We start from the raw sequence: 70,576 nt of genomic DNA on the forward strand, positions 1-70,576 counted from the left end.
TATCTAATTCAAAATATAAACAATAATAAACAATATATCATTAATATTACTATTTGTATTATTGTATATATACTGTACATGTATGTGGTTTGGGGGTTTTTCATTTCTTGTGGGAACTTTTTCTTTTTTCTTTTGTTCAGCTGCACCATGTGGTCCATGGTAAATCCGGGAATGGAAAGTTTCTGGGTGCCCTCCTTCCCTTGATGCCCTAAACTCATGCTTATTTTGCTTAATAGTTAATCCAGCCCTGCCCTCATCAACAGGCAGGGTTTTGCCAGCAGCAAAGTGAGTCCTGCTCCTTTCCATCAGGTAGAGACTTCACTGCTTTGTTCCAGCATCTTACCGTAAACGCTACCCAGAAAGAGTCATGCAGTCTTTTGCGGGACAAACGCAACATTTTCAAGGCACTTGCCTCAAGAATGGGTGAATGAAATGTGCCCATCAGCCCACAAGGAAGTGTTCCCCTTTGGCCAGCCCCGAAGCCCTCCCTGCCCTCTATGGCTTCTGTGGATACTGGCTGGTGCTTCTGGTGCCCTGCTGTTACCAGACAGCCCCACCTGGTCCTTCCAACCTTCTCCTGCTGCTCCCAGGGTATCTCACAGCTGCTGCAAATGCTCCCTGCTCACATTCCCTTCCAAAGCTGCATGACAGAACTTCCGATCCTGGCTTCCCCCCTGCAGGAGGCTCGTCAGCTGATTCAGCACATCGTTGGAATAATATAATAGGGGACCCGGCTGCTGCCCAGACATGCTAATCCCACAGCAATTGTGTGGCCTTCCTAGTGGTGTTAGAAGCTCAATGCAGGCTCTGCAACCAAAGCACAAATGGTAATCTGTGCAGAAGGAAACAAACCCAGTCCTCGGCTATTTCATCCCAAAGCATTTGCAATAAGTGGGATTGTGTTTAATAAATGTTCACAGGAAATATCCTCTTAAGATGGGCAATAAACGACAGCCTCTCTGAGGGGTCTTTAAGGTGGCGTAACCATGGCGGCTGGGCATAACCTCTGGGTCAGCAGGTGGATGCTTTCTAGCAGTTTGAAAGAAGAAACTGCAATACGGTTGGGAGGAAGGGGGTGGCGGTTGCCTGGAAAACTAACAAGGCTCATTTCATCTCACCTATAACATCTCCATTATATTGTCTTGTTGTTGTTTAGTCATTTAGTTGTGTCTGACTCTTCGTGACCCCATGGACCAGAGCACGCCAGGCAGTGATCCATGAATGACTATATTGTCTTACATAAAATTAAATTTAAAATCACATTTGGCTTTGAAGAGAATGTAATATGCTCTCATTTCTTCACTTTGCCTTGAAGTCGGCAAGTATCTCAGATTAAGACCCAAGAACTTCAAAATAGGGACATCTTAAGAACTCAAACAATTCTTTTTCTTATTTGGCGATCACTTGTAGTTGAGTAAGATTGTCTCCCATGAACACGAGCTTAACAGTGAGTCCGTAAGTGACTGTGGGAGCCAATTCTGGATCCACACATCTTTCTACAGTGGGGACATAGGTTTCTGGGCAGGAGTTGATCATGGTGAGGGTTTGCCAAACATGCCTTCCTCTTAGCTTGTTTCTCCCTTTTGTCCTGAGTCCGAACGTCTTCAAAGCCTATGACACCTTTGGTAAAGGCTGTTCTCAAATTGGAGTCACAAACAGGGTCACAAGGCTGGATGGGGTCAGGGAGAGGGAATATGCCTACTCAGCATAAGAACCTTGTTTGACTAAGATTAGAGTGGGCACTGCTTATACATGATTTCTTATGCAATGAAAATGTAGTGAAGACTTCTAAATGCAAGCTTGGTGAATGGGTAGTTCAAAAACATATAATTCACTGCAAAATAAAAAAAATTCCTTCAGTAGCACCTTAAAGACCAACTAAGTTTATATTTTGGTATGAGCTTTCGTGTGCATGCACACTTCTTCAGATACACTAGAAACAGAAGTGTCAGACCCTATATATATACAGAGGGTGGTGGGGGTGGGTGGGAATGGGTGGTGGGCTGATGGGAGTGGTAAACCTGGAGATGGCTGTTAATGGCTGCAATTAGTCCTGGGCTGAGGTGCTAAAGAGAGCTTGATCATGCATAATGAGATAAGAATCTGATGTCTCTATTCATCCCAGGTGCTTCCATGGTTTTAAGCTTGGTAATGATTTCCAATTCAGCAACTTCTCTTTCCAGTCTGTTCCTGAAATTTCTCTGTAATAAAACAGCTGCTTTGAGATCTTGTATAGAATGTCCTGGGAGATTGAAGTGTTCTCCTACTGGTTTTTCAGTCTTATGGTTCCTGATGTCAGATTTATGTCCATTTATCCTTTGGCGTAGGGTTTGGCCTGTTTGTCCAATATAGAGAGCTGAAGGGCACCGTTGGCATTTGATGGCATACACAATGTTAGAAGATGAGCAATTAAATAGTCCTGAGATGGTATGTTGGATGTTGTTGGGGCCAGTAATGATGTTGTCCGGGTGTATGTGGCAGCAAAGTTGGCATCTGGGTTTATTGCAGGCTCTGGTACCAGTGTCCATGTTAAGTCTGGTGGTTGTATTATTGTGGGTGAGGAGTTGTTTAAGATTGGGTGGCTGTCTGTAGGCAATGAAAGGTCTTCCTCCCAGAGCTTGAGAAAGGGAGCTGTCATTGTCCAGGAGAGGCTGTAGATCTCTGATGATGCGTTGTACTGTTTTAACTTGGGAGCTGTATGTGATGACTAGTGGTGTTCTGTTATTTTCTGCCTACAGACAGCCCCCTCAAACTCAGCCCCCCAGATTTTTTGGCCTACAACTCCCATTATCCCTAGCTAACAAGACCAGTGGTCAGGGATGATGGGAATTGTAGTCTCAAAACATCTGGAGGGCCAAGTTTAAGGAAACCTGGTCTAGATGCACAGCAGCAAGGTGAGGATTCACGCACTCCTGGGACTGTGGTGAAACTTCATAGGACACAAAGTCAACTCCCCTGTCTCTGATTCGGCCCAGTCACCCTGACTTTTCTACTCACTCCCTTGGAGACTCTGGTGAGAAGGATGTTAAAACCTAGAATGGTCACACCTTGAGACCTGGGTAGCAGCAGGAGCAGCCCTATTCCCCAGCAGTACCCAGGTACTGAAAAACTAACACAGGATTGTTGAGCACCATGCCAGAGTAAGGCCTGTATCAGCTGGACCAAGTCTGCCTGGCTGCCAAGCCCTCCTGAGGACTCCAGCAGCTGATTTTCAGAAGCATCTTACTGCAGACAGTGGAGGTAGGATACAGCCACAAGGGTTCATAGCTACTGAGCATGCCTCTCTGTGCCAATGGCTAGGGAGCAGGTACGGGAGAGAGCTTTGTCCTTCATGCCCTCCTCCATGTGAGATCATGGGGAAATAAACCAATCAACTTATAGGGAACATGAAAGGAAGAAGAAGAGGTGATGACGCCATGGTGCTAAAGACGCAGGGAACTGGCCTCCAGTTGACCCAACTTTGTGCAGTATCCCATCAAACAGCATCTTAGGGGGAACACCGACAACCCCAAAGCCCCGCAGAGTGCCTGTCCTCAGGCTCCTCTCCCTGCTGAGCTGCGCATGAATGATACAAACCTGCCAGTTGTACTTAACTTTGACAAATAATGTAAACCACACAATCTGGTTTGAGGGAAACGACTTCACCACAATTTATTTTAGTGCTTTCAACCTCACGCCAAACTCTGTAGTGAATTGCTAAATTAATGCCGGGCTGCCTTCTAAATAGTCATCTTCAGATCACAAGCATGTTATGGGGGGAATAGTTTCCTTTGAAATGCTTCCCACCGCTTAAAGGCTGCGCGGAGAAAAAATGTGCCCAGGATTCAGCCTCTGCCAACATGTGGCTGCCACATTTTTCCAGCTGCTGCTGCTGCTGCTGCCGCTGCCTGTATGGGCAGGAAGGCCAAGGAGGCATCAGCCACGCGAGAGAATAATAGAATCATAGACTTGGAGAGTTGGAAGGGACACCAAGTGTCATCTAGTCCAACCCCCTGCAGCGATAGAATGAGGGAGATGGTCTAAAGGTGGGGGCTAGCGCATGGGCAAAGTCAGGGGCCCATGTCAGTGTGAGAGCACTGCAGGTGATGAGAGACTGAGCCGGGAGATGTTCAAGTCATGGTGTCTGTGCATGGACCCCCATAACTGCCTATCTTGGGTCACAGTAATAGAGCAGCTGGCTAAACTGAAAAGGGGTTCACTTCCAGGTCTTATTTACTTGCATCTATATCTTTAAAAGATTTATAGCCTGCCTTTTTTTCCTATAGTTCAAGGTGGCTTTCAAAAACAATAAATCCAATCTCAGTAGATGTGATTGCTACCAGAGTTATATCTAATACAGTAAAGCTCATTAAAATCCATTAGCTCACTATCTGAAAGAGTATATTTCCCCATATTACCCAACCTGGACTTTGAGGTCAATCAATCAATCAATCAAGACTTTGAGGTCTGTTAGGGAACACATTATGGTAGTGGCCAATGCCAGGTGGGAGATCTATGAGTCATCAGCAACCACCACCATACGTATTTTGTGTTCTCATTTTGTATTTTTATGTTGTGAACCACCCAGTGATCTTCAGATAAAGGGTGGCATACAAATTCAAATAATAAAAAAGGATGCCCAGGTATGACAACACCTCTTTTGCAACTTTGGATGCAAGGATTTAAAGTGCCAGGAGCTATACTTTTGTTGCCAGGTCATATGAACACTTAGTTTTCAGGTCTTGATTGCCATTACATTACATTTCATGGTTCCCGGTGATTTCAAACAAAGGCTTGTGTTCCAAGGCTTCCTATAAAATCAGTACTATCTCATCAGCTACTATAAACTTCAGGGCTTTGCAGGAAATGCCAGTTTCAAAAGAAAGGGCTGTTGCGGTCTTGCGTGGTCTACTTACAAGAATGGAATTTAAATATACCAGCAGGAGTACATATTTAGAATCTCTTGAGCGGCTGTGTCAGTGATCTGTGAAAGAGGACCTAATGAATGCCTCCTTGCTTAAGAAGAATGTGGGAAGTGTTGTGCTGAATAAGGCAAAGTGTCATAGAGTTGGGATGATGAGGACTGAGGGAGGGCTGGTCTCATCCAGCCCATGACACCAAGCATCCCGCCTGCTAGCCCAGCAACTAAATTTGTGCCACTTGTTCTGAAAAGCCTTTCCCAGATGGTTGTAAGGAAAGTGGGATGGACAGGGTGAGGCCTTTTGGTTTCTCCTTCACAGCCACAGAGAGGAAGTTTTGGGGGAAAGGAACTAGAGCTGTAGTGTGGCCTTGTCAAGGTGAAGGGGCTTGAATAACTCAGAGGAGCTATGAGCAGGGCCACCCAAGATGGACAGGTCATAGTGGAGAGTTTTGACTAAATGTGATCCACCTGGAGCAGGAACTGGCAAGCCACTCCAGTATCCCTGCCAAGAAAACTCCATGGACAAAGACAACAGGCATATAAAAGTTATGACGCTGGAAGATGAGCCCCTCAGGTCGGAAGGTATCCAACATGCTACTGAGGAAGAGCGGAGGACAAGTACAAGTAGATTCAGAGCTGATGAAGCGGCTGGACCAAAGTTGAAAGGTCAGTCAGTTGCGGATATGCCTGGAAGCGAAAGGAAAGTCCAATGCTGTAAAGAAAAATATTGCATAGGAACCTGGAATGTAAGAACCATGAACCTTGGTAAGCTGGATGTGGTCAAAAATGAGATGGCAAGAATAAATATTGACATCCTGGGCATCAGTGAACTAAAATGGACGGGAATGGGCGAATTCAGTTCAGATGGCCATCATATCTACTACTGTGGGCAAGAATCCCGTAAAAGAAATGGAGTGGCCCTTTCTGTTCCAATTCAATGCCTAGCAAGACAATTTACAAAATCCACTTAGGAAAGCAACTTTTCCATTAGGGCCTTTCCCCTCTTTTATCTACCATAAGGTCCTGGTGCACTTTCATTCCCTGGCTCTTATACCCTATTGCCATTTGGGCAATAAGAAGCATTCCCTATTGCTCACCTCTTAGGGATCCCGTCCCTCTTCTGCAGGTCTGGCTTGCCCCCAAATGTCCCTTGGTGCCTATACAACCCTTCCTGTTAGGGCCTTACCACCAGAGTCTGACCTAGGCACTTCCAGCAAACATGGGGGCTGGATTTTCCTTCAGTGCAAGGGAGCCATTAATATTGTAAAAGAGGCACAGCCTTATGTACTTCATATTGTATTTCATGGCCTGCATTTGGTTTGGTTTCAAAAATATTGATTCCCATCACTAGGGATGGGGATAAGTGAAAAATATAACAAGGGTAAGAAATATTTTTGGAATGCATTTATTTATTTATTTATTTATTTATTTATTTATTTATTTATTATTCCCATGATTTGGGGCAGCTTAAACGTATATTGTCGGTTCTACATTTTGAACAGGGTTAAGAACAAAGGGATAGATTTCCTTTAGGCAGATTCCATAAACACTCCCCAGGTCTGCTTTGGTAGTCAGTGTGGGAGAAAGAAAGAAAGAGAAGATGGTTGTTTGGAAGAGGCTTTTTGTGGGACGGAGCAGGTTCAAGCTCACAGCACCTCTTAAATTGCAAAATATCGCCCACTTTTTTTTTAAAAAAAAAATGCACCTCCACTCCATTGATTGCAAGTTCTGGGTCTTTCAGCACAACCCCTGGCCATCGTGATCAAAGTCGCACTTCAGAGGCATGAGTGGATCTCAGCCGGAATTTCTTCTGAGCTTCCAGACTCAGGAAGGATCAGTATAAGTCTGGAAGCCCAGCTCAAGCCAGAACGAAGTCCAGAGGTAAGCAGGGCGGTGCTGATGCTTTCCTCCAAGTCCTGGATGGGATGTTTGTGATCCAGCAAAGCACCCCTCCATTTTTGCATTGCCTGCTGAGACAGTGACAGGTCAAAGCTTACCACTGCTCGAGGCCTCCCTCCCTCTGCGTGTCGTTCCCCCATCGACTGACAAAGTTAAAAAGAACAGAATGGCAACTTAATTGACTTCAGGTGCTTTGCCGAGGGCAGGGGGCCAAAGACCGAAGCCCCGTCTCACCCGACCATTGCCAAGTTCCACAGCTGAGAAGCTCTGGATTCTGCAGGCCTGGCCGGCAGCCGGAGGCTTCTAAACAGAGAGAGAACAATTAACAGCTACAGCTCCATTTACCTTCTCTCTTTTAAGCTGCAATTCCAACAAGGCTAGCATGAGTAAAGCAAATACCAAGTGGCATTGGGGTGGTGGGCTTGGCTTCTTCTGCCTAAAGAATAATAATATTTATTTATTTATTTATTTATTTATTTATTTATTTATTTATTTCCCATCCATCTGGCTGGGTCTCCCCAGCCACTCCCAGCTCATGGCCATCCTCTTATCCAGACAGAGCGACACACCCACACCTCTTCCTTCTTGTATTTGAAAACTACACCAAATGGAACAAATGCCATGCTAGGTGATCAAGGTCTTAATTTGGTAGAATTATGCTGTTTGCCTGTTGCACCTGTTTAGGTTGTGTCCCAGTAGTGGGTCCTGACCCACCAGTTATAGACCAGTGCCTTAGAGCAGTGGTTCCCACAGTGGGTGCCCCCTGGGGGGCAGTGGGATAACCTAGGGGGCACACAAAGACACATGGGAGTGGCAGGAAGCCGCCCAGAGTGGCTGGGAGAACCTGGCTAGATGGGCGGGGTATAAATAATATATTATTATTATTATTATTATTATTATTATTATTATTATTATTATTATTATTATGGTGTAAATGACTATCAGACTTTGAAAAGCTGGTATCACTGGATCAAGTTCACCAGTTTTGTTGAATTAAATCAAACAGTTTTAATTAGATTTTGAATAAATGTGCAATTAACTTACTGCTTCAAATTCTATTGTGTTATTATCATCCTTAGTGGGTCATGCAAACTCCTGCTCTGAATAATGCTTTTAATAGGGTAAGGTAAGGTAAAGGTAAAGGGGCCCCTGACCATCAGGTCCAGTCGTGTCCGACTCTGGGGTTGCGACGCTCATCTCACTCTATAGGCCGAGGGAGCCGGCATTTGTCTGCAGACAGCTTCCGGGTCATGTGGCCAGCATGACAAAGCTGCTTTTGGTGAACCAGAGCAGCGCACAGAAACGCTGTTTACCTTCCCGCCGGAGCGGTCCCTATTTATCTATTTGCACTTTGACGTGCTTTCGAACTGCTAGGTGGGCAGGAGCTGGGACCGAGCAATGGGAGCTCACCCCGTTGCAGGGATTCGAACCGCCGACCTTCTGATCAGCAAGCCCTAGACTCTGTGGTTTAACCCACAGCGCCACCTGGGTCCCTATACGGTAAGGTAGGGGGTACTGGGGATAAGTTTAGGGAAACAAGGGGGCAGTGGCCCCCAAAGGATTTGGAAACTACTGACTGAGAGGCACAAAGAATCCACCATTCAGGAACAGTTTCTTTCTGCTCCTGTTCTGTTCCAAGAGCATTCCTCACCACCCCAGCCTCTGTAAGCCATATTCTGACATGTCTGAAATTCTGTCACTTGTGTAAATGAGCCTCTTAGTGGCTCTCTCTGCAGAAGTCACAACCCCTGCGGTGGTTACTCGAAAAACAAGTTCATGTTTGTGAATGTTTGTTAACAAAACAGTTTCTGAGCACATCATCCTTGGCACAATTTGAGGCTTTGAAGGAATCCCATTCCAACCACAGAGTCTTGGCTTGGGATTGGCAAGAGATAATGAATGGATCCTTAGATTTTTTGGGGGGGTGAACCCCATGAATTGGAAGTGGATGCTACCTACCACCAGAACATGCCCCAGTGAGCAACCCGGCTGCTGCATTTACAGCTTCCAAATACAGCTGGACAGATTGAGGAGTATTTATTTACTTCAGGTACTGTATTAGGGATGTTGCTCAGGTTATTTTGGAGCAGCCCCAATCTGACCAGGGGCCAACCTCACCTGGATCCAGAATACATAACAATTCAGGGACCTTCCACAATTATGGTTCCTGCATTGCAGGGGGTGTACCTTCAAACTCTACAGTGCTATGATTCTATGATAAAGATGTCTGGTGGTGCCAGGTGATTGGCTGGTGGGTTGTACTGGATCCTGAGCACTCCCGTGCCAATGTGGACCTCTTGGGGCCTGTCCCTTTCAACCTAGGGGCTTGCAATTTCTTAGACTTGCCCTTTCAGTGGTGTTTGCTGGGCTGTGTTTTTTGGGCCTGCACAGAGGATGGCAGGGGTTTGGATCCTGCAGAACCATGCCTCTCACCCTGCCCTCGACACGCTCATTCTGGCCCATTCTGGCCCCGCGGCTTTCCACTCGGCTGGACTTAGATCTGCAGCAGCACTCTCCATCCACAGGTGGATGTTGATCTGCCAGTCCAGCCCCTCCAAACCAACATATCTGGGGTTTAGGATCGCTTTGTACTGCTAGCTGTCTTGAGCCCAGACCTTTCCCAGTAAATAAGCCAACCCTGCGGCCCAACTTTTTGCAATTGCTCAAATACTCTGGATAGTCCTCAGCCATATGCAGCAAATTCCGGGAGAACGAGATGACGCAGACACTTTGAAGGCTTTAAAGTGGTGCATGGAAGACCGAGGAATGGTTGTAAAACATTCCACGGTAACAGTCTGGAAGTTCAAAGGGCGAATGCACCCTCGCCTCGGGATTCTGCGGGGGCCACAATCCCCCCCCATGCCAGGAATCAACTTCACTTATGAGGTCACGTTCCATTCAGAAGACTCCACTATAAAGCCAAGATGTTCTCCTTTGAATTCATCGGCCAACAAGGTCTTGTGATACGTTACAAGTTAATATGCATTCTCCATGTTAGTGATATTTAATGTTGATGAGTCTTATGCCTGACACAAAACACATTTGAGTCTCTTCATTTGTTTTTATTACACCATATGTGGTTTTCTGGGGCTCTCTGCACACAACCCCTCCCCCATCACTCCCTACACCATTCAATTAGGCTTTTTTTATTGTCATATCAAGGGATCAACCAAAACCCAAATGCTATTTTTAATTAACGACAGGAAAAGGAAAGTACAAAACTGGAACTACAAAACTAAATATTTGCATATGTGTCCCTTGGAAAAATAACTGGAAAAATTGACCACAGCACCTTGAGAGGCTAATTTAGTTTCTTTGGTATCAGTTTTCAAAGAGGATGGTCAACCAGGTCAGACCCTAACACAGCCTGAGAAGGTGGCTAGGCTGGAAGCCCACCTGCCAGAGGACACCTCGGCATCACTGAGTGGCTTGTAGCATTACTGTGCTGCTTCCACAACAGAGGCCAAAGCACACTAGAACACTAAAACACTAAAAACAAAGAAGTGTTTGGAAATTTGGAAGACCTACCGTCACACATCCACCCATTGCCAAACACAATCCAATAAGGGGCAAGAGACAGTGGAACTCCCTGGCCCAACCCTGCCTGCCCTTGCTGGGAGTTCTCAAGAAGACCCAGTTCTGCCCCCTGAGCTCCTTCTCTGGATGATGCAGGTGCCTGAGGCCACCACCTTGCTGAAGCTACCATATTTTCCCGTGTATAAGACGCCCCCATATATAAGACAACCCCTATTTTTAAAAACCAAAATTAAGAAATTAAGTTGTTTAGCTTTTGGGGTGGGAGAGGTCACTTCTGCCAATTGCTCACCCACCTGCTCGCCGCTGCCAATCGCTTGCCACAGCCACTGCCGATTGCACACCTCACCGCAGCTGTCAATTGTCTGCTTGCTTGCCGCCACCAACAGCCCACCCGCCCACTTGCTGCAGCCGCCAATCGCCTGCGCAATTGCCACAGCCACAGCCAATCACCAGCAGGCCTTGCCGCAGCCACTAATCACCCGCCCAATCGCCGCTGCCATTAATCGCATGCCCCCCCTCTGCATTCACTATCCGTGTATAAGACGACATCCAATTTTTGCCTCCCCCACCCCCGCAAAAAACATCATCTTATACACGGGAAAATACGGTAAGTGACTCTGGACCTGGATGGGGAAGGGCCTCCAGTGAACGTGTAGGCCACCTTAAGTTTCAGGATGAAAGGAAGGTGGGATAGAAATGCCATAAAAGAAATAACTAATCCAAGCACATGTTCCGCCCTCTGCAAAGTGTACTCTGCAGCTGCTGGGTTGCAATGGAGGCAGTTTTGCACGGCCTGCTCCACGTGGCCTCCCTGCTTTCCCACGTGTGGGCCCAACAAAAATGGAGGGGCGTGGCAACTGGAAGCACCAGTCATCATCTATGGTAAATGGGGCCACTTCGTGAGAACCCACAAACATTTCCCCGTTGGATCATGGTGGACCCCAATTTTGGTTCTTCACCTCAAATTATCCAGACGATGCAAGAAGGTGGATTCCTCTTCCCTGACTGCTGGAGAGCCCAGGTGGGTCTCAGCTCAAATGCCAAAGGCAGCATGAACAGCAGGCCTGTGCTTCATGAGAGCACCATCCAGGCACATGAGGCTGCAAAGGTACACAGGCCCCTGCTGAGCTCCCTGACCTGCAGGCACATCTCAGGTTCAGCTGCTATCCAGGCTGAGCGGGGGATTTGGGGGGGGGGAGCCCTGGCAAGCAGCAGCAAATGCTCTTTGACATCTGGATAGGCTTGGAGCAGAATTGAAACTTACTATTTCTGAAATTAGCAGTTCTGCAGATTCAAAACATTAAACGGAAATTTCTGGTTCTGCTTAACATTTTTAAGGAAAGTTCTGAATTGATTTTTTTTAAAGCAACAACACTTTTGTGGTCTTTTTGGTATTACTTTCATGAGAAATGTGATTAGCAGTTCACCCCCCCCCCAAAAAAAAACCCCAAGGAATTTTGGGAAACTTAAAAGGTCACTATTTCATCGCCTAACACAAACCAGAGTGTCACAACATCCTTCAAGGATCTGGTCTGGTTCTGGCAACCGGAGGCACATCTGGAATGTGGGGCTGGGAGAAGCAGCATGAGGCCGTTTGTGCTCAATGCATTTAAACATGTTGGTGTTGCAACCATTTTGGTTTCTTCTGAGCCTTCTCTGGTTTTAAGGGGTGAGGGTTTGAGCCAGACCCTTTCAGCAACCTGACTCCAAACATTATCTTAAACACAGAGACGCACAGACACACGCCTGTGTCCCTGAAGTTCCTCAGGTCCCCCGAGTCACAGCCAATAGCTGATCTCTGAAGGACACCCTGAAGCCCCCTTCAGTGGTGGGTGTCGCCCAGCCTTTCAAGGGTTAAGGTTAATTGGAGTGGCTTCTCTTGTTTAGATTCTTTTCAGGTTTCGTGATTCCCGTTATTGCCACATGAAATCACTTGCAGGCGGCTCAGCGCTCTGCTGGAGGGGTGCTGGGGGCGGCACTGGAGCTGTAACAGATGTGAGCTAATTGGAAGCAAAGCAGCAGCTGCAACAAGTGGCTGGGCTGGCTCAGGAGGGGGGCAGGAAGGGCAACCGCAAAGATGCCGTGAGGATGACGATGTCCAAGCGGTGCCCTCTCCACCTGCAGGTGTAACGCGGGGCGAATGGTGGGACTGAGCCCACAAAGGAATTGATGATTTGCTTAAATTAAGGGGTCATGGGGAAATAGATAGAAAAGTAAGATAAATGGGAATAATTTTGATTGGAGACGTAATATTTAGAGATAGTAACGCAAATTAATGAGAATATGTCAGCTAAGCGATGTGGAGGGATTGGGAAGTTTGTTTTCTTTGTTTGTTATCAAATTTTATTATATTATTTGTTTACGTGATGTATTTGTATTGTATTTTAATAATTTAAATAAAGATTATTTTAAAATAAAAAAAAAAGGACGTCAAGTCCTTTAGCTGGGGGAATTCTGGCTGAGTGTATCAGGAGAGCCCAGCCATTTCTGCACTGCATGCCCAACACTGTTGTTGGCCTTTGGACTCCCTAATGTTCCTGCCATGAGTCCCACCTGGGATTCCCTTCTCTGCACCCCATTTTTACTTTGAGATGGCTCTTCTGGAACTGGATGAAAAAACCCATGGACTAAGTTCCCTCCTTCAACTGGAAGTGGCAGATCCCACCCTCTGGCTAATCCTATAGGGGTAGGAAACTGCTTTACTGGGGGGGGGGGCAGAAAATTTGTGGAGGAGAGGACTGTTGATGGCTACTAGCCATGATGGCTATGCTCTGCCTCCACAGTTGGAGGCAGCAATGCTTCTTAATACCAGTTGTGGGAAACCACAGGAGAGGAGAGGGCTCTTGTGCTTAAATCCTGCTTGCAGGTTTCCCATTGGTTGGCCACTGTGAAAAGAGGATGCTAAACTAAATGGGCCATTGGCCTGATCCAGCAGGCTCTTCTCATGTCCTTATTGGTCCATCTAGCTCAGTATTGTCAACACAAACTGGTAGCAATAGCTCTCCAGGGTTTCAGGCAGGGAGTCTTCCCCAGACCTACCTGGAGCTGCAATCTGAGACTGAACCCAGGGCCTTCTGCAGGCAAAGCAGATGCTCCACCGCTGAGCCACTGTCCTTCTCCATAAGCTCCCATTAAGCATACTTGAGGCAAATATCCCAAATACTCAAGTCCCCAAGCATCCCTGCTGCTAGGTGCTAGAGCAGGGGTCAGCAAGGTTTATCTTGCCTGGGCTGGATCGGTCCCGTGGAGATGCCTCTGTGGGCTAGACTGCCTGGCCCTCGCTGTAGCTCACCTGTCCATTAGCAATAATAGACAACTTACTGGGATTAGAGAGAATGTCATAAGTCTCCAAGATAAACACATTTTTTTTCTTGCAAGTTAAGCCCTTTTTCTTTTCTTTTCTTTTTTCTTTTTTGATCCAACCAAGAACAGATGTCTGAACCAGCCAATGAATTGGAAACATCTGAAACAACTTGCCTCAATGAAGTACAATAAATATACCTTTCATCACACTCCTTGCAAGATACTTGAGCTGGGTGCTCTGGAGCAGGGCCCCTGGGGGACCAAGACAGAGTCCAGGAGTGAAGGAGGCCAATTGGCAAAGCCATCTCCCAACCCTGGTTTCGCCACAAGGATGTAAGAGCTTGGACAGGGTCTCCTGCTCTTGACAGGCCTCTCACTCCCCACCCTCCTTTCCACTGAATCACAAAATTGTATAATTGGAAGGGATCCCAAGGGTCATCTAGTCCAACCACCAGCAATGCAGGAATCACAGCTAAGGAATCTCTGACAGATGGCCATTCAACCTCTGCTTAAAAGCCTCCAATGAAGTAGAGTCCACCGCCTTCCAAAGGGAGTCCATTCCACTGTCGAACAGCTCTTACCATCAGAAAGTTCTTCCTAACGTTTAGTGGGAATCTCCTTTCTTATCATTTGAATCTGTAGTTTGGGTCCTACTCTCAGGAGCAGCAGAAAGCAAGCTTGCTCCATCTTCCATGGCCATGGGACAGACATTCAGATATCTGAAGATGGCTACCCCATTACCTCTCAGACTCCTCCTCTCCAAGCTACCGTAAACATACCCAGCTCCCTCAACCGTTCCTCATAAGGCTTAGTTTACAGACCCTTGGCCATCTTGGTCACCCTCTGGCACTGAGGCTATGGACCCATTAGCTGCTGAAAACACAGTGAGGTCTTCTCCTCCCACTATGTTTCAAGTCACATTTGCACATGGGGCACACACACCAGAGAGGGGTGGGGGTGGGGAAGGGGATGTTGTCATTTGAAGCACATGACTTGTTAGTTTCCCTGCCCCTGAACCCACCAACTCCTATTCATACAGCTGTTCTCTGCACTTGCACGATGGCAATTTTAACTGTATACACTTCAGCTTAACCACAGCCTATTTTTCCAAGTGGGATGGAAGCTGGTTTGAGGGGAAACACATTGAATAGAAGTATTCCTCAAGGAACTTCAGGATGGATACGGATTGTGGTTAATGTCACCTTCCAACACCAGTAGTGGGAGTACACCAAAGCCAGGTTAGGTACAGTGTGTCTACAGCCCCACTGCTAGTGATACCAAGAAGCCAGGGGGGAGTGGAAGGAAATAGGAATATCCATAGAGACATGTTAGATGAGACAAAGGTGGATCCTTTGAGTTCAACCAACAGTGACTGGACAGGAAGCACCAGGCAGCTTCCTATGTTCCTGAGTGTGGCTGTTGGCCCTTCTGGCTCAGAACTATCTCCTCATTGACTCTCCTGGGACTTAGGGAGCAGTCTTTCTTAGCCCTCCTGAACCTGGGACCAAGCACCAGGCAGCTTCCTATGTTCCTGAGTGTGGCTGTTGGCCCTTCTGGCTCAGAACTATCTCCTCATTGACTCTCCTGGGACTTAGGGAGCAGTCTTTCTTAGCCCTCCTGAACCTGGGACCTTCTGCATGGAAAAGAGGTGGACTAGCACCTCTAGAAAGCTCACAAACCAATGTAGACAGCTGAGGGATAAAGAACTATCTGCCATTGTGTATCCCCAGCACCTGCCCCAGCACCTGCATTCAGACTGCCTCTGAAGATGAAGGCTCCATTGAGCCATCACAGCTAACACTTTCAAACACATCAATTTATCTAATCTTTCAAAACTGCCATGGGGAGTGGCTGTGGGAAAGAATGGTTCTCTAGATGGGGGGGTCCTCAAAAGTTCAGCTGGTGAGAAGAATACCTGCTGTACTAGGTGGGCTTGCATGAGAAGAGGAGGTGGCTCCATATCTGACCTGCAGCCCATACCTGCAAAGCTGCTGCTGCTCTAGCTCTGTGACTCAGCAGGCAGGATGCAGCTGATCTGAGCCCAGATGGAAGACAGACTGAGAGTCTCACGGAAGCTCTGTCTCACGCAAACAGAAAGAGGGAGACATATGGGGATGCTGGGTACCCCAAAGGGCCACCAGCTGCTCACATGCTTATCACACTACACTGTGCAGAGGGCTGGGTGTGGGGAGGCCCCATGGCCTCACTGCAGCTGCATCTCTCTCACTGCACCAGCCAAGCTCCAGCTTTCACCTCCTTGCCTATGCAGTCTCATTGGTTCCTCTCTGCTTGCTCAGCTGCCTTTGTAGAGATCATCTTCACAGTGCCTTCCTGGTGTTGCTTTTTCCCTAGTGCAGCTCCTGCCTGGTCGGGAATCAGACCTCCAAAGCTGAAGGGAAGATGTTGCTTCTGGAGTATTTCCCCCCCTGCTCTCCCTAATCCTTCTGGTGAGTTGCTAATCCCACAAAAGCCTCTGGAGGAGGAAGGGCAGGACAGGGGGCTCTTTCATGTGGTCATTGCTCTCTGAGGCTTCTTGATCTACATTCCCTCTGGGAGCTGCTACTGAGCTCCAGCAAGAGGGAAACATGGCGCCAAACCGCTCTAGGAGGCAGTGTGCATATTGGAGAGCAAGCCCCATTCACACAGTGGGACAAACCTTTGAGTAAACATGCATAGTATCGTACTGTCTGAGAAGTGACATTGGTCTGCTTCTGCAGCTGTCAACTTGGCCAAGAGTCAACTACTGCATCAACCTTTTGTAAACAAAAAAAGTACCCTATTAAATGTTGCTGGGCCATTTTTCCAGAAACATACTTGTCTTTCTACAATTTCTCTCTAGTTCCCTCCTTCGAAAGGCTTTGAATGATGCTGGCAAGGGTGGGGGGTGCATTGCTACTCAGGGGGATACACACAGTAGAGAAAATCAATAGATGGCATGAAGATGACTGTCACAGCACCAGGGTCTCTAGAAACACTGCCACAGGCCAGCAATCAGGGACTCTGCCAGCAACAACCACATTTCCCTGGGTCCCTCCTTTAAGGGAGGTTTGGAGGTGGATGAGAAGGGAAAGAGCCCTCTGGGCAAGTAGGTATGATTAAGAGCCATTTCCCCGAAATCGTACTCACCTGCCCTACTCCAACACCACATGAATTCAGATGCAAGGCAATTAAAGGCATGGCTGCCACCAGCTAGTTCACCTGCAAGTGGTTTACACTGACACTAGTTGCATAAGGACATAAGAACGTAAAAATAGCCTTCTGGCTCATCTAGCCCAGCATCCTGTTCTCATGGTGGACAACCATATGACCCAAAAGGAAACACGCAAGCAGGACCTGAGCACAAGGGCACTCCCCTTCCATTGTTTCCAGCAGCTGGCATTGAGAAGCATTGCTGTCTCCAACTGTGGAGGCAGACCATAGCCATCATGGCTAGTAGCAGTCAATAGTCGTTTCAACCATGATTTTGACGCTCTTTTAAAGCCATCCAAATTGGTGGTCATCACTGCCTCCTGGAAGGGTGAGCTCCATAGTTTAATGATGCACCATGTTAAGAAGTCCTTTCTTTGATCTGTCCTGAAGCTTCCTGCATTCAGCTTTATTGGATGTCTGCAAGTTCTAGTTCCATGCTCCGCATACTTTTATAAACTTCTATTTGTGCCTTTCCTCTAAACCAATGACGGGGCATTTTAATGGAAGGCCAATGCAGGGAGGTGTTCCTATTCCCCTGCCCACTTTGGATGCCCTGTTTTTAGCCCACCCCCACTTTTCTTTTTCTCAAAGCTCTTTCTCCAGCAAGTACCAAGGCTGTTGGTGGGGAGAGCGCAGCCTGTCACCATGGCGTAGGCCCAGTCACACAGCAAAGATGTCGAGCTCTTTCCCACCTATGGAGAGGTGAGACTAAACCCTGTGACTCTGCCCTGCCATGCTGTGAGACAGCACTGGGATCATTTGCATCACAGCATCTTCTCCCCGCCTTCAGTGTTTTCTGTTTCAAGAACAGAGCCTGGCCCCTTCCAGAGGCAGCTGCCTGAGCCCAGATGGGGTCTGGAGCAACTTTCTCATTTAAAAGGAAATACTTTGGACGGCACCACTCTTCCCCCCCCTTGCCAGCACGTGTAGGGTTTCATAAAGGCTGAGTGGTAATAGGTTACAAATGTACCTATAATTTTTACATTTGTTTTCATTCAGGATTTTTGAGGTCTCCTCAGAATGTCAGCTGGGGCTTAGAGAAGGTCCCAAGTGTGTGTGCGTGTGTGCGCGCGCACACACACACACCACTTTGCTATTTTGCCATCCAGCAGGGGGGTGGGAAATGCCTGCAAATTGCTCTCCCCTCATCTAGACTGACTCTTGTGGCTAGTAAAATTGCGACTTTGGGCAAGACCTGAGATTGATTTAGATGCTCTGCAATGTATGCTCATGGTGCTGCTGATGTAACAGCGTCTTCTCCCAGGCTGCCTGTCCTCCTCACAAGGGCAAGAGCAGCTCTGTGGAAAGATGCCCTTTGTGTGGCTGGGAGCTGCCTTCACCTCTAAAGATTGCCCACTGCCAAATTCAAGGCTCATCTGGGGACCTCCTTTTGGACTTGGGTTATTCCAATGGTGGGTACTGCTGCCAGCCACTGGACTGAATGCCCTGGGAGAGAGTACCATCAGCTGCAACAAGCTGCAGGCCCTGGCTGGGAGCAGAGCTGGGCGAGCTCCCTTGCCTCAAGCCCATGCCTCCCTATGGAAAGCTGACAAGTCCAATCAGACCTTCTGATCTGGACTTCTTCAGGCAGTGCAGAGTTGAACTATGGAACTCACTCCCACAGGAGGCAGTGAGAGCCACCAACCTAGACAGCTTTGAAAGAGGCTAAGACAAATCCACAGAGAGGGCTACTAGCCTCAATGGCTGTGTGCTCCCTCCACAGTCGGAGGCAGCGATGCTTCTGAATGCCAGTTGTTAGAAAATTCAGGAGGGTGTTCTTGGGCTCGGCTTGTGGGTTTCCCATGGAGGCATCTGGCTGGCCACTGTGAGACCAGGATACTAGACTAGGTGTGGACCATTAGCCTGAAGCAGCAGGCTCTTCTTATGTTCAACCTGTGGCTGGGGCACACATTACTGGTTTGAGATGCAGCAAGGCTGCTATTTTTCTCAATTCACACCGTAGCTGGTTTGGGAGCAGGGGGAACTCATCAAAACATAGCCTTCCACAAGAAATCACAGGGTAGATATGGAGTGCAGCCAACACCATGCACACACCACTTCTTAAACCTGCATTGGGGATGCACTGGATGCTACCAGAACCTGAGAATCACCACCTGTGCAGCTTCAAAGCAAAGAAGTATCTGTCTAGGAAGTGACTGACCCACTGCCCTGAGTGCCTGTTTGTTCTATTGCCTGGAATCTGGTGTGGCGCTCCAACCCCTGGAACCCTGCAGTGCCAGGAGGACGACGATTAGGAACTGAAAGCACTGCTGCCCCCCTATCCCCATCTGCCACGGTGCCCCCCTTCCCCTGGCTCCACTGTGGGGCCTGCCTGCCTGCCAACTGGCTCCTCCTTCCTTTCCACAGCTTGACACCCTGCGGGGAAGGCAGAACTTCTCACTCCTCTGCCAGACAGTGGTTTGGAGAGAGCGTGAAGAGCTGGTTCAAGGGATGTGGCTCCCCACAAGTGAGACATGGTGGAGACAGCTGTCAAGAAGAGTCAGCCACACTGAACTGTGGGCACACCGACGCCCCACCCCTGCTGGCACCTTTCCCCCAGCTCTGGTGTTCCTGCTGGCCATGAAGGGCATGAGGAGGGCCAGCTCAGGCTGAGCTTCTCAGAACTCAAAACTCAGTAGAGCAGCTGCTGAAAATGTCTCATCAGGAGGGGTCTCTAAGGTGCCGATGATGGTTGGCCCTTTTCCGTTCCTGCCAGGCAAACTGAAAGGGAGGGGTGGTCTGATGCGCTTCCACCAACACACAGGATCAGGGAAGCCTAGAATCCTAGAACTGTAGAGTCGGACGGGACCCAGGGCGTCATTCAGTCCAATCCCCTGCAATGCAGAAAGCACAGCTAAAGAAAGCTATTGGTGTGTCACTTCAGCAAAAACCACCAGCAACTTTACACCTCTTACGGGAGCCTGGCACTGAGTGAAGCAGGAAAGAGGCGGTGATGAGGTGCCCCTCCTCCCTTCTTGCCTCCTGCATATGGTTGGGCTTGGAGTTGATGCCTCCTCTCAAGGAAGCCCACACAGACATTCAAGTCACCTTCTCAGGCCCTTGCCTGGCTGCCTCCAACAAAGGCAACAGGTAACTAGCAAAAATGAGAGCCACCTGAAGCATCCCCATCTTCCAGAAAGGCTCACCTGACATCTCGGATGTGGCTTTTTTGTGCCATCTGAAGACCTTTTTATATTTATATTTTCTCAGGGCCTTTTAATCTTTTTAACGTTGATGTCTTTTATGACTCTATGGGGTTCTGGAAGTTTTAAGACCTGTGAGTACTGTGGCCCTGCTGTGTTTGTTACATTTCTTTTCTGCTCCGATGAACGGCTTTTATGCCGTACTGAGATTTTATGGCTACTGAGTAGTGTACAAAGGCAGCATATCAACCAAACAATCAATCAATAAAAACTGATGACCCCGGAATTTGGGCTGGGCTGCATTGGGGAAAGGAAGGAGGCAGCCTGGAATAGCCACAGGCCAAAGAACTGAGGGGGAGTTTTGCCCACTCCCATGGTCTGCCATGTCAGTGGCCACTCGCTAGAAGAAAGTGACATCCCAGCCTTGTTCATACTCAGTTGCTCTTTCCCACTGATGCCTCCTTGTTGCTTCCTGGCTCTCTGCTGTGACTTGAGTGTCAGTAAGGGTGCTGGTGGCAGCAAGAGAATTCAACTTCACTGTCAGCCTCAACAAACCATGTTGGGCTAAGACCTGGGAGGCCAAGCCTCAAAGCTCCATTCCGTCATGAAGCTCACTGAATGACCTTGGGGCCAGTCACAGTCTCTCAGCCTAACCTACCTCACGGGGTTGTTGTGGGGAATAACTGGGGGCGGGACCATGTATGCCACCTTAAGCTCCTTGGGAAAGAAGGTGAGATATAAATTCAATAAATAAAACTTTGGCTTGGGCTTTTCACTCTCCACTCCTGCCATGCTGCCATATTCCCAAGAATCAAGAGAGTCCATCCCCATTTGTCAGGCCATCACGTGGGGAGATGCTGACATGCCTCAGGCACATCTTGCCATGCCTGGAAGTAGGGTTCTTTCCTTGTCCTCCTGCACCTGTTGCCCTCACAGCCCCCACCCCCTCTCTAAAGTGTTGGTGAGTCCATAAAAACTGCCATCTTCATCTGCTGACAACTGGATGGGTAATTTATCACCATGGAAAAATGCTTTGAGCCTATAAAAAGAGAGAGAGAGAAGCCCAAGCTGCCAAGTTCTGCAACGTCTCAACAGATGCAGGTGTCTCCGCACCTGTTCTTCAGCCTTTGGAGCAGACAAAACAGGATTTGTTTCTCCTGGACACAAAGCAGAACAGGCCCTGAGGAAGAAGGATGGGCAAGCTTCTTGGATGGCGTCATTGAGCATATCTTCCTGTGCTGGGCAAGAAGATCACAAACCTCAAGGCAGGAGAGAGGAAGCCAAGCTCCACCTGGCAGACTTTGAGAGAGATTTGGGAGACGGGGCAGAACCGGGGGGGGGGCGGCCTCCAGGAACCCCGGCTGTCATTACAGGCAAAGGCCACGTCACAGTCCAAGGCTCTTCCTTCCTCCATGGCAGTCTCTGTCTTCCACAGAGCTCTGTGCTCACACAGGGTCATCACATTTTCTCCTCCCAACAAACCCGTGATGTAGTTTGCTTGAGAGATAAGGACTTGCCCTAGGTCAGTCATGGTTGGGTGGGGATTTGGTCCCAATCACCCCTCCTGGAAGAGTTCCAAGAGAGGCACACCCATCCTCCTCCTTGCCCAGCCTGGTAGGGATGACAGCAGACCCAGGGAAGCTGTTGCATTCTTGGAAGAAGGTTGACTCTGTGACATCTGGGTGCAACATTTGGCCCTAGGGTGGAGCTCCATCTCTGCCTCCAGGCTGAGCAGCAGCGGGAGAAGTTGCAAAAGACAGATCCTTCAGAGAAATACCTTTGAGCCTTTTCCAAGAAGGCTGGTGAACGAAATGTGGAATGGATTAAGCATGTAAATGAGGGGTTGATTTATCTCCTCACATGAAATCTTAGTGCAGTGCCCCCAAATTACTGGATTATTTATACATTTTAAATCTTCCAAATTTGGAATGTGGAAATACATACACATAATTTTTTTCCAAAGAAAACATTGTAAGTTTAATGCAAACCATGTTTTTCAAAAAGGAAAGCAAAAGGGGGGGGGTCCTGTACAGGATGAGCTTCCCCTCCCTTCTGTGAGATTCCTCTTGCAAGGATGTTCAAAAGAGCATCACAGAAACCAGTCTCTTGCTTACAGGCCTTGTGAGAACTGACATGGCAGAACCTCCGCACAAACTGCTTTACTGTGCAATAAATGCAAATGCAGTGTCTTTCCTTAGCGATTGAGAGATTTAGGTGTCATCACATTTCTTCAGGTGCCATTGATATTCACACAGTATTTTTCCTGCTGGCTTCTGCACTTGTCGGCGTTTAGACAGCAGCATCTATAGTGGTGGGCTGCACAAGCATCTGGTCAGTGTGCCCAGTGACATCACATAACAGAAGAGCCTCCTGGACCAAGCAAATGGCCCATCTAGTCCAGCATCCTGTTCTCAAAGTAGACAACCAGAGGCCTCTTTTGGAAAACCCACACGCAGGATTCTGGCATAAGAGCACTCTCCCCAACTGTGGTTTCCAGCAACAGGTGATCGGAAGCATTGCTGTTTCCAACTGTGGAAGCAGTGCATAACCATCATGGCTTAGCAGCCATTGATAGCCCTCTTCTCCCTGAATTTGCTTAATATTCTTGTAAAGTCATATAGGTTGGTACCCATCCCTCCCTCCCATGGGAGCGGATTCCATAGTTTAACTATAAGCTACGTGAAGTACTTTCTTTTATCTGTCTTGAATTTCTGATATTCAACTTCACTAGATGTCCACAAGTTCTACTGTTATGGGGAGGAGGGGGGTCTTTTCTCTACCCGTTTCGTCCATGCCACGCATAATTATATAAACTTTCATCATGTCATGTCCTATTCACCTTTTCAATGAAGTTTCTGGTGGATACTGCAACCTTTCCTCACAAGGATGTTGCTCCATCTCTTTGATCATTTTTGTACCCTTTTTCTGAACCTTTCCCAACTCTACAATATCCTTTTTGAGATGAGGCCACCACAAACATACACAGAACAGTATTCCAAAAGTGGCTGCACCATACTGTTGCGTAACAGCATTACAGTCAGTTTTATATTAAATTCCTTTCCTAATTATCTCTAGCACGGAATTTGCCTTTTCCACAACTGCTACACACTGGGCCAACATCTTCACTGAGCTATCCACTATGACTCCTGGTAAGTCACGTCCAGTTCAGATCCTAGAAGTGCATATATGAAAATAACATTTTTTTGCCCCAACATGCATCACACTTTGCACTTCTTTACATTGAACTGCATTTGTCATTTTACCACCAAATCACTCAGCTTTGGAGAGGCTCTTGAGTACAGAATTTATTGCTTGTGTCCATAAAGCTGTCCAGAATCCATGGGTCTTTGCTTGGATATTCATGTTAAAATTATGTTCATTCTGTTAGATGAAAAAACCTTTAAATTTGGCAGTACCTGGGCTGCTCATGAGCTCACCACTTCATAAATAACGTTTTGTAATCAGAGTCCAGGATTCCAACCCCCCCCCCACTCCAAAATGCCCCCTTTCTCCCAGGCTTCTGGCTCAACTCTAACCCTCAGTCATGATGTCAGAGAAAGTAGCAGGCGCCAATCGCTACCACATGTTCATTGGTTCATCAGCCCAGAAAAACAGCAACAGAAGAGGCAGCTGCCCAACGGACATGGTCCTCAAAGCGTTTCACGAACGCTCTTTTGTTAAGGGAAATGCTGGGTGCTTCTTGATAAAAACTGCTTGGGGAAATTTTTTCTACTCTGGCTCAACAAAACATGCTGCTTGAATGGTTTCCTCAAAAAATGTTGAGAACCATATCTATTTGCTGCTGTTCTTGGCTTTTTCTACAGCTGTTATTGATCTTCTCTACTTGTGCAACTGGCTTATTTCACCCGAGTCAAGAGAGTTGGCAGAGGTCCTCACAGCATCTTTCTGTCCTTGCCTGTAATCTGTTCTAGGGAATGAGCAACGCATCCCATTAAAGTCAGACCATGGCAACTATGAGATCCCTGATCACTCACACACCTATGGATGAGACAGTTATAGTGCCTGGACTCTTATGGGGAAAAGCTAACTGCCCCTTTGCGCTGGTGGGTGGAAAGTCAGAGAAGAACAGAGTAGTGGCAATCCACAGGCAACACTGGAAGGAAGCAAAAATGTTGACGCTCAAAAAGGAACAAATCTGCCTGGAAGTGCCAAATGTTCCATCATCAACATCATAACTTATCTGTACGCCACTTTTCCATAGTAAACTATGGCCAAGGCAGTTTGCAAGAAAAAAATCACATAATTCACTAAGTTACGAAATGTAACAAAATTTAAGTGTTAATGGAAGCATCTCAAAAAATATTCAATAAAATTAAACAAACCCCTTATAATGAATAATGTCTTACAACAAAATACAAAAACAGAATCACAAAAACAGGGGGGGGGGAATAACATACTACCAACATTAAATCTTGGGCCTAACAGAAGCCCATAAAACATTACTCACCCCCGCCCCCCCAACGATTGTCTCCAGTAGGATGTCTTGCAGCACCCACAGGTCAAGGATCTCTTCGATACTTTCTGCTGAAGCAGCTATGAGTCAGCCGGTCCTCTTGCTGGCCAGATGGAAAGAGACCAGCAGAGATGGAGCAGGAGGAGAAGGGGATGGAGGAGGAAGACAACTCTGGAAGGGTCATTGCTCAGTGTGGCAGTAGACGAGTCCTGGAGGTGATCTTCCCAGCAGCCATTGAAATTTCATTCCCCGGTTGCAAACAGCTCCCCTTTGCATGCTTTCCAGTGCACACATGCAGCACACATGTATGTGAGAAATACTGTATTGTTGATTATTTTATTTATTTAAAGATTTTTAAAATCCCACTCTTCGGCCAAAAAGGGCTCCCGGAGTGGCTTACAGATCAACAAACAAACACCAGTTCCTGCCCTTAGGGACACAACATAAGCAAAGGCAGAGGGGCAGAGGGAGAAAAGCAAAGTCAAGCACCAGTTCTCAGTTACAAAGTACCAACATGGACCAGCTGGGATAGGTCAGTTCAGAGACAGAAAAGCAGCCAAATCTCTCAGTAGAACCGGTGGAGTGGCCTGGCTTCCCTTCGTTCCCTTTCTTCTGCAGCCTGGCAGAATGGCTGCCACTAAGTGATGAGGGAGAGCCAAAGGCAGCTGTTCTCTCAGCAGAGCCAGCAAAGTAGCCCTGCTTCCCATCTCTCACACTGCTGCAACCTGACAGCTATTGGGTAATGGCTGAGGAAGAGCCATAGAGACCTGGTCTCTCAGCAGCCAGGGGATCAGCAGCCCTGCTTCCATTCTCTCCCTCTGCCACAACCTAATGCAATGGCATCACTCACCCTTGCAAGTCGTCTACCCCCATTTGTGAGCCAGACTAAAGTTCTTAGTGAAAGGCTTTTGGGATGGGGGGGGGGGTACGGAACTGCCACAGAAGTGGGGAAAGGGGGAATCAGCAGTTCTTTATGTGCAGATGCTACTTTGTGCAGCTCTTCTCCCTGGGGTCATTACAGAAGTGATACTAACTCTCCTCTCCCCTCCATCCCCAATGCGAATTTTGATTATTTGGACCCGGAAAGGGGCCAGACCTAAAGAAATACAAACCCGCCTTTTGCAGACCCGCAAATGGTTTGTTTTAACAGCTTGGGTTGAATCGCCTTCCCCTTTGGTATCTCCAGTCTGGCAGTAACGCGCTCGCTGAGTGTTTGCTTAATGGTTAACATCCTTTCCTTATTAAGCAAAACATTTGAAGTGATTATAGTTTATTTACAACCAAAGTGGGCTTAAATGAGATCTAATTCTTCTCCCTTCTCCGCTGTTGGGCCTTCAGCCAGCCCACATGCAGCTGCCTTTGGGCAAGGAGCAAAACTGTGAAGGGAGGAACAGCCAGGATGTCTCCACCTTGTGGCACGCTGTGAGAAAGCACCTCATGGGCATGCGTAGCATCAGAAATCCTGCACAAACCAAGGCTTCGTTCTCCGTCTTCCCCAATGGCTTTCTGGTGGGACTCTGTCAAACAAGGAGCACCACCTATTTCAGTTCTCTGGTGGGTTGGGCGCTCGTGCTAGGGAGGAGCGGGGAGAGATGGGCAGAACCAAAAGGGAGCTCAGCTCACCACACAGATGTCCCTGGTCAAAATGGCACCATTCTCCTCCTGCACACCAAGAATGCAAAGGACCTTCCCAGTCTAGAACCAGCAACTGCACTTAAAGAGAATCAACAGCAGGTGCTGGAAAAGGCCTCCCTCTGCCCAAGTCCTTGAGGGTCTGCTGCTGCCGCTGCCAGAGTAAAGAAAACTAACCTAGATGGCCTCATTGTCTTATTCACTGTAAGGCAGCTTAATAGCTTGATCTTCTCATTTATCCAAGAAGGTGGCTTAGAGTGGCTCTTCGGGGCTCCTTTATTTTGAGGGGTCCATTCACAATCCCATCTTCCCAGCTGCCCCTTTCCACCCCCTCTGGAACATACCACATTTTGGCATTTCCAGAAGGACAGAATAGTTGCGTCAGCCCATTGCCGCAAAAAGCAACAAAGTGTCTTCTTGCGGCATATAGAAGCTTACACCATAATTAATTAGTGAATCTCTAAGGTGCCACAAGACTCTGTTGTTTTTATAAGATTCCATTTGTCTTTAATAAATTGACCTTCAACAAATGTCCCCTGATGGGATAATTCTATTAAGTTTTCTGATGTGAAGGGGTCGTACAAGCGGAACCTGATGGTTCTATTTCAGCGCCACAAGTTGTGTGTTTTGCTCTGTAACGAATTCCAACCGCCTCTCGACGTCCATCTCAGCCTAATGTGTGTGACGGTTTTGGGTTACTGCCTCGGAAAGGCACACCGCCCTGCCTAATTGGTTTCAGGTCCGCAGCTGGGCGCAGTCTGAGACGGGCTTGGCTTTTGCTCTGCTGGGGCGAGTGGCACCTCTCAGGCACCCTCCACTCCCCAAAAGGCCCTCCAGCAGAAATCTCAAATGATTCCTTGGGTGACATCACCCCAGAGTGTTTGTGTGGAATGGGGGGGGTGGGGGGATCCTGAAATGTCAGCTGTGGGCTTGGCCCCAGAAATGTGACAAGGCTGCCATTTCCATGCGCTGCTGGCAAGATGTGATAAACCCTGCCAGATCCACCAAAGCAAATGAGAACGCAAGCTAAGCATGTTTGCTACTATGACACAGCCATGTTCACAACTGGCCTGAAGGACATATTTCTGCAGGATGCTTGAAGATGGACAGAAAGCATTTGGGGCAGATACATAGAAAGGGAAGCCCCTTTTTCCTTTCTCTAGCTTAGGGTTTCCCAAACTTGGGTCTCCATCTGTTTTTCGACTACAGTTCCCATCATCCCTGACCACTGGTCCTGCTAGCTAGGGATGATGGGGGTTGTAGTTCAAAAACAGCTGGAGACCCAAGTTTGGGAAACCCTGCTCTAGCTTCAGAGTCGGTAGACCCTCCAACTTCAACAGCCACTTCTTGCATTCTTCAGCTTCTTGTTGCCTTTGCTGCCACAGGCTGCTCTTATGACTGATTTATTTGGAGGCCACATGGAAGAGAGAAAGCGACAGCCAAGTGCAGACTCGGCTGGTGGGAGAGCTGATGCTCTGAGCACAAGAGGCAGAAGCACAGCTCATCGCTTCAACAGCAGCAACACCAAATGCGGGGAAGCTCCTCTACAACTCCTTGCAGCAGCTGTGCAGGATGCTCTTGGGCTGCCTTCATGCGTGTTGCCTCAAACCCATCCATCACCATTTCCAGCCAGAAACACTACATTAGTAGAGCCGTGCAATGTTAACAGTGACAGGTGTTTTGTGGGTAACAAGCACAAGCACCAGATGGCCATAGGAATGCACAGCTTTGATGCAGACTGCCCAGATGGGAGGGATCAAAGGCACCTGCTGGTCACGTGTCCTGCTGGAGCCCTGCACTGCTCACTCCTGGAGGCAGCAAGGGTGTGCTTGTGTGAGATGGTAAACCTTCTGCTGCCATCACCCACTCCAAGCTGCTTAGTGTATTTTAAGTATTATAATATGGGGTGATAAAAATGCATTTGGTAAAAAGAAGAGAGATGGAAAATGCAGTAAAGGAGGACCAGGAGCTAAAAGCACTGGGTTATTTAATTTTAAGAAGTTTTAAGGAGCCTCTTAAGAAATGCAAAAAGAGAAACAAGAACAAAGGAGGTAGAATAAAACCAGGGTGAGTTTAACATGTTATTGTAATGACTTCCATCTCAGCTTTAATAGACATCTTGCAATAAAGTGTTATAAATAATAAAATAAACCAATTATGTTAGAAGGCAGGCGATTTTCCCCGTTGCACAGACATGGGATCTTCCTCTAGAAGGTGAGCAGCAGGGCTGTTTAAAATACCAGAGTATGAAATGAGGAACGACCACTGACCTAATGTGCCAAGTAAGAGAGGCAAAGGGTTTCCGCTTCACCCCAGCCGCTCCCTCTGTAAGAAGGTCTGCAAGCGCCCTCAAGTGGACACACAGCATGCAGGTAAGCAGTAAGAACTCAATCATATTTTGTTATACAGTCACAAACACTGTCAAAACTGAATACTTTCCTTGCATAGATACAGTGATGCCACAGTATGGAAACAGGAAAATTATCAACCTTCTTCACAGGGCTGTTGGGACAGGACACTTTGCAATTTAACAGTACCACTGAAGTAATAAATACAAAACTGATTTACAGTAGCTGACTGCTCAAGCCTGCTTCTCAAGGGGAACAGCACCTCCACCAAAAGTGGTGGAAAGCTGTGGGAGGGATAAGGCACAACCCTTTTCATCTTCGCTCCTAACAACTGCAAGGCAATTCCTAAAACTCTAAGAGGCCAAAGGGAGTTCATTCAGTCCAGCATCCTGTTCTCACAGTGACCAACCAGTTGCCCACGGGAAGCGCCAAAGCAGGACCTGCATGCAACAACACCCTTCCCACTTGTGATTACAATAGTGTATCTGACAGTATAGGTAAAACATAACCATCATGGCTAGGAGACATGAATTGTCTAATTCTCTTTTAAAGCTATCCAATTTGGTGGCCATTACTACATCTTATGGCAATGAATGCCATAGTTTAACTATATGCTGTGTGAAGTACTTTATTTTTCCATCCTGAATCTTCCAACATTCAGCTTTGTTGGATGGTCCCAAGTTCCCCCAGACCCCTTACTTGCCTCTTTTCCAAACTAAAATGCCCCAAATATTGTAACTGTTCCTCATAGGGCAGCTGTTACATCCCCTTGATCATTATGGTAGCCTTTTTCTGAACCTTTTCCGTTTCTGCATTTCTGCATATGGTGCAGTTGCACCATAGATTTGTATAACAGCATTGCTGTAATGACCTTCTTCCAATTCCTTCTATCTTAGACATTCTTCCCCATCTGTTGAATTTGATAGCACTGTGATCACTGTTCCAAATCAGTTCACCAACACTTATATTTTACACCCGTTTCTGAGTGCCACTTAAATGATGCACATTACTTCTCCTCTGTCTGGTGCCATGACCAACTGTCATTAGGGTATATAGAAATTTTGCTTCTTTGTTGTGACTAAATACAAATTCATCCAGGCTATGAGCATCTATTCCTGGAAAAAGGGATGCCTGGTTGATCTTCTGGAGAAACTAGCCCACAGACCCTCACCCAGGCTATGCTTCTTGCAGCTGCTGCACTCTGGACAGCTACAGGCACAACAGGAAAAAGGACATTTTGCACTCCAAGGGTGCGACATCAAATTTAATTTACAAAGAGACGCCTACCAGAAATGGTGGCATGTGGCTCAATAAGGAACTGGTTCACATACTCTTCATTTCAAATCTGAGGGCCAGCACTAGCCCAGGTCCTCACACAGAGCAGGATCCAGAATTGTGCATCTTCTGACTGCAGGGCTGGGGAGCTCCATCTGATCTAAAAGCAGCCCTGTTTAAGGTCTGGGCCTCTTCACATGGTGGTGAGCTGTCCCGGGAAAGCTGGCCTCTCTTGGGAAGATGAGCAAGTTCCATGTCCTCACACAGCTTCCAGAAAGAAGGAGACCTTCAGCAACACTTCTGAGAGACAGATCAGAAGAGGGCTCTTTGTGAGGAACAGGTCATTTGTGAGGAGCAGGTGCAAAGCACTGTCGTTTTCTATAGGCCAATATTGGTTCAGTTGTGCACCTGTTCATAGATTATGGGCATGTTGGTGGCTATTTGCCAGTGGCTAAGACTTTCCAGTCAAAATCTTACCTCTGCCATGAACCCTTGCCCTGTATCAGCACTAGCGCACTGCCCTATGTTGCAAGAATGGTGTAAGGATCACAAGGCAGTGTACATGAAGGTGCACTGAACACTCTCCCAGTATTAACATTTATGATACCCCAAAATGAACCCTCCATATTCATGGTGCTATACCTCTATCTAGCTACTAGAAGCTGAGGGTTCTGTTTCGCTATTGACCCCACCTCATCGCCAAAGACTTGTTCCACATTGGTGTCATTACCTTCTGCTGTGTTTTGGAGGCCCTGCTGTAGCACCTGCTCCCAGGCCTTTGGAAGAGCTTGCATCTCCATCAGGTTCGTGTAGCTGACCTGAAGGAGGAGAAACTTGAGCCCCAAGTATCTTTTCAGGTGTTAAGGACAGATAAGAAGCCAACTCAAAGTGGAATGACAGAGACTCATTTCCACTCCATGAAAATGGGGAAAGCCCAAAGGGGCTCAGTCAAAGGAGGTGGCACAATAACTTCAAGCTACACAAATCAGAAGGACAAATGAGAGCAGTCCAGCACAGGATTATTTGGTAAATTTACATCTTGCCAGATGCTCTCAACAGGAGCTTTTTAGAGGCGATGAGAAGAGCTGAACTCCATGGAAGGAAATTAGTGTGTTTCTGGGGGCAGAGCGCTCTAAACCTGCCTCCTCCGCACTTGCATAGCTTGAAAAGTGGTGGGAGAATGGCCTTGGGGTGAGGCCCTGCAACTCTCACAAGTGACAACTGAATCAACAGTGAGGCATCTTATCCAGAGCTGGAGGCAACAAGGATTCTGGTGTGCTAATGTTGTTTTCTTTTACTGGCTTGTGTTTCAGTGTTTATTGCTAAACTGAACTGTTAGCTAACTTGGGGGTCTTTTTCAAAACAGAACTCTTTCAAAGGATACACATGGTGGTAAAATTCTTCAACATCCAGAAGCCACTCCAGCATGTCTGCCAATGAGGGGCATGATGCAGAGCGCTGGAAGGTCGTCTCCAGGCTTAGGCCATCTCCTGGCTGCTCACAGAGCCGGAAAACACTGTCCACACGGACCCCAACAGTATCCCTCACTTTCTGGAGCTCCATTCTACACAAAACAAAAACCATTCATGTCACACTTTGGGGTGGTTTACATAGAGATCAATCACCCAGAGCAATTACTGGTTCATTTTAAGTGTGCTAATACTGGTTTCATCATACACTGTTACATTCTGTCATGTTTGCACTTCCGCCATATTGTCTGAAGGGCCTTGCACAAGTTTAAGAAGGGATGAGAATCTGGCTTGCACATCTCTGCTGCCCAAGCTCATGTTGGAGGTGAGAAATTTTTGGCTGATTCTCTAAAACAGGCATAGGCAAACTCGGCCCTCCAGATGTTTTGGGACTACAACTCCCATCATGCCTAGCTAAAAGGACCAGTGCTTAGGGATGATGGGAATTATAGTCTCAAAACATCTGGAAGGCAGAGTTTGCCTATGCCTGCTCTAAAGGCTGTGTAAACAACTTAAGCAAAAAACAAACGTTGATAATTTGAACAGAGGTCTTACCTAAATTCAACCTGTTGCAATGGGAATGGTGAGCTGAGCTTAGGCAGCTCACTAGGAACTGCCACAAAGCTCCCTGGGTAGAGCCAAGGGGAGCCAGACTGAGCTACCCCATGTGGGCTGCTGTTACAGAAATAAGTAAAAACATGAAACTACTTTTTTAAACTGGGAAAGTGCTACATAAATAACTGACTGGAGTCAGACAAAGTTAGCTGAACTTACTTGATTTCAATGGGAATTAAGTTCAAATAACTTCAGATGTGGCTCCAACCCAAATAAATTTAGATGTACTTTTAAGATGCCACAGTTGTAAGTTATAGAGTAATAATATAGAATTGTTCATGCCTGCAAAAAAAACTGCCAGCTGCCAAATAATTTTGATGGGAACTTTTTCCACACTGTGAATGACCCAGAGAGCTGCAATCCCCCTCCCCTTTGCCCTACCCACAATGCAAAGCAGATGCCCTTACAGGTGGTCTTGCTGCAGCACCTCCAACAAAGCCTCCATGGCATTTTGCTGCTTGTGCCTCAGCCTCTCTGGCAGATCTGGGAAGTCTCGCAGGGGGGTGTTGGCAAAGGAGACCTTCTGGGAGGCCTGCATCTGCTCAGCCAGGTTGGCCAAGGAACTGAGAAGAGGTGTGCAGGCAGCTAGCACTCTCTTCCAGGCCTCGTGTTGCTCCTGGAGAGCACGGAAACACTCCTGCAGGGCGCTGTGAATGGTGTGCAGGGAACTGGAGCCCCTAGAAGCCATCCTGGAAACAAAACACAGAAGTCAGGTCAATAATAATAATAATAATAATTTTATTTATACCCCGCCCTCCCCAGTCAAAACCAGGCTCAGGACGGCTAACACCAATAAAATTACAATAAGCAGCAGCCCAGGTAACAAGACTCCAGCAACACCAGGCTTGGCTCAACCTGCCTTCCCCTCACTTGGCTTGTCACACATCTGCATCAAAAACAAAGCAGAAATTTCCTTTTGCAGAACATCAAACATGTTTGCAGGACTCAAAACAAGTTAGTTAAGTCATAGCAGTGGGTTGAATCAAAACTGAATCAAAACCACACACACACACACTACTGTGTATCTTTTTTTAAAAAGAAAAAGAAAAGAATACCTGGTTTAAAATGAAATCCTAGTTTAATACAACACCAGGAGGGTGCCAACTATGTCCCTCATTCCTCAGAGTTTAGGTAAAGCTTTGAGAACAAACCCATCTTCCCTGCCTTTTTCTAGAAGGGCTGAAGGTTGCTAGCTGGGATTTCCTCATGCTATCATTAACCAAGTTAATAAACGGATTCTGATTTTTTATTTTTTTAAATTTCCTTCTCAAGTCCTATAGCGAACTGGATTTGCTAGGTGAACTTCTCAGCCACAGTCTATCATGCCAGTCATTTACAGTGCATTTTAATACTGTTTTCTGAAGCAATGCTAGCACAGCCTAACTGCTACAAGCAGATAATGCTCCATCATGAAGCTAACCTCATCGGTACTTTTCAGTACAGTATCCATTTCATGGCCTCCATGGAATGTCTCACATTGCCTTCTGCCCATCCCAAAATACTCTTGATTTAGTGTTTACTCTTAGCAGGGAAAGGGATGGTGAGGATATAGGAAGGATGATGGTAACCCTGTTGTCATGGCCAGAACATATGAACTTTGGGCAGCAGACTCATTCTGCAGGGGTTGCGGAGCAATTCTATGGTCTGCCCCCAGAGATTAATGGAACCTAGTAGATTCCTGAAGGCTGGGGTGGTGCAGGTTTCCAGTGGATAGAGTTGGTGATCCAGTCAAAGCCTGGGTCTCACTGTGGGATGGTGCAATGAGATGGGATATTGACACGATTGCTCCCAGAAGTCCTCTCTGATGTCGCAGAGTCTGCTCTGCACCTTGCTTACTGAGTGCAAGTTCATGAAGCGCTGCTTTTCTATTTTATCCACCAAGTCGGCAACAAGCTGCCACGTGTTTTCTCCTGCGCCCTAAACTGCCTTGAGGGTTTAGTTTTCTTTGCAATCCAGTGGTGTATTAAATTTTATGATTTTTTTAAAAAATCATATAATTTATAATTTTCAAGAGCATGTTATTCCTCACCAGCACCTGCCTAGAAAATTCTTACGAGGCTGATAGGAGGATTTAAATACCGAAAATATTCGGCATTTTGTAGGTGAAGCTGACACGGCTCCCTTCGCCCCAAGATGGCACAGGAAGTACTTTGCCTTCCTTGGACGGAGGTGGTGGTGGTGGTGAGCAGGGACAATACAGCTTTCCTGACCTACCTGGTTTTCTCCGGCACAAAAGCCTATTCCTGCCAGGCAAGGACATACCTCAGCCCTTCCTCGCCGGCGCTACGCGACTGCCGCTCAGCCTTGGACTCCGCTGCGTGGGGAGTGGGATGTGCTGGGAAATGTAGTCCCTTCTCTCTTTCTATCTGCGCTTGCGCGCTTTGCCACCTCCCGCCGAGTATTCATTGGTCCAACTCACTCTCCCGAGCCTCTGATTGGCTGGTTGCTCCGAAGCTGATGGGAAGGGGCTGGGCCGAATGGGCTTTTCGCGCGCCGCTTTCTTTCTCGGTTGCCATGGCGACGCGGCAGCGGCGAGACGACTGTTGCCTGGCGACGCAGACTACACTTCCTTGGAGCATGTGCAGAGCGCTCCTTTCCTCCCTCTTTCAAGGCCAGGTTTGTAAATTGCTCGAAGTGAATAAATGGAACCAGCAGCAGCATCCCAGGCTATGATTCCTGCTCCTGCAATGGGACCCAAAAGCAGACGGCCCAGACTTGGGGATCCGCCCACAGCGCCTCCACCCGTTGCCAGGATTCAGAATCTACCTATTGGGCCGCATTCAACCCACTACAAAGCCCAGGCCCTAGGACAGGTTTTTCTGGGCCACTCCTGACACACAGATGCTGCAGAGAAACAGAGCTGGGCATCACTAGGGAAACTCCTGCCTCTCGTTGTGAACATTTGCCATGTTTCTCGAGACTTGTGTACTGATGCAACAACAGAACATTAGTGACATCTTTATACTGGAACAGCTACATGCCATTCTACATTATTCTGTGTTTTGCAATGCGTCCCCAAATGTTCCCACATTATTGTCCTCAGAGCTGGGACTCTTGCACTATCACCCAACAAAAGTGGGGCATTCATAGTATAAAAATAGGATTTTAGCAAGAGATTACAGGACCCGCACTGACTGGGAATGAGGCAGTACGTTCCCCCTCAAAGGTCTACAGGTGCAGTGTTGAAAGCGGGATTGTGTATAGCTTTCATATACCATCATGAGCATGCCTTTGCTCTCATCCTCCTAATATCACAGCTCTACATTCTTGTCAGTAAAGCCAAATTCACCCTCCTCCCTCCGTTCCACAGGGTGGGGAAGGATGAAATCTCATAGATTCAGAGTTCACATCTTTCTACCCAGGTGAATTCCCAGGCACATCTAGAATTAGTCTGATCCCCCTACCTTGCAGTCTTGATACCAGTTAGTCTTTGGGAGTCCAAAGAGCTGAGTCTGTTCTAGATGTTGATTCGTGGTGCAAATATAGCTGTGGACCATTGGCCCACCTAGTTCAGTCTTGTCTACAGTACGTGGCAGCAGTTTTGACCAGCTCTGTCAGGAAGCATTAAGGATTGAGTCTAGAACCTTCTGCATGAAGAGAAGCCAAAGCCTTCCTTTGGCGCCAGAGTTCGCCTCCCTCTCCATTTCCATAATACTTGCAGGTTGATAGCAGGAACAGCAAGAACCTGGAAGCCTAATTCCTGCTGCAAAATAAGCATGTGGGTGAGTAAACTGAGGTGGTGTGACTGTATCTAGACAATAGGAATATGATAATGTTATTAATGGAGCAAAATGCATCCAGCTAAACCCAATCTAGACTGTTTCCTTACCCATTCCAATGTATAAGCAATGCATGCACTTTGCCATATGTCTTTTTGTGGCTCTGGAATTCATGATGGGAACTGAAACACTTATTCATCTTCATAATGAGAAAGATAAGGAGCTGTGGCTGACACTGAGCACCAAACAGCCACCTTCGGTAAGATAATGACTTCAATTGTTGCCTCTCTGCAGAGCACCATGATGGATGTGTACATTGGCTGCAGAGCTATTTTGGATAGGGCACAAAGTGAGCATTTATCATTGCAGGCAACTGTTGGGGCGGAGCAAGCAGCCTCCTGAAGCTTGTGCCATTAGTGCACTCCCAGGCAGCTGTTTCTGGTGAAGTGCTCAGAGCTTCTTCCCTCTGACCTGTTTTTTTTTAAAAAAATAATCTTTATTCAGTTTTTTTTTAAAAAAAACCCATACATAACGAACAAAAAACAGACAAAAGTAAAAAGTAATAAATTTACAAAAGGCAAAAAACAAAGAAATTCATAAACCGAATATCACAGATAAAGTAAAAGAGAAAAGAAAAAAGGAAAGAAAAAAATAATACAGATAAAAATTCACTTCCTGTTATTTACAACACGCGTTCCTTTGTTTATTCTCTTCTTCTTGCTGTTCCTCCTAATCTAATCCAGATCATATTTTCACTTTAAATTTAATTTCTTCTCTCCTTTTATATCTTAATCTAAGCATTTCGCTAAATTAATCTCTATGGTCTCTTTCTCCAAATAATCTTGAACATACTTCCATTCATCTATTAATCTTTGCCTCGGAACGTGTCTAATTATTGCCGTTAATTTTGCCATTTTTAAATATTCGATTAACTTCTCCTGCCATTCTTGGATCGTTGGTAAACTGGCCCCTTTCCATTTTGATGCGACCAATACCCTTGCCGCTGCACAAGCGTACAGCAGGATGTTCACTCTGTCTTTTGGTATGTCCGGTGGGGTCATGCTTAGGAGGAAAGTTTCGGGGGTCTTTTTAAATGTGCATTTTAATATTTTTTTTAGTTTTTCATATATCTGATTCCAAAATTCCGCCACTTTAGGGCATGTCCACCAACAATGGTAGTAGCTCCCGATTTTGTCCTGACATTTCCAGCATTTCCCCTCCCCTGTTTTATAATATTTCGCGATCTTATCTGGGGTCATATGCCATCCCTCTGACCTGTTGAGGGGCCTTTGGAAAACCTAACACACACAGTTCATGAGATAATTTAGTTCTGATCTTGTGCCAAGAGACTATTTTCCAATGTGATCCAGGCTTCATTACAGAGAACAGACTGCTGTCAGTCTGATTACAGCTAGTCCAGAGCTGGCACTTTTTAGCCAAAATACAAGACACCCAAACTGGGTTAACCCACCCAAGCTGGATTAACATTCAGATCATTTAGTATTCAATGAAGCAAAGGACACGATAGCAGAAACTTTCCATGAATTATTTTTATCGAGAAAAATAATTAACAGTAAGCCAGGGAAGGCTTCCCAGGGAGAGAGAAAGAGGACTTGAGAGTGAATCCATGACACAGTTGCCCAGGATGACTTCACTGTAGCATAAAGGCTGTGGTATACATTACCATCTTAAAACTCAGCAGGCTTGTTCTTTTTCACAATTTGAATCTAAGCTGATTGCATCAAAACACAGTATTTTCTAAGATACAGGGTAGCTATGGATTGTGGCTAATGTGTGTACCCCACTTCCCAAACCAACAGTGGGAATGTACCGGATGCAGAGTAAGCAGGAGTGTGTACACAGCCTTAGAAAGGCAAGGAGAGAGGTTCAAGGAGAAAGAAGGGAGAATTGCTCCTTCTTTCATACATCCTTCCACTCTCTGACAGATGCACCAGAGGTGGTGGTGATTCAAGAGAGTGCAAGGATGGACACAAGCTGGGAGTTTAAGAACTCTAGGGAGAGAAAAGACTGGAGAAACTGGGGGCAGGGGTTGAAGCCCAAGGGGGAACTGGTGGAGAGACAGAACTGTTTTGAGGGCAAGGGCAGACTCAGGGGGATTCTAGCATGTGAGGGCATATTAGACTTGGAGGGTGGGGGAGGCTTATTGCACAAAGGGAGGTGTCCTGGCCCTGGGAAAGCAATTTTGAGATATGCCCCAAAGGAGAGGCCTCTGTTTAATAAAAGAAAAAAGGGTCTAGGCTACAGTAGGGTTTTTTACAGGACTTGTTGCATATCACCCTTCTCAGCATTCCCAGTAACCCATCAGTGGGTGAAGATTTGATTTGAACCGGAGGAAGTTGTGCGTTTGTGATCTCAGGAGGTCCCACACAAGCTGACTAGAAGATGGGAATTACTCCTCTCTCCATGGCAATAGATATTTCCCTAGGAAACTTGCAACTTGAGTTGCTCGGTGTAGTTAGATCCTTCCTAGCCCACCTTTACAGATAAAAATGGAGACAAGGTGCTTGCTAGGGAACACATAAAATGGTGAAGGATCCTTGCTCTTGGGCAACACTGCATTAACAGTCATGCATGTGTCTTTCAGCTCATTCAAGCATACTGTATTTTATTTTATTATTGCATTTATATCCCACATTTCTTCCAAGGAGCTCAAGGTGGTGTGCAGTGTTCTCTGCCTCATATTATCCTCACAACAACCCTGTGAGGTAGGTTAAGCTGAGAGGCAGTGACTGGCCCAAGGTTACCCAAAGTCCCCATCTGGTGAGGTGAACAGGAATCAAAGTGATTCAGTTTCTTGCTTCAAAATATACAGTATTATTCTCTAGATCAAACAAAAAGATTCAAGTTGCACAGTCTCAGAGAGATGGTGCCTCATAAAGGGAAGGTAGTCTTTCCACAGAGGATCTGGACCAATTGGCTGACAAGGCAGGTGAGAACCACCCACTTGTCTTTCAAGCCTAGCAGGCACTACTATTTTCAGTAGCCAAGAGTGGAGCCAATGATTAGGGCATGTACTTGGTTGGCTTGCCCAAAAGAACAGGTCTTCTCCTTCCCAACACTCATCAGATCTTCCTGTAATTCTTCCAGAACAAGGGACAGCTGTGAGTTTCTGCATTGCTCAGAGTTCTCACCTGCAGCTTCCCTTGAGTCTGAAGCCTCTATACCTTGTGCGTATTCAGCTGAAGAGGTGGGCATCCTGAGGGAAGGAGGGGAGGCATCTTTTCCAAAGCACCGCTGGCATGGAAGGACATGGATCTCCACAATCCCCACCACAAAGAAATGTCAGCTGCAGCCCACGTGAGGTGCGGTGGTGCCATTCAGAGCAGCATGCCCACTGTCTGTGGTCCAGAGCTGGGAACACTGATGGGTGGAGCAAGAGAGCCCTCCTCTTTGGACTCCTTTCCTTTTCAAATCTGTCTGTCGCCAGTAATTATAGAGTTGTAGAAAAAAAACAACCATGTGCACTGATAAGCATACAGTAAACTGCTGTGGACCCAAACAAAGGAGGATTGCAGAGGCCCACTTAAGTTAGTCTATCTAAAAGCAAAAGTCAATTTGGCAAATGCCACATTGAGACAAAGAGGAGTGGGCAGTAAAGGGGAAAAGCCACCAGCATGGGAGGAGAAAAAGGAGCCTGGCTCTCCCAGGAACCCCTGCCATGGCCTTCAAAATTGCATCAGGATACCTGCATGGGCACCCAGTGTGGCCTCTGAAGACTAGCCGGGGGTTCCATCGTGGCTCAAACCACCACCTGCTGGACAGCACACACAGATGCTTCTTATCCTGCTGCCTGCAACATATATTGTCTCCAACTCATGACTTGGGAAAGAACCCAATGTCCAGCAAGGAAAGGTCCCTTGATCTTAGCTGAGCAGAATAGCCTAGAGGCCTGCCTCTGCTTCCACCTCCCATCAGTTCTGTTCATTTGGTCCAGAGTTTGGGGAGATCTCCCCATCACCCAGTGCAAGCCAATTAAGTGCTAAGAGCTGTTATGGTCCAGGCCTCCAAGAGCAGAAGTAGGTATGCTAACCTGCAGCTTTGCTGTTGACTGAGATCAGGAACGAGGGAAGGACTCCTGCTTGTCCTGCAGAGACTGGCTAAGTCAGCTGAAGCTTGTGATACTTTCTCTGCATCCTGCAAAGGCTGTTCTGCTTTGAGGAGTCAGGAGCAATGGGAGTTTGAGAGAGAGCTGTCTGTGGCTAATGACTTCAGGAAGAGATGCCATCACAATTGACTGCTGCCATAATTTGGCACTCAAGAGCTGAGTGGGCTAGAGCTCAGCAGCATGGAAGGCAGGAGTCCTGTGCCCACTGAGATGAGACTCCCAGGGCAGGAGCCCTCATCCTTCCACCCTTTAACTGATTTTCTTTCTGGCCGTGCACGGGTGAGACGCCATATTGGACAAGGTTGGCATCAACACAGTACCATCAAAGCAGCCCATACTCTTGCAGTAAACCTGTTCCCAGTTGTGCATCTTCCTGCTCTTGCCCATGCATCTTCCAGGTAGAGGTGGAGTGTGCAGTCTTCCCATCTGCCCAAGAAGTGATGGAAGGAGGCTGGGAAAGGAGGCTCACTGGAGAAACAGTCACTCTATTGCCCACTGAGGAAATTTCATTGATCGGCAGCTTCTCAGATGATGCATTGCTCTGAGTTTAGACTCTCAGGGGGCTTAAGGGTCACCAGAAGACCCCCCTGCTCAGTCTTCCCTCCAAGGTGCCATTGGGGTGGATGGGGAAGAAAGAGGCCAGCTCTTCAGCTGCTGCAGAGAGGTCGCTCTGGGCCTCCCATGGAAGGGGGCAGTTGGTTCCCACCACCTTCCTGCCTCTCTGGGACGTAGCTGCCAACATCCTCTGCTCTTGGGTAAAGTCTCAGACGTGGCCTCACAGGGCCAGCGGGCAGCCCAAGTTGGTTCTGCAGACACACACCGCTGCCCTGCTTTCACACCTGCACTCCGTGGCCATGCATCTGGATCACTTGAGCCCGGAGCGCTTGGATCCCACTTAGGAGGGTCTTTTGGTGTGCCACAGAGGTGATCCCCAAGCTCAGAACGTCTCTGGAAGAAAAAAAAGTGAGACGCCCACTTATACCAGAGTCAGTCTGAGTACAGCAGCTCACCCTGTCCCATCAAGCAGCTAGACCGGGAAATGGGGCAGTCAGATAGAGACTGATGGATGATGAGGAGTGCCTCAGCAGTACCAGAGCCAGCAAGTGGGAACTGGGTGCAAAGCACAGCAGAACACTCCTGGGAAAGAGTTCTGAGAGACCATAAGTCAAGTCAGTTGCTCAGGAGGCCCAAGAAGTGTGCATCAGACTCCCAGCTGCTGCCACTCAAAAGAGAAAGCTGCCCAAGGAGCAGCAGCAGCAGCTTTCTCAGGTTAACCTGAAGCAGGCTTCCTCAAACTTGGCCCTCCAGATGTTTTTGGCCTACAACTCCCATGATCCCTAGCTAGCAGGACCAGTGGTCAGGGATGATGGGAACTGTAGTCTCAAAACATCTGGAGGGCCGAGTTTGAGGAAGCCTGGCCTGAAGCCACCCCCAGAGCCAGGTTGCTGCCCTGCTCTCTGGGCCCTTCCCTCTTACAAGGGGCCATAGTTGGGTGTAGCCGAACCTATGTGTGGCTGGCTGGCAGCAGCCTTCTAGAGGTGGGGAGGTTCACTTACTGTACTGTCATCCTGGCCACTGAATCCAGGTAGCAATAGCCAGCAGCCACAAAGCTGTCCTTATACCTGCTCATCTCGATGGCTTCCAGCCACTCCCCAACGGAGCTGAAGTACGGGAAGGAAGAATAAGGGCAGTCGGAGGGAGGGAGGAAGGAGCTGGCAGTCCTGGAAAGAAAGAGAGAGGAGCTATGTGGGGACATCAGAGAAAGGAAGGTCTCATCCCGCAGCACCTTCCACCTCCTCCTAAGCTCAGATGTGTATAAATACAGCCTCTGTCACTGCTATTTTCTCCATGGGCTTCAATGTGGGTGGGTCAGGGATAATGCAGTCACCTGGCATAGGTGAAGGTGCTGTTTCTCGAGAGCTCCGGGGCCTGAAGCATGTTGCCAAGTGTGCTGTGGACCTGGGAAAATTTTGGCCTCTCAGTATAGTCCTTCTGCCAGCAATCTAGCATCAGCTGGTGCAGAGCCGGTGGGCAGTTTGCTGGAGCCGGAAGCCGAAAGCCGTCTTCAATAGCTGTTATCACCTGGAAGCAATTTTTGGAGATGAAAGCCACACCCAGCAGGAGCATGGCAGGATGCTCTCGCTTACCAAAAGCACAAGCACACCCACCACATTCCCTCCCACCACCAAGCACAACAGAGTGGTGGAAAGGCAGAGGCTCAGGGAGTCTTGGCCTGCCCATTTTCTGCTCCTCGTCTACACCACCACCAGACTGGGGAGCAGTCCAGCAGACTGAGGAGCCACTTACGTCCTGGTTCGACATGTCCCAGTAAGGCCTCTCTCCATAGGACATCACCTCCCACATGACAATGCCAAAGCTCCACATGTCACTGGCTGAACTGAAACGGTGGTACTGGGATGCTTCGGGGGCCAACCACAGCACCAAGCTTTTCCCACCCTGGGCATGCATAAAGAAAAGGCATTGAAGAAAGACCAGAAAATAAGTAACAATAGAAACAAAATTAATTGCAATTGGGACAAATGTAAGGTTCTTCACTTAGGCAGGAATAACCAGATGCAAAGATATAAGCTGGGAGACACCTGACTTGCCAGCAGTACATGTGAAAAGGATGTGGGTCTTAGTAAGCCACAACCATAACATGAGTCAACTGTGTGATGATGCAGCAAAAAAAGCTAATGCAATCCTAGGCTGCATCAACAGATTTCTAGTGTCCAGATCAAGGGACATTTTAGTACCCCTCTATTTTGTTTTGGTGAGACCCCACCTGGAGTTCTGTGTCCAGTTCTGGGCATCATAATTTAAGAAGTATATGGACAAGCTGGAGAATGTGCAGAGGAAGGTGACCAAGAAGATCAAGTTTCTGGAAACCAAGCGCTACGAGGAACAGTTCAGGGAGTTGGGCATGTTTAGCCTGGAGAAGAGAAGGCTGAGAAGTGTTATGATAGCTATCTTCAAATACCTAAAGAGTGGTCTCAACGAAGACTTGAACCAAGAGATTCAAATGAGAAGAAAGGTGACTCCGACTAAACATTAGGAAGAACTTTCTGATGGCAAGAGCTGTTTGGCAGTGGAACAGACTATCTCCTTCTCTGGAGGTTTTTAAGCAGAGTTTGGATGGCCACCTGTCAGGGATTCTTTAGCTGTGATACCTGCATTTCAGGGGATGGACTAAATGACCGTTGGAATCCCTTCCAACTCTACAATTCTGTTGTTCTACAGAAAACACCACACACACGTCGTCTGCCTAGTTATCATTATTATGTATTAAATCTGTATACTGTCCTTCAACCAAAGATCATAGGGCTGTTCACAGCATAAAAATACAAAATGAGAAACAAAGTTCAGGTCTTTCCTGCTGCCAGATCCCCATTTCCATTCTCTCTCTTCCCCACCTGCTACCGGAAAGCTGGCCTTTATACTGCACATGCAGCACAGCTGGATTGCTCAGGGGGGACTCTGTCCCAAATTCATTTAAAATGAGCTAGTTAACGTTCAAAGCAAGTTGTGTGTGTGTGTGTGTGTGTGTGTGTGTTTGTGTGTGTAGAGAGAGAAAGGAAGGGAAGTCCTGAAATATTCAGGCAATTGTTAAGTTCTCCTGCTAGGTGGCTTACAATTAATATTTCATGAGGCAGCTTGTCACTTGCCCAGCGCAACCCATTTAATGTCTTTCATCAAGGAAGATCACAGCAGCAGCAGGAAGAGAAAGAACAGGGAAGCCAGGAGGGCTTCCCCATTCAAAGCACAGGAAGCACCAAGGGGCGATTCCAATGCCCCTTGCAGTGCTCCCCCTTATGCCTCTGCACATACAGCTTACTGTATATCCGCTGCCTGCCTTCTCCTCTGTTTTCATCAAAATGCTTCAAAAATAGTCATCCTGGCGGGACCTGGAAGGTGTCATTCAAAGGCCTTGGTGTGTATTTTGATACTTAAAATGTTCACAGAATCATAAAGTTGGAAGGAACCCCAAGGGTCATAAAGTCCAACTTCCTGCAATGCAGGAATCACAGCTGAAGCTTCCCTGACAGGTAGAAAACCTCCAATGAAGGAAAATCCACCACCATTGGCAGAGGAAAAGACTACTTCAGAAGATGGTCTTCCAAGACTCTCCCTCCTTGGAGGTTTTTTAATAGAGGTTGGATTGCTATCTGTCAGGGAGTCTTCAGCTGTGCTTCCTGCATTGCAAAGGGTTGGACTAGATGATCCTTGGTCCAAGGATCGATTAGTCTTCCTGCCCCCTCCCCAATACATACCAGCGTGCTGAAAACCATCTCTATCTTCTCCTCCTGGCCTACCCTGAAGCCAGAGATTTTGCAGACCAGCTCCCCATTCACCAGGACGTTATGCGCTGCCAGTTTCTTGTGGACGTAGCCCATCTCAGTCAGGTATTTCATCCCAGAGGCAATCCCCTGTAGCATGCCAATCAGCTGGGAAGCCATGAGCTGTCCCTCATGCCGCTATGGGTGGGAGGAGAAAGATCCGTGAGGCTAGCTGGGGGGCGCATCAGCAGAGGACTCTGCCAGGCAGGTGGGTGGCATATAGCTCATCCCACTATCAGGGAAAGGTCTCACTCACCCGCAGGAAGGAGTCCAGGACCCCATTCTCCATGTACTCCATCACAGTCATCATTGGGTTCCCTACACAGAGAAACAAGAATCCAGTCTCTGTGTCTGTCTGTCTGTCTGCCTGCCTGCCTGCCTGCCTGCCTGCCTGCCTGAAAACCAGCTGGATGAGACAGAGGGCTCTTTCTGTGACATTAGGTAGGTCAGGAAGATTTTAATCATGCGCTGGTAGCAACATCACATGCATGTTCACACAGAGGCAGTGTTGTAGTGCTGTACTTCCTGCACTAGTAACAAACTGGAGCAGATTACCTTTGAAGCGCCCTTGTGGGTAGAAGCAATTGCTTGGTCCCAGTAAGGCAGTTCCATGGAGCGATGCCATGCAAGGAGCAATTGCCCACCTGCTTATGCTGTTGCCCTAAAACTCTCCTCTCTGGACTAGCCTGATGAATGAAGACCAGCTGTTCAATGAACCCTTTGCAGTGAGATTGGCTTCCCAGCTTATTAAATTAGCGACAGAATCCCTAAGCATTTTAGTGTTGTGGGCTGGAATTGACACATAAATGAACCTTTGGCCTCCAGAGTGTGTAGTCCCAGCATTTCTGGATAATCGTCTTTCTAAACCACATTAACCACCACAAACTCCACTGAAAGCAATTAAGAAAACCATCAGTATTCTTTCCCTGCCTTCACACAGGACAGTCACTTTACTGAGATGGCTTTTAAATCACCCAGCCAATTAGGCAGAACTGCAGCTACACACACAAAAAAAAACAACCCAAGCCAGGCAGCAGCTGCTTTCATTTTTGCTGGCCACAAGTAAGCGCATAATTATTCTAGTCCCTTAATGACTGTTAAGGAGAGGAAGGGCATTGGGGCATTTGCCTGCCAGATCACACTTTTCCCTGGTGTAAGCTGTCCACAGAGCCACCTGAACTGCCTCACAGTGTGAAACCAGCATGCCCTTAAACACCGAACGTGGTGGCTCCTGCTGCTTTTCATGCATAGGACACCATGTTCCTAGAAGGAGTGCCATGCGCAGGAGGACCAGCAACCGCTGCCTCAATGCAAAGGCGTATTTTCTAAGCACATAAGTAGAGCCTGCTGGAGCAGACCAATGGTCCATCGAGTAGGCCTCGATAGTCCTTCAGTTTCATTGAATGTCCATGAGTTCTAGTGATATGGAAGAGAGAGAAATGTGTTCTTCGCTCCCCATGGGTGGGACGGGGGACAGGGGCACAGAAGAAAAAAGACAGCAGGTTCTCTCACTTGTAGGGCTGCATTGCCTCCTAGATCTTGGGGCTGCATACTAGTAATGGGCACGGCAATGAATGTGACCCTTATCCTTGCACATGGGCGTAGTCAAGGGGCGGCAGGGAGGGGCAGCTGCTCCCCTTAATCAATAAAAATCAATAGAAATACATAGCTAACAGGTTCTGCCCCACAAAACAAAAGGCCTGCCCCCCCCAAAAAAAACCCTGCCTACGCCCATGGCAGTAGGATACGTTCTATCCACACAAAAGGCAGACTTTTTTTTTACACAAACATACCATGCCTCCATTTTAGCATGGAAGAAGCATCACCACAGCAAGGAGATTCCCAATGCCCTCCAGCAGGAACAGTTAGGGGCACTGTCTGGAAATAATCCCAAACCCCAGATAGAGCAGCCTGAGGTTCCAGAATACAAATGCGGAAGAGAACCAACTCCCTATATATACATATATATACACACACACACACTGGGTTGAAATCAAACTTGGGCATCTTCTCAACATACACTTGGCAAGGCAGCAAAGATCAGTGCCTGATACACAGTCTTGGACCACCCTTGAAGGTGTGCAATGCAGGCGCTTCAAGGGGCTATGCAAGGAATGACTGCCTGGCGTCCTGAAGGAAGCACTATCTTCCGGCATGCAAATGGGCAGAATCCATGTGTTTCTTACCTCTGGTAACAACTCCCTCCAGGCGGACAATGTTGGAGTGGTCAAACTGGCCCATGGTGCTGGCCTCAGTGAGGAAGGTGTGGACCTGCTTTTCGGAGCAGCTGGCTTGCAGGGTCCGGATGGCCACAGGCAGCTCCCGTTTGCTGGGGAGCTTCAGACACCCCTGGCAGATGTCTCCAAATTCTCCTGCCCAGAAGGAGGATCCGGAGTTAGAACCAAACTCCCTCTCTGAGTAAGCAAGAAATCCACATGCAGCAGCAGCAGCATACACACACACACACCCAAGGACTCTGAAAGCGGAAAGGGAGCCAGTGCCGAAATACGAAGGCCCCTCAGTCCCTTATGGCTTGCTACAGAGGGTTTTTTTATTGGAAAAGTTCTAGCAGCGAGGAATGGCAGAGAAAGGCAAAAGGTGGCGTGTGCCAGTTCAGAAAGGGAAAAAAGGGGTGGGGTGGGGGGTGCTGCTGCAGCTCTGGGAAAAGACCCAATGCCGTTGTTGTTGTTTCTCTTAAATTTCATCTAGTTTGTGCTACTGTGCTGTTTTGGATTATCTATCCCCTTTTATGAATCAGGACCCATGACTGCTCTAATGCAGTGGTTCCTGAACTTTTGGGGGACACTGCCCCCTTGGTTCCATAAATTCATTCCCAGTGCCCCCTTCCCTGTAAAAAAGTTATTCGGAGTAGCAGTTTGCATGACCCACCAAGGAAAATGATAAATAACACAATAAGATTGAAAACACTAACAATTAATTGCACATTTACTCAAAATCTAATTAACACTGTTTCATTAATTCAACAAACCTGATTAACTTCATCTAGTGATACCAGCTTATCAAAGTCTAATTTAACTTGATTCAGTGATACTAGCTTTTCAAAGTAAAATTCACACACCAGCGCTTCCCTGCGGCCCCCTTGTCTCCTAGTTCTGCACACACACCCCAGGTAATCCCACTGCCCCATTGGGAATCATGTTTTAATACCTAACCAGATGCAATCAGTTCCTACAGTTTATCCTCAGGTTCCCTGGAGGCTTCCCCTGCTCGAACAGTTACCTTATTCAACCCACATTTTACTAGCTTCCTCGCAAGAATATTGTGAGGGACTTTGTCAAAAGCCTTACTGAAATCAAGATACACTATGTCCACAGCATTCCCCTGATCCACCAAGCTTGTAACTCCATCAAAAAAAGAAAAAGAAATGAGATTTGTCTGGCCTGATTTATTTTTGAGAAACCCATGCTGGGTCTTAAGCAATCACAGCATCCTTTTCTCAGTGCTCATAATTATCATTGTAGACAGTACTGAGCTAGAAGGACTGATGACCTAACTCAGCACAAGGTAGCTTCCTAGGTTCTTTAAGAAGAGGAGGGGGACATGCAACATATGGAGAAGACAGCAATAGGGCTATGCCCTCTCCAGGTCAAGGGGCTGCCACATAGGTGCACAGCTGCCTCCCCAACACAATGAAGCATGGAAGGAAGGGATTGTCGGGCAGCTTGCCCCACAGGCCCACTGAAAAGCAAAGGGCCTGGATCCACAACACTCACCTGTCCCAAGCAGCTTTTCTATTTTGATGCTGGAGCTATCAAGTTCCTTGGCAAAGAGAGAGACAGCCTGTAGGGGGTCTTCACAGGTCTTGGGGTCAACATACATCCTCCGGGTTGGTATCTTGACTACATTGGGGCAGCAGAGATGGCGTTAAGGCCTTTTGCCAACATTGAGGTGCTGCAAATTTCCCCAACCTGGCAGAATCCAGCCAAGAAACAAATATTTTCCCCTGCTCCTGCCATCCGCCCCCTCCCTGTGTCTTCTCCGTCTTGGAAACCTGCCTTCCATGTCCAGCCCTTTTTGTCACTCATCCAGAATAAAGCTACTTTTGAGGCTGGACCTGTAGATAGAAACCCTCTAATGTGGCAGTTTAGACAAGAAGCCAGGATCTCTCTCCTTACCGGAGGGAAAAGGAAAAACCAGCCTCATTTAACATCTTTCTAGGGAGTTAATACATAGCAACAGTTCCTTCCTGGCTGGAACACAGACATCTCTGCACAGACCAGGTAATGTGTGTGAGCAATGTTGTAGTTTAACCACTTACCGAAAATGTCCTGTAAGTGACTGTATTAAAACTTGTAAGTTCCTGAAGGAAATCAGTTTACAGTATATTTGATGCCTTGGCAAACTTAAGTATTTAACTTGCATTGGACACACTTTGAAGGAAGGTTTGGAACTGGTGAGAAAAGGTACACACCCAGTGGCTTTGATTGCCTTTGGCCTGGACCCTCAGAGGGGGTCTGAAATTCATGAGCCCTACTGTTTGTTCTCCTGCTTTTCTATACAGCCAATAAATCAGACGTTTTTGCTACTCAGTTGTTGATGGCCTCTGTTCCATCTGCCTTGGAGTCCTCTGCAGGACCAAGCTGTAGCTTAACAACATCAGACCATAAGAAGAGTGTGCTGGATCATGCCCATGGCTCCTCTAGTCCAGCATCCTGGCCAACCAGATGCCCCTATGGGAAACATGCAAGCAGGACCTGCACACAAGAGTCCTTTCTTTTCCTGTGGTTTCCAGAAATTGGCATTCAGAAGCATTGACTGCCTTCAGCCATGGAGGCAAAGCATAGCCACCATGATTAGTAGCCATCAATAGCCCTCTCCTCCATGAATTTGTCCAATCTTCTGTTAAAGGCATCCAAGTTGGTGGCCATTACTGCCTCCTGTGGGAGTTCTCTAGCTTAGCTATGTAATACATGAAGAAGTGCCTTATTTTATCTGCCCTGAGCTTTAGTATTGAACCCAGTCTGCATTTCTGGTGCCTTCCTTCTACCACTCTAGTGCCACAATTTGTGGAGCTCAGAGCAGTTGCTGAAGCCTAACCCAGAGCAGGATGTGCCCTCTTAGGGAGCTGCAGCCATCAGAGTACATGAAAATAAGGCCCTGGAGGGTTCCTTGCAGGAGCAGTTCCTTAGGGCATCTGCCTGGGCAGAATGAAGAGGGGGCCCTGCAAATGCACACTTCAGAGTCAGTCTGGAGAGGAGAGGAGGGAAGACCAGGATGGCTGTCATGTTTGGAGTCTAAAACGGCACCACTGTAGTTCATCTCCGAAGCTGGACTCCAGGAGAGCCTCTTGCCACCCCTACATCACTAGTAGCAAGAAACGTCCTGCCCTTTCTCCCTGCTCTGCTTGACCACCCCTTCAGGAAGCTGCTGAGTGCAGGGTTCAAATCCCCACTCAGCCATGAAGCTCACTAGGTGAACATGGGTCAGTCACTGCCACTTGGCCTAACCTGTCTTACAGGATTGTTGTGGGGAGTGTACTCTACCTTGAGCTCCTTGGAGAAAAGATGGGATATTGATGACAACGATGATGATGATGATGATGATCATCATCATCATCATCTCTGCAGATGATTGTGCAAAAGGATTGTGCAAAAGAGGTGGGGGTGAGTCCTTCTGGCAAAGGACACACAAAGTGCCCATTTGCCTAAAAGGGGGCCTTATAAGCAGATGGATCCCTACATTGATCAGTCAGAATTTCCCCTGAAATCCAGTATGTGGGATTATTTTTTTCACTGCATGGTAAGCCATGCATGCTCCAGAATCCAGAGGGAGAGAGGGACGGATTCACAGCATAGTGATCCAGGGTTCTGCACGGGGAAAGGGGGGTGGTTGGAGCCAGCTGTCCCAAAGGCACTCGCTGTGCAGAGCTGGTCTTCATAGGGAGAAGACTTCAAAGGCGCCACTGGACTTTGGTGGAAGAGCTCCTTCTGGAGAGAAAGGTGGCTCCTTTAAAACATGCAGCACTACTGAGGATCTCCTCCCTCTGCTTTCACTCACAGTGGAAGTACAGCTCCTCCTCTCCATCCCGGTAGGCCTTGCTGTAGTCACACTGCCTGCAAGGGGGAGAAGCAAAAACCACATTATACCTTCTCAGCCAGGACCTGCCCCAGAAGTGGCTTCAAGCAAAGCCCCAATATAAGCTGTGAAGAAAGGTGTTGAGTCCCAAAAAGACTCACTTGTTTGCTTGCTCAAAATATAGGCAGGATACACACACAGAGGGTGGCTCTATATGAGGGCTTCACACCAGGAACAGCCCCCCCCCTGGCATGCTAGGCAAGGCTCCCACCACCAGGACCACCAACTCCAATTGGAAGGGGCCCTCCAGCAGGGGGCGGGGGCTTCTTGGGTGCAACTTCCTGCCCCACAGAGTACAAGGGCTTCTGCATTACAGTCCCCAGGGAGCAGGAAAGAAACCTGGAGCTAAGAATCAAAAGGGCAGAGGTCACAAAGGAAAAGAGGTACTGGTGGAAATTCAGCACAGGCAGACCTTGCTAGAAGTCCTGCTTCCAGACCCTCCAAGTGTCCCTATTTTCCAGGGACATCCCTGATTTAGAGAAGCCACCCCCGGTTTCTGATTTGATCCTGGAATGTCCCACTTTCCCCAAGCCATCTGAAGGCAATCCTGTACAGGGAAGTTTTTTAATGTTTAATGTTTTATTATGTTTTTATATATGTTGGAAGCTGCCCCAGAGTGCTGGGGCAACCCAGTAAGATGTGTAGTGTATAAATACTAAAATTATCATTATGAAATGGGACGTCCCTATTTTCATCAGAGAAATGTTGGAGGGTATGCGCTTCTCTGTTTTTAAGCCAGTATTATCATGCTCCAGCTGCCCTATTCAGAAACCTCTTAGCAGAGGAGTAGGAGGGAGTAGGCAACATGGGGTGGTCATGTGCTCACCTCCTCCAGGTCAGGATGCCCAGGATCACAGAGACCAACACAATCAGCCCAGCAATCGCCACAATGACCACAAGGACTATGGGGCTCTGCTCATGGAAAGCGACAGCAGTGGCTGCAGGAAGAAGTTGGGGTGGAGAAATAGAAGGAAATGGGAGTTAGACCCACAAAAGCAAAGAGCAGCAGGACCTAGCTCACCTTGAGCAACTGCCTGTTCAAGGGCCAAAGACGACCTCACCAGGGCATTTGCTTTAATTGTGTGGTTGACTGGCAAGCAGCAAAGCTGGGAGACTTTAACAATACAGTCGTACCTTGGTTCTCGAACTTAATCCGTTCCAGAAGTCCATTCGACTTCCAAAAATGTTCGGAAACAAAGGCACGGCTTCTGATTGGCTGCGGGAGCTTCCTGCACTCAATCGGAAGCCGCAGAAGCCGTGTTGGACGTTCAGGTTCCAAAAAATGTTCACAAACCGGAACACTCACTTCCAGGATTGCAGCGTTCGGGAGCCAAAACGTTTGAGTTGTTCAAGAACCAAGGTATGACTGTACAATTCTAGGCCTAGAGCCACAGTTCTGCTTTTCTGTACCTCTCCACTTGTAATCCTGATGGAAATACCCCGTGCCCTATTTAGCTTTATGGTGAAAAGTTCCCATTGCCAAAGAGGCAATTTTTGTCAGGATCACAGCTGGGTGTAGAGGTGATAAAACGCCCCTCTCTGCATGTTGCAGCCTTAACATAATTTTTTTAATCTCCCAATGTTACTGCTAGTCCTGCAACGAAAGCTGTATCTGGCCTGGTCCTCCAAGAGGATGGAGATGCAGAAACGGTGCTGAGCTTTCGGCTCCCACTCCTTGTTGCAAGCTGTGACTGTTGGAGGTGTTGGAATACATGGGAGAAATCAGAGAGTAAGAGGAACCTCCAGACTTCCTAGACTGCCCTTTAACCTGTGCTGACCTTCCCTTGGGCGCTAGACTGATACTCTCATACTTTCTTTCCTCATTTCCTTCTTCTGCCTTACCTTTGGGAGAGGAGACATCTTTGTATGTCTCTCCTGCTGAGAACTTTCCTATTCTGCCAAGCCTATGCAGGCAGTTAAGAATACAGTACATCCTTTCATAATGGTTAGTTGATGTCTGCTTATAACTTTTTATAGTTTTTATTGTATGATTTTATTGCTGTGAACAGCTTTGATATATCTTTTTATGGCACAAATAATTTTTTTATAAATAAAGATCAGGCATGTTGCCCCTGGAAACCAAGACCACTTCGCTGTAGTTGGTGGTCCAAGAAACAGAAGTTTCTCAGCAAGGGGCTTTTATGGCATTTAAAGGAGTGGAAAAGGAATCCAGTTGCCACCAAGAACTGACTTCTGGGCAAACTCACAGTGGGCAAAAGTCACTGGGTGCATCAGGAAATCCAAGTCAGAGCCTTTTAGGACTTTTAGATTTAATGCTCCTACCTGCAGACTTATTTCCCTCTACCTCTGGAAACTCTCTTTGGCATAAACTAGTTACTTATTGCTTTCTCTGCTATTCTCATTTAATTTCAAAAGTAAGTGATTTCATGAATGGGTCAAAGGGCAGTGCAAAAGCATTGTGGGCGAGCAGCCAGGAGCTTGTTTTCATCCTCCCACCCCCTGCCTCATGGTCTGTTAGGCAGCATTAAGGAAATATTCTTCTTTAGAAGAGAGGCATTAAAATGTATGGCTTACAAAGTGGTTTTCCTTCAATACTTGGCTTTCTGGCTTTTGCAAACGGCTACGTTCTATGAGAAATGTTTTATTCAATTCAATTTGTTCCAAATGCATCTTGTGTGGCAAATGGATGCAATTTAAAGCCCCATTAAACACAGCCTGTAGAATTCCTACTGGGTGTATCACCCCAGTGCTTTCATTTCCAGCTAGGCAGAGTTATTAAGCTGAAACCTGGCCATCTTGGGCCCCCCTCCCTGTTCACTGGGGGACTGAGGGGCTGCTAGGCCAGGTAAGGGCTGCAAAGAGTAAGCCAGTTGGAGTCACAGAGGGTGCAAGCCTCCCAAGTGGTTTTGTTGCAGCCTCTCCAGAGACACTTGCACACTCACTCTCCCCCAGCGTTTCCACCTCAATGCTGTGGCTGCAGTTCCTGTGGTCCTGGAAAGCGGAAGACGACTTCTGGACTTGGAAGACATAGAGTGTGCTGGGCTTCAGGTTGTCCACCGTCACGGCTGGGAAGGTGGTCTTCAGGGATGAGTAGCTGTGCTCTTTCTGACCCTGTGGGACCCCAGAGTTTCAGATTAGGTGAGACGCTGCTCCCCAGATCTGAGAAGAGACTAGTTCATTCTTCTAGGACTGGTATTTTGCTCCACTCTAGGTTGTTAAGAAGGGAGAAGGCACTTGGGACGGGCTTTGCTAGGAGCCAAATGTAAATCAAATCAGCAAGGAAAAGACACAGATGCCTGGCTTTGTTCAATTAAGGTCTAAGACTCTCAGCCAAGAGGCTGTATGTGGAGGCTCTAGCTAAGGCAGGCCACAACGAAAGGGCTCTGTGTTCTGCCCTCTTGCAGCTGCATTTTATTCTATATACTGTATAGTTGTGGGTGTGTGGGGTCAGTCTGGATGTTGCCCTGAGTCTCTTCCAGTTCTTGGAGTCCTGTATCAAATGAGGGTTAAAATCTAATTGAAGATTTTATTGCTGAACTCGTCAGAAAAGTCTTTTTGGCCCCTTAAGTGTCCTCATCAACATCCCGAAAGAATCAGGTTGTGAGAGCCAAAACTAAGTGACGGTGCCCTCCAGGCTGATGGGTGGGCCTTTTCTCCACCCACCCACCCCAATCCAGCTGCTAGGTAGGGAAACAATAGCCAGAGGATGTGTATGAGCTGAGCCGGAAGCAAGCTGGAATCTGGAGACACAGTGAAATGTTTGCTTTGTGCTGGATCCAAAGCTATGACTAATGGAGAAGCAAGATCTGTTAGGGTGCTAATGCTGAAAGCCCGTCCATCTTATGCTCAGGTTGTATATGTGTGTAAATAAAACCACACATCCTAAAGACATTGTCTCTGCCAACATTCATTCCAAGAAAATTGAACCTGGGTAAGCGCCTGGAACCCCCGGGGTCTCTCTCTGCTAGGAAATTGGGGTGGCACACAGCTATATTTTCCCTTTTTTAAAAATAGCATATTTACTGTGTATATTGCTGTGTGTTTTAATATGTACACAGCCTCAAGAATTTGAAGAGCCGGTACAGAAATGCTGTAAATAAATAACAAACAAGCCAGGAACTAGCTTAAGTCAAGCAGATATGGAGGTGCTATCCCTCTTCCCCCCTGCTGGTGTGTGCATTCCATATTCTCTCTCACCATCCCTGAACTCTGATAAGCAGCAATGGTGGAAGTGCTGGGTGGGGGGGTGGGGGGGGAGAGAATATGCCACAAAGAGCAGCTCCAGTGCAGAAAATGAGGGGATCTGCCTTTCGGAGTTGAAAACACCACCCCTCCTGAAACAGTTACCTTTTCATAGAAGCTAATGTCATATTCGGTGTCATTGGTGCTCAAGGCGCTGGCCTCCCGCCAGGACAAAGAAATGCTCTTCTGCTCAATTCTCTCAGCGCGGATGTCAGTGACAAGCCTCTGGGCTAAGAAAGCCAAAGAGAAGAAAGGCAGGTGGGTCGCCAGCAGCTTTGCCTGGGCATGGATGGCCCACAAGACCTTAGGCAGCCCCTGTAGGGCTCCTTATTTTTCCCATGAAGAGAAGCTGTAGGACAGTTGTTCCCAAACTTTTCCACTGCACCCTTGGATCCATAAACTCCTCCCCCTATCCAACCCCATGAAAACCATTATTCAAAATGGCAGTTTGCATAACCCAGAAGCCTAGTCCAGTTTGCTATTCCTATAAATAAATCAAGTTTAGTGCCAGTCAAAGTTATTTGGGCCAGGATTGGAAGCAAAGTGCTTGAAGGCTCCGAAAGTCCAGTCTGAAAAGGAACAGAATTTTCTGAAGAGAATCTAGAAAGCATGGGGTGGGGTGGGGTGGGGTGGGGGTATTAGGGGAGGAGTAGTATCTCTGGTGGGGGACACATTGTACTCCTTCTGGGGTAGTTTGTTTTACTTTGGTCTCCACTCTGCACTCAGCTCTCACCTGTGGCTCCTGCAAGTTGTCAGTATGTGACAGCAGCCCAACCCAATGAATGGTTTTGGCTGGCCGGCTAAACCAGGTGAGGGTAGATGATGGGTTTCAAACCCTTGGTAAGTTAGGGACTTCCCCTGCATGTGAAGACAAGCTATGAAGGATTGAGCAGACAAGACCAAGAGTAGCCCACTAGTCAAGAAGGCGGTTTCTGCACATGTTGTAGAAGGAAGTGAGGGGGTAAGGTAGCCCTTCCAAGAGAAAAACTCTGATCCTAAACCTCCACTGCCTTGCCTTGGGACAAGAAAAGGCTAAGCAGTAAACCCTACAAATCCATAGTAGAGTCCCTAAGACAGTTGGATGGTGCTTTGTATGCCTCTTTCTGACAGCTCCTGCAGCCAAGCTGGTGCCAAACATATCACTCTGCTTTCCTTTGAACCACATCAGCATGGTCAAGAGGGGAGCCCAGGGCCATCTCACGTAGGTCGGGCGCCCTGGCACTGAGATCGCTCCGGTGCCCCCGCCCTCGCAGCGCGGCTTCACCGCACAGCGCCCCCCCCGGCGCCCCGCGCCACCGGGACTGCACCTAGAGCCGGGCCTGGGGGAGTCTTGTCGTCTGGGCAGCCCAGAGCCTCCATACACACTGCCCAGGCTTGCGCCTCAAGGAGGTCACTTTGGGGCTGCTAACACATCGGGGTTGACTTCACCCACAGAGGTGCACTCCACTATCTCTTGAGACAGACGTACGCCAACAATCTGGAAAGCAGAAGGCATGCAAGCTCTTTTAAAGAGGCTAAAACCACCACACAAGCTTTCATGCTGTGAACTGCTGCTGTAAATACAGTCTGTGCTCATTCATATTTCAGACACACACCCCTCCCCCTCCCCTACCACCACATTGCCCATATCCCGGAAAAGCAAACATTAAATTATTCACTACCCCATGGCTTGATTTGATCACTCCAGCTCCCTGGGACACCAATGCTCTCCTTAATTAAGAAGCCAACCAAGAGGGAGGAAAAGGACAGCATAGGAGCATGGATGGGAAAGGAAACAAACCGAGCAAGTGAGCCTAGCTTTGAGGCATGGCAGAGGAAAATTATGGTAAATTTTATTTTTTGTACTCTGCCCATCTGACTGGGTTGCCACAGCCACTCTGGGCAGTCTTCAGGGTGGGCAAAGGACAGTCTATTTCATCTTCTCATTCTTTCTCAAGTCTACATCAGTTTGCAATTTATTAATGTCAAGCCTGAGCGTTTGTCAGCATTTCATTTCCCCAAGCAGAGGCACACTAATGAAAGGAATCTCCTCCAATGCATATCTGCATAATGCTTTCACTAATATTGGACTTGAAATAGGTTTTGTAGCTATGCCGTTTTTAAATATATGTTTTTATTGTGTTGTGAAATCACTTTGAGATGCTTCGCAGGAAGCGAGTCCAGCCTTTCTGTTGGAGATCGGCATAGCAAATTTTGAAAGGGAGCTGCGCTTCAGTTCACATATTGTTCCGGGAAGTGCAAACCAAATCTCTCCCCTCGCCCCCCCCCCCCACTGCTATCTAACAGGCCGAGAAAGCAGAGGTTGTGTCATAGGCTCTTTCAACTCTGATTCTGAACAGCTCCCTGCTGCTTTCCAATGAAGACTCTGATCTCTTGCTTTGCGGAGACCTGAAGAAATGATTCATAAGGAGTTTGACCCTACCTGTGAACTGGTCTCACATAGGCCATAGGAGGGTAATGGCTCAGCAGTGGGGTGAGCCTCAGGGATGGGCCCCACTAAGCTGAAAAGAGGGCAATGAGCTCCCCCCCCCATAATGCCCAACCCTGTCTATTAATAATCCATTATGACCTTGTTTTCCTGGCAGAGAGGAACTCAAGGCAACTCTGAACAGTTTCTTTCTCCCTCTCTCCGTCCTGCAAATAGGTACTGAGGGTGGGGTAAAAGAGGTGAGTGCCCTGCAGAGGCCAGGTAGGTAAATCCAGGTTCAGCCTCTGATTTCCCTCCCCCACAAGATCAGTATTTAGTTTTTCTAGATAACTTGCACCTACTTCTGAGGCCATCTCTCTCCCCTCCACCCACAAGCCGTCTTGAAAGCCAGTGTGGTGCAGTGTTTCAATTGTCAAATGAGGACCTGGGAGAGACCAGGGTTCGAATCATCACTCAGCCATGAAGCTCATTGGGAGACCTTGGGGGCCAGGCACTGCTTCTCAGCCACACCTACTCAACAAGGTTATTGTGGGGAATAATGAGGAAGGGGGGAGAACCACGTGTGTCTCCTTAGGCTTCTCAAAGGAAAGATATAAATAAATAGATCATAAATAAATAGATCATAAAATCTTTCGTAAGCAGTAGGCTGAAAGACAGGCACACCAAGCAGAGAGAATACCTCCCCCCGCAAACACCCTACCTGCTTTCCTACCTGTCACCCCAGTAAAGACGGTCATTTCTGCGTATGGCTGCTCAGATGAGCTACCCAAGCCTGAGACGCCATTGACAGCCTCCACGCGGATGGTGTAGTTTGCCTGGGGCAGCAAGTTCATGAGGGTGGCTGTCCTGCCCACCAAGCCCCTCTGCTGGGGCACGAAGCTCACCCCATGGCCGCAGGGTGTGCACTGAGAGGAGGAGGAGGAGCAGCGAAGGCACAGGAGGTTATAGGAGATGTCACTGCGCCCCCCCAAGTCCACCGGGGCACTCCACTCCAGGACTAGGGTGGACTGCTTCAAGCTGTAGATGAGGTTCCCAGGTGCCGATGGGGGTCCTGCAAACAAGACGGTGGTTAGGCATATCAGCGGCAAGGGGTGGGGATGCTGCATTGCAGCCTAACGTCAAAGGGCATTTAAAATGGTAGAACCCTGTTTATAAATAAGCAAAACAGGTGGCCATTCTGCCACTAGTTTTCTTGCTATTCCGTCTCTGGAACTGTCATGCAATGCAATGCCATCATGGCATGCTGCAACTCCAGGCCCAAGATTCAGAAAAGCCACACCCCCATTGGGCGTGCACACACACACCTGCTTGCAAAGGTACTTGTGTGATTGAGGATGCCTCTTAGCACCCATCACCAATGGATGAGCCAACCTTGCAATCTCTACTACTGGAAAGAAAAGGATGCCTTACGGGTGCAGGGTGCAGACGGCAAGTCTGAAGGGGCCCGGGTGTAGGTCGCCTGGCAGAAGCAAAAGGTGGAACCTTCCTGCTGCGTGAAGCTGTGTGGAGGGCAGGGAGAGCAGCGCAGAATCCGAGAAGACCTCTTGTAATATCCAGGAGAGCAGGCTGCAAGGAGACAGCAAGAGGCAACAGAGCTGAGGGCAAGGGCAAGGGCAAAAGCCATTCCTGGAGAAGGACCCAGCACAAAACTGGGGCGAGTTGCAAAGAGGGGAGTATATTTTAAAGGTGTATTGGGAAAGAAAGTGTTGCTGCACCCAGAAGAACACATGAAGCTCAACGATTCATCTCGCTCACGACTGCCAACCATGGCTGGCAGCAGATCTCATGGGTTCTCGGCAGAAGACTTTCCCAGCCTTACATGAAGACTGGAGGAAGACTGGAACCTTGATACTAGATAATAATGCATCTTCCTTGCCATTTTACCAAGACCTTACACAGGATAAACTAATTGTGGAGAGTTAGTGCAGAAGGCTCACTTGAGGTATTCTGGTTATGGAAGAAATCAGGCAACCCTAACCTAGACACGTCACTCTCCACAGAGTTCTCAGCAAAAAGTCAGGAGAGGAAGATCACACACAAAATGCAACTTCTCCTTCTGCCTCTTCAAGTCATTGCATGCAACATGTAGCATGGCAGAGAAAATAGCAAGCTCTTGGTGTGGATAGGTCTAATCCCCCGAAGAAAATCACCTACCAATTTTGTTCTCACTTGGTACCCACTACATTTACTCCCTGTGTTTGTGTAACAAATGGGTCCCCCCCCCCCCCAGGGCAGCCAAATATTCCATTCGCTTGACAAGGATTGCACAAAACAAGTAGCAATGCTTGTAATTTTCAGAGTTGTCTCCTTGAAAATTAAGTGTCAGGGCAGGGGGAAAATTGTGTGAGCCTCTGCTGTGATTTCTATACCCGTAATTATTTCAGACAGGCAATGTAATATGTGGCTCAGCACAATAATGAAGCAGGAGGCTTGAGGGACTCTATGAGAGGCAGGATGCGGCAAGGAGACAAAGAGGGAGAAAGCGGCAGGATCAGTGAGATGCTGCAAAAGTGAGCAGCAGGTCCCTGATTCCTCTGCTCTGGTATTACAGAGTTCTCGGGCGGCAGGCGTCACTCATGCAATTCTGAGATGAGAAGCGGCTCTTTCAGCTGTTCTGAGTCCACAGTCTACCTGCATGAGGCCTGAGCTGCAACTCCTGTTGGTCTTCCAATGAACCACACGGTTGATACATCAGGCTAGACTTGCTATTGTCTGAACTTGCAAGAAACTCCTCCATAAGGGACAGGCCACTGGTCTTTTGCAGGATCAGAGCAGCTATGGTTACATGCAGAGTTGTGGTTCACACAAACTGGCAGGGCCAATTCATGTGTTGCCAAGTCCAGGAGGGAAAACAGGAAAGCTCCACAGTCACAGGGGTGCCTTTCTTGCAACCATCTGGCAGACACAGAGAAAGCAGACAGCTTTTCTTCCACTGCCTAATCTGCACACATGCACAATTGTGAAGACAGGGTCTAAGACTCTAAGAGGAAGCAGGTGCTGTTGAATGGCTTTTTCTCCTAGAAGACAAGATTCGTGAACCTGACCAGGAAATCTGACCAGGAGAGCTGAGAGGAAGAAGGGAAGGGGGCAGGAGATGGAATGATAGAGAAATCACCACAGATTAGCTTCAGATTCTGCCTTAATCTTGAAAGTGGAAGGAATGACATAGTGAGGGTCTTGTAGCCCAGAATAAATAGGGAGATGGTTAGAGAAACCAGACTACTATAAATTACATGGTTTTTGTTCTTATATGGTTTTTGCTCTGCTTTTACTGCCCTGTAAATTGCCTTGATAGTCCTTTGAAACACAAGGTAGTATACTGATAATTTTAACAAATGATTTTTAAGTCTCCCGGGCCAGATGAATTGCACCCTCAGTTGCGAAAGCAGATTGTGGCTATTACGGTATTTCAGAGCCACTGACTGTAGCCTTTGAGAATTGCCTGAGAAGTGGAGATGGGTGAAAAAAGAGAAAAGTGCAGAAACTATAGACCAAAGATTTCAATGCTGATACTAGGCAAACTTCTAGAGCAGACGAACCCTGGTTTGCCCCAGCAGGGCCTTTCAGCTACACTGGCTTTTGCAAGAGAGGATTATGCAATTCCAGACTGCTCTCAGTTACTGAAGGTCAAGTTTGAGAGAGAAACAGAAGGGCCCAGACAGCCATTCACTCCATCTTGCCTAATTATTATTAACCCCAGTTACACCATGCAGCTTAATTATGTTCCTGGACACTTCTGTAGAATCCATCAGCTAATTAAAGTTGTCCCCTGGTTTAATGGGCACAGGAGCCATTAAGAGGCAGGATCCATCCTCATCCTTCTCCCCCCTCCTCCAACTGTGTAGTGCCAAATTTAACAGCAGGCAGAACAGGATGAAGTCCTTCCTTTGTGAGCAGCAAGTTGACTTCTGTCTGTAATGACACAGGAGGGGCAAATCCTGCAAGCGCTTCTCCCAGAGAAGATGGACTTGATAAGCAGAACTCCTTTCCCTAACCCAAAGGAAAGAAATTCATTTCTGAGCCTCTTTCCAAGTCCATGCTGAAATGAGTTCAGGCTCTTCCACTGCCTTTGCTCAGAAGATTTTCAGAGGCCTGAGGCACTGCCAACAAATTATCTCTTCATTTCTTGGCACAGGGCTGGCAATTGCCTCTGCAACAGAGGCTCCCTGCAAAGCGGCCACTTTCCTCAGCCATGCCTGCCTGCCACAAAGCCAGCAGAATATTAACACAGTACTGCCTCCCACCACTGCTGTCAAAGCCAGAGAGGAACACGCTGTAATAGAAATTCTCCTGCACCACCAATTTATGCCTCTGTCAAGGAGAAGTGGCTGACAGTTATTTTTGGAACTGGATCTCCATCATATTAATTTGATGGCTGGTTGAAGTTGTCTCATTTGCAAGAAACCCAGCTGATAAATATTAACCTTGGACTTTGCTGGAAGTCTCCTTGCTGCTGCTGAGCGAAGGGTATGAGAAAGATGGGCAGCGTTTGCAGGAGTTGTCAGCTGCTTCTTGTGCTGGAGGGCTCCAGATTCACAAAAGTAGTGCCCAGCAGGATGCAAAAACATTGCTCACCTTCTTCCTATAGCCAATGATGGAAGGCCCAGTGGGCTAGCTTGCTAACCCTAGTTTAGCATGAGAATGACCCTATCCTATTCTGGGGCTTGTGTGCCTCCTCTCCAGCACAGCTGCAACAAGACTTTGCTTCGAGTTTGACTCTGGATGATTTGTTAAGCTGTTTTAAATTAACTACAGCTTAACAAATCATCCAAAGTCAAACACGGTTAGTCTTACCATGGCTAGTGTAAACCATGTATGATATGATCTTGGCTCCTTTGCACTAGCCATAGTTAAAACTATAATTAAGATTAGCCACAGTTTATCAGCTTCAGATGACATGCTAAACCATGGGTAATCAATAAGCGAAGTTGAAGCTTTCAGCTTCCTTGTGACTGCATCAGAGTCAGGGAGGAGTTCAGAACTCAAAAGGGAGGGGAGGCGTCTCCTTCATCTGCTTCATCATGAAGCTCCACTCACTGGAATAACATCCAAGCACAGCCAGTGAATTCAGCAGAGAGAAAGACCAGCAGATGAGCAGCCACAAAGCTAGGCAGGCTCATCACCCCTTGCATTCCAAGGGAATCAGGGTGATGTTTGAGACCCAAATAAGCAGAGAGGAGCATTTGACTGCACACACACAGTCACGGAGTTCCTCTTAACTTTTTTGGGGGGGGGAGTGGGGGGTAAACTTGCCGCATCCTTAAGGTGGCTGCTTTCGGCAACTGAGACAAGTTTTAAAACAGTAAACAGCTGAACCAATATCATGCAAACAGTTCCACAAAAGGTTCCGTATGCCATTCTTTATAGGGAACTGTGAAAATAGATGGACTGCAGGAATTTTTTTTGGTCTGCTAAGCTAGTGGAGGAGCTGCCACCATCAGGACACCTAATGCCTGCTTTGCCAGGATATGGACTTCACTTCATGATCATGGGAACAGAATCACAGAATTGTACATTTGGAAGGGATCACAAGGGTTATTTAGTCCAGCCGCCTGTAATGGAAGAATCATAGCTAAATAATTCCTGACAGATGGCCATCTAAATTCTGCTTTAAACCTCCAATGGAGGAGAGCCCACTACCTTCCGAGGGAACCCATTCCTCGTCAAATAGTTTGTGCTATCAGAAACTTATTTCTGATGCTCAGCTGGAATCTCATTTCTTGTCATTTGATTCTATTGGTTTAGATCCTACCCTCTGGAGGAGCCAGAAAAAAACTTGCTCCTTCTTCCATGGGACAGCCCTTCAGATATTTGAAGATGACAAGTGTATCCCCTCTCAGTTTTTTCTTCTCCAGGCTAAATATGCCTCAACTGTTCCTCACAAGGCTTGATTTTCTGACCCTTGATCAACTTGGCCACCTTCCTGCATACATTCTAGCTTGTCAATATGCATCTTAAACTGTGGTGTCCAGAACTTCTTCCAATCCCACCTCAAACATCCTTGATATATCCTCCAAAAAAAGGAAATGAATAATGGGCCTCTCTTTCAGGGCTATTTTCATTCATTCATATTCAAATATATGCAGTTTTAATCAGTTAATCAACTTTCTTTAATCAGGAAATTGCCTTAGTTAGCATACATGTGTCAGGGGTGTTTGATCATGTCATTAGGGGGGAACGGCTGCATGCAGCAGGTGACACGGGGGGGGGGGGAGAGAGAGAGAGAGACCCATCATCTCCACAAGGTCAAAGCAGGGCATGAAAACCAACCAGGAGACAGTCAATACTGCTGGTGCTTTGGGTTTTGCAAGCAGGCTCCCAAATTGGAAGAAAAAGAAAGAAGAAAAGTAAATGAGGAGTCACTTCCCCCAACTAGCCAAATATGCAAAACTGAAAAATGCTTATTAAACAGTTTTTCTGCAGACAAATCCAGGCCAGTCATGGAAAGAAATGAGGAGGGCGGGCTGGCCAAGCCATTTTTAAATAAAATGCACAAAAGTCACATTCCACTTAAAAAAAAGGATTGCTGCCAATTTGAGGGGCTGGGAAGAATGTGTGCTTTTCTCAAGCCTTCCTGGCAACCCATAAGAGTTGTGTCAAAGTTGTGTGTTAGAACTGGCTGTTGCCCAACACCTGTCAAGGATTTGGGAACCCTGAGGCCAGAATCACCACTTTGCCCTGGGATAATTTAAGCTTCTTCAAAGTTGTCATTGGAGTTAACGCCTTGTCTACAGTTGCCCAATGATAAGACTTGTGGAAACTCTCAACCAATTAGAATAACTTTGAGGGACAACACCCCATTTGCCCCTTCCTGACTTCACCCCCTAAGTTAGCAAATGCTGCAAGTCCCCCGAAACTGCCCTGCATCCTATGCCTCCACCTTCATTCTAGGCCAGATGTTGCTGGACTACAACTCCCATCATTGCCGATCACTGGCTGGGGCTGAATGGAGCTCAGCAGAAATCTGAGTCCAACCAACCAACCACATCTGGAAGGGCAGAGTTGTCTTCCTGCCCAGGTTCTGGACCCACTTCCAAGTGAAGAAAAGCAAGGAGAGCATCAAGGCACAAGCAAAGCAAAGAAGCCTACAAGCCTGGAGCATTGAGATTAACTGTGAGAAGCAAGGACAGCCTGCACTGGTAAAAACCACCTTGCAAACCCCTCAGGTTTCTGTTCACCCTGACAGGAGAAGCTGGGCAGGAGTTGATGGACGATGTGTCAGCCTTGCATGGTGGACCTAGGGCAGTTGCTCTCAGAATATGTGGGTAGATCAACAAAAGAGAGTTGCGACTGGAAGAAATCCACTTCCACGTCCTCTCTCTCCCCCCCCCCAAAAAAAGTGTTTCCAAATTAATTTTAATGTAATCAAGCCCCTTGACAAGACTCTCCTGCTTTGCTGATCCTGAAAATGATTACATCTGCAGGCTCATTAAGACTGCAGCGCATGAGATCATGTCCAGTTTTGTAATAGTTTTAAGGATGGCTGTTAAATTATTCAGGGATTCCACAACTCAAGAGAGAAAAAAATCCAACAATGGGAGTATTGCTGTTGGCACAGAGAGGAGAGGAGAGGCTCCACAATCTCAGGTGCCTTTAGATGCATTCATACCTGATCCCAAAGGCCCTTGGTGCACATACACAGGAAGGGCTTGTTACAGCAAATGGCGAGTTCTATAAAACACATGATTTGCACGTTAGAACCAGGTGACGGGGTGGGTGGACGACGCAGCCACGGCATAATGGAAAGAGTGTGGGACAGCCGTTCCTTTTACCTTGACACTTGCTGCCCTTTTCTTCAAAGCCAGCCCTGCAGGCGCACTTCCCAATGGGGACCAGCCACTCCCCCTCTGCGCTACAGTGCATCCTGGGGCGGCCGTCTGCCTCCACCTCGGAGTGGTTGACGCAGGCCCCCCTCACTTCCACCAGGGTGGCAAAGGCAGCTTCCGCCACCGTGTCGGGGAAGGCGGCCAAGTTCCGCACTGTGGAGAGGCACTTCTTGTAATAGACCCGCACAGACACCAGTGCCACGCAGGCGCCCACATCCTGGAAGCCCAGGTGGAAGCCCCTCTTGCTGAGGTGCCCGATCTCCCTCAGCTCCACGTTGAGCTTCATCTTCCGCTCGCCCAGATCCCCCTGGGTGAAGCTCTCGTCAGCAGCGATGGTGTCTATCTTGGTGTGCTTCTGCTCGCTGACGTTGGGGCCCAAGCTGGAGTCGGACTCTGCGTAGTAGAGGTTGAAGGTCTCCTTGCAGGTGCCCCCCACCCCTGGGATGCTGTTGCAGTCCCTGAGGGTGAATTTCAACTCCACAAAGATCCTCTGGCCACCCTGCCGAGAAATCCACGTGGTCTGCAGCCAGTTGTTCTGGTTCGGCTCCATGACGTTACAGATCTGGTATGTGCGGATGGGCCGGTCGTTCTCGTCCACCCCACTGATCTCTTCCCACTGCAGAAGATATGAAAGGAGACACACCTGTTATTCCAGGGAAATGACTACTTCACAATGCTTGGGGTCCTCCGTGCAAAGGAGCCCACCTGTCATTGGTGCCAATCAGGGCTTTTTTTTCTGCTGGAACTCAGTTCTGGTACCACTCAGGTGGACTCCATTGGCATTATAAGAGAGCAAGGGAGGTGTTCATGGTGAATTCCAGCACCTCTTTTTTCTAGAAAAATAGGACTGGTGTCTTGGTGTTTCATAGTCCATGAGAATTGGCAGAAAAAAGGAAGATATGTGATTAAATGAAGCGGATTATATACATATCTTTTGGAACTGTTCTCAAATACCAATATTCTGGAAATCTATTTAGGCCAATATCCTTGATATACTAGGGTATCATATACCCTTAGAACCTCAAAGATTTCTACTTGGTTATCCATAAGATGTTATTCCGCAGAATGATTGAGGAATTGTATTTAATCTCTTAACTGCTGTTAGGATTATGATAGCTTAAAAAATGGGGTAGGACAAATGGATTGCTAAAATTTGGGCTATAGTAACTAAGGCTAATTTATTACAAAAGAATGCATATAAACCAGCCTAACAGATTTATGGCGGGGGGAGAGAATGAGTATATTTTGTCATGTTTTGGAGCAATAAATTTAACTACAATGGCTCTATGCTTTCACCCTGCTGTAGTATTATGAGTACTTCTTCACACAATTTTTCTTTGTTTTATTTTATTTACCGGTAGTAATACAAAACTTTAAAAGGTTAAAAATTAAAAAGAAAAAGCCTAGCAGGCTTCTGAGGCTACCCGGGGGCTTCTCAAACTAGTTTTCAACAGTTCAACAATGGGGAGCCATCCTCTTGCAATTGCCTGGCCATTAGTAGAGCGAAACAGTTTGCCTACCCTGGGAGACCATGAGTGCCCTTCTCTCTGCCACCAAAGTGACTTCAGGCAGCAGGCAGGGTCCTTGCTGAGGGAGACGCAAAGCAGCCATTCTCTTAATCAGTAAACAAAACTAACCTGGGGGAAAGATACCAGCTGGCCAAAGAGAAGACATGGGCCTGGGTGTCCTCCATGGCTTTGCTAGTGGCAGCACCACCACCGCTCCCAAGCCGGCTACCAGCTCAGCAAGTGTGTTGCAGAACCACAAATGCCCCAGAACAGCCACTCACCCCATTGGAAGGGTGTGACGTCCAGCCCAGTTCAGCTTGCGATTCCTGAGAATCCAGCAAAATGACTGAAAGAGAGAGAGAGAAAAACGTTAGAAGGAGACTATGCAGGGGAGCCTGTCCATCCCTGAACTCTCCCTTACAGGCCCCCTTGGTTCACTCTGGTTGATCTTCAGGGAAGGAATCCAAAAGGAAACTAGCAAATCTATGGCCTCACTGCTGCCTACCAGAGCTGGGCTTGAGGGCTCAGCTGCTGTCTGCCAGAGCTTTTGAGAACTGCTGGTTCCCAGTAGTCCTGTTCCTAATATCTGAGAAGTCCCCTCAGAGCCGGAAAGTACTTGAGGAAAGGCCCAGCACTTGGAAGGACTAGGCTCATAGGCCACCCAGAGTCGGTTCTGTGATGAGGCCCCAAACGGCTTAAGCCTGCCTTTCTGCCAATTGCTCATTGCCCTGAAGCCCTGACTGCCTTACATTCCCAGAGGTGCCAGTCATGTGATTTAACTGCTTCTGCTCTGTGACCCTGAACATGGACTTTGAACCAAGGCTCCTTTTCTCAGTCAATTCCCTCTGTCCCCCTGTGGCAGTTTTGCAGGGCAGAGACTGGTGGAGAGAGGAGAAGAGTCATCTCGATCCCGCGACAGCTTCATTATCCTGACCAGGCATCTCACAGAAGAAGCTTTTGACCAAGAGATTCAGGGCACATCCTCCCCTTGACAGGGCACATCCTCCTCTTCCCTGTGCAGCAGCTGTCACAGTGACTATAATAAAGATTTCGTAGGATGCTCCTGCCAATCCAAGCCAGTTCGTTCCCACAAGACCAAAGCAGTGCAATGTTCAAGCAGTGAATGCTTTCATATGCCAGGGACACTGCTCTCAGCAAGCCAGACGGCAGCTAGCGCAGGAACAGAAGCAGCGTGCTCTGGTTATTTCATTCTCTATTTATAACACACTTCTTTCTTTAAATAATAATAAAAAACATTTCAACCAGGCTTTTTAAATTTGTCTGGGGGGGGTATTGTTTTAGTTTTAATTATTTACTTGTGCTTTTATCTTGTATTTTATTCTGCAAACCGCCCTGCGATCTTGGGACGGAAGGGTGGGATATAAATTTGATAAATAAATAAAATTCTCGGGGCAAAAAAACAAAAAGAAAACAAACACCAGCCCCTGTTTTATTAAAAGCAGTTTATTAGAGCCAAACCAAACAGCTGATAGCCAAAGCAAGCAGCATATTTGCAGTCTAAAGCTCATCTGGAGGCAGCAGAAAAATCAACAGCTGACAGCAGGCAACAAAGGAGGAGAGGCTTTACCTGGCAGGAGGAACATCCTTCTTCCCAGCAGGACTCAAGGGAGGCTCCATCCTCTCACCTCTTGAAGGAAACCTTACTGGACCCTCTTGCTAGGAGCTGCCACTGAAACAGCCCTGAGTTGAGGGCCGGCATCTCTGGAAGCGGCCTCCCTTGGGCATGAGAGGTTCAACTCTGTGCAGCATCCAGGACTGTCCCTACCCACCGGCAAAGACTGGGATTGGGGAAAGGGCGGTGTCGGAGGCAGCAGGAACAAGGAGCAAGCGAGAGCTGCTTGCCTGAGCCCGGGAGCCGTCGGGGGGGGGGGGAGCATTCCCTGCAAAGTGATGGTGCTGACCTTTAAAGCCCTAAACGGCCTCGGTCCAGTATACCTGAAGGAGCATCTCCACCTCCATAGTTCTGCCCGGACACTGAGGTCCAGTGCAGAGGGCCTTCTGGCAGTTCCCTCACTGCAAGAAGCAAAGTTACAGGGAACCAGGCAGAGGGCCTTATCGGTAGTGGCACCCGCCCTGTGGAACACCCTCCCACCAGATGTCAAAAAGAAAAATAACTACCAGACTTTTAGAGGACATCTGAAGGCAGCCCTGTTTAGGGAAGCTTTTAATCTTTAAGAAATTAGTGTATTTTAATATTTCTGTTGGAAGCCGCCCAGAGTGGCTGGGGAAACCCAGCCAGATGGGCGGGGTATAAATAATATATTATTATTATTTGTTGTTTTAAACATCAGCGGGGTGACAAGCCTAGCCCACCGACAGCCAGTGCACCCGAAAGCCGCCAAGGTCGAGCCCCGTTGGCGCTGCACGGTCGTGTGTTCCCGCCGCCGAGCGCCGGGCTGGGCAGCGGCGCCTCTGCCAGGGCCAGTGGGCAAGAAGGGACGCGCCGAGCCCGAGGAGGAGAGATGCCGCTCCTCCGCAACCTGAAGACGGTTCCCGAAGCAAGCGAGCGACCTTAAGGACACCCCCAGACGAAGGAGGAGACGGGCTTTCCGGCGGCGCGGCGCTCAGAGCAGAGCCAAAGGGAGCCTCCATGTGCCGCCGTAGTCTACCCCTCCGTCCCGTCTGGGCTCGCTCCCTGCAACCGCTCGACCGGCCCACGAAAACAGAAAGAAGAGCTTGAGGGGAGAAAAGGAAGAGAATGGGGCTTTCCTTGGTTGCTCAACCCCCTAGGGGTACCCTGGCAAGAAAGAGCGGGGGGTGCGCTTTAGGAAAGCCTCGCCCGCCCGCCCTACCCTTCCATTGGGGGAGAAGGGGGCTGATGACCCAGCAGAGCATCCATGCTCGTAGGCACTCTACCTCCTCCAAGAGGTGGCTCTTCTCCAATGGGACTGCCTGGCCCTAGCGGAGGGCGGCGTCCCCTCGGTGGAGCCTCCCTGGCTAGGCGCAGTCCTCCCCCCTACCTTGCTCCGTGGAGGCAGCGCGCACGACCAGCCCGAGGAGGACGAGGCGCGGCAGTGCCATGGCCCCGCGCACCGGCGAGGCTCCTCATGCTGCCGCCCGCTCCAGCCGCCCGCTGCTGCCAGGCAACTGCCTCCGCGCGCCGCCACGCCCACCGGCCAATAGGGGTTGGCGGGCGAAGGAGAGAGGCGGGGCGGAGCGCGAGGCGGGTGGGGTGGGGTTGCCCGCGGGCGTGGTCAGTAGTTGGTCTACGTCAGTGTTTTCCCCTTTTGGCTAGTATAAAAATCCCACGCCACGCCCCCACGCCCCACCTTGAAACCTCGCTCCCCTTATGTTAAACGACTGCAATATCGGGAGTTTTAATTACAAATCATAGAATTGCAGAGTTGGAAGGGACCCCCCCCCCCCGGGTCATCTAGCCCAGCCGCGCCACCTGCAATGCAGGAATCGTAACGAAAGAATCCGTGGCAGATGGTCATCCAGCCTCTGTTGAAAAACCTCCAAGAGAGGAGAATCCGCCGCCTTCCAATGTTTTGGGGTTTTATCAATAACAATGAATCAAAGTGCTTACAATTTTTTAAAAAAATCAAAACCTTCACATGAACTTTTAATTTTAAAATGTCTTTGTTTTTAATAGCCATAAGAGCAGGAAGACCAGCTTCACAAAGACATTTGGATCAAAACATCTTTGACAGCTGAATCAAACTTGATTTTCAAAAACTCCTCTTGGAGATGCTCTAGCAAGTACTGAAGGGCAGTGATGATAGGCTTCCTCACAGGGTGCTGCTCAGTTCTCTCCACCAGAATCATAGAGCTGGAAGGGACCCTAGGGGTCATCTAGTCCAACCCACTGCAATGCAGGAATATGCAGCTGCCCCATATGGGGATCAAACCTGCAACCTTGGTGTTATCAGCACCACACTCTAACCAACTGAGCTATCCATTGTCTGCAGAGTCAACTTGCCAACCTAGGCTGCTTTCTTGGAGGGTTTCTAGATGGTCTCACTCAGATTCAGTCCAGATCTGGTGACTCCGAGAGGTCTGACTAGGAGATGGAGGCATTTGGTGAGCAAAGCCAAAAGGGACTGATAAATTAGTATGAATTTCCTGGATTGTCTTGCTAATGGAGCTCCTCTGTCTCCCATGCCCAGCTGAAGTGGCAGGGGAGGGAATTGTGTGTGTAGCACTCTTCCAAGAAAACAAAAACAAAGATTTGTTTAGTTCAGGACCCAACTACCTGTAGAAACAGAAAACCTATTAACTTTACATCTATAATAATATGCCATCATTGGTTGAGAAGGACCCTAGACCAGCTCTGTTTTGCATTGTCTGCAGAAGAAGGAACATGGGGTGCTAGACAGGGCAATGATGCAAAAACAGGAGCACTTGAAGAGTATTGAAAAGGATATGAGGGGGAAATGCCTGCCTGAAGGTGTAAGTGAAGCAGAGGCTGTTTTTCTGGCCCCAAAGAAAAAGGACGCATATTAGCATGGCTTCAGCAGTTTAACTCAGTGGAAACTAAGTTGATTTAATCATCTATAGCAGGCATGTCCAACAGGTCAATCGCGAT

At 47.8% G+C, this 70,576-nt stretch overlaps 2 protein-coding genes across 4 annotated transcripts; both read right to left on the reverse strand.

The window, feature by feature from the left end:
• Window positions 1-2,563: 2,563 nt before the first annotated feature.
• AIRIM (AFG2 interacting ribosome maturation factor) lies at window positions 2,564-34,132 on the reverse strand. 3 transcript variants are annotated; one of them, XM_035117181.2, is made up of 5 exons: window positions 34,047-34,126; window positions 32,192-32,473; window positions 31,085-31,264; window positions 30,431-30,549; window positions 2,564-30,000 (listed from the first exon to the last, which is right to left on the reverse strand). In XM_035117181.2, the coding sequence occupies exons 2-5, from the start codon at window positions 32,470-32,472 to the stop codon at window positions 29,960-29,962; spliced, it is 621 nt and encodes a 206-aa protein (XP_034973072.1). In that variant the 5' UTR covers window position 32,473; window positions 34,047-34,126; the 3' UTR covers window positions 2,564-29,959. The 3 variants fall into 3 exon arrangements, with proteins under 3 accessions (XP_034973072.1, XP_060131864.1, XP_034973071.2); XM_060275881.1 differs by having other exon boundaries at window positions 2,564-30,549; window positions 33,999-34,132; XM_035117180.2 differs by having other exon boundaries at window positions 2,564-30,549.
• A 5,362-nt stretch (window positions 34,133-39,494) lies between these two features.
• On the reverse strand, window positions 39,495-69,102 carry EPHA10 (EPH receptor A10). The gene is made up of 17 exons (XM_035119693.2): window positions 69,009-69,102; window positions 66,309-66,373; window positions 64,466-65,135; window positions 58,104-58,259; window positions 57,406-57,744; window positions 54,371-54,495; window positions 52,966-53,134; window positions 50,889-51,000; window positions 49,985-50,040; window positions 47,701-47,826; window positions 46,153-46,338; window positions 44,223-44,284; window positions 43,901-44,104; window positions 41,937-42,086; window positions 41,518-41,711; window positions 41,186-41,350; window positions 39,495-40,577 (listed from the first exon to the last, which is right to left on the reverse strand). The coding sequence occupies exons 1-17, from the start codon at window positions 69,067-69,069 to the stop codon at window positions 40,463-40,465; spliced, it is 2,955 nt and encodes a 984-aa protein (XP_034975584.2). The 5' UTR covers window positions 69,070-69,102; the 3' UTR covers window positions 39,495-40,462.
• Between the last annotated feature and the right edge of the window lie 1,474 nt (window positions 69,103-70,576).

Source organism: Zootoca vivipara, chromosome 6, assembly GCF_963506605.1.
Source record: "Zootoca vivipara chromosome 6, rZooViv1.1, whole genome shotgun sequence".
In the NCBI taxonomy this organism is placed as follows: domain Eukaryota; kingdom Metazoa; phylum Chordata; class Lepidosauria; order Squamata; family Lacertidae; genus Zootoca; species Zootoca vivipara.

What these genes read in the sequence shown, in the direction of transcription:
- AIRIM (XM_060275881.1), bottom strand. Translation starts at nt 32,472, where the DNA reads ATGGCTTCTAGGGGCTCCAGTTCCCTGCACACCATTCACAGCGCCCTG. An exon ending in GTGCTGCAGCAAGACCACCT is followed by an intron (nt 31,265 to 32,191) that starts GTAAGGGCATCT and finishes TGTTTTGTGTAG; the next exon opens with AATGGAGCTCCAGAAAGTGA. An exon ending in GAAGAATTTTACCACCATGT is followed by an intron (nt 30,550 to 31,084) that starts GTATCCTTTGAA and finishes ACACCTGAAAAG; the next exon opens with ATACTTGGGGCTCAAGTTTC.
- EPHA10 (XM_035119693.2), bottom strand. Translation starts at nt 69,069, where the DNA reads ATGGCACTGCCGCGCCTCGTCCTCCTCGGGCTGGTCGTGCGCGCTGCC. An exon ending in GGTGGAAACGCTGGGGGAGA is followed by an intron (nt 51,001 to 52,965) that starts GTGAGTGTGCAA and finishes TTCTTCCTGCAG; the next exon opens with CCACTGCTGTCGCTTTCCAT. An exon ending in GGCATCCTGACCTGGAGGAG is followed by an intron (nt 50,041 to 50,888) that starts GTGAGCACATGA and finishes TCCCCCTTGCAG; the next exon opens with GCAGTGTGACTACAGCAAGG.